Source organism: Hemitrygon akajei, chromosome 20 (assembly GCF_048418815.1).
Source record: "Hemitrygon akajei chromosome 20, sHemAka1.3, whole genome shotgun sequence".
Taxonomy (NCBI): Eukaryota; Metazoa; Chordata; class Chondrichthyes; order Myliobatiformes; family Dasyatidae; genus Hemitrygon; species Hemitrygon akajei.
Genome location: NC_133143.1, coordinates 49692668 through 49764756, shown reverse-complemented (window position 1 = coordinate 49764756; position 72089 = coordinate 49692668).

Genomic DNA, 72089 nt, shown 5'->3' with positions numbered 1-72089 from the left:
AAGCAGCTGAAGACAAATGGGCCCGTAGAAAGGAACGCTACATCTCCTTTCGAACTAAAACTGCCACTCTCGCATTGGTCTCGTACAGATGGCGATGCACCAACAACGTAGATAGCTAGGACAGAACATTCATAGTCCAACCTTGACCAACAGAGGGCCACATTGTGACCATCCGTCATTGATCTTTTGGTGGATGCAAAATGGAGCCTGTAGTCTGTGTGCATCAAGAGAGTAAGAAAATGGTATTTCCTGCACAAAGGCTTTATTTTAAAGCAGCATTATTTATAGCACCTCAATAGTGTTTTAAGTAAATTACCTTTGATTGGAAATAAATGGTGCTTCTGGTTGCTTTCTGATTTCTTTATAAATTAATTAATGGGATGTGGGTGTCAATCACAAAACCAGCTTATCGCATATCCTCAATTGTCCTTGAACTGAATTGTTCAGGGGTACAGATAGGGTAAATACACGGAGACGTTTTCCACTGAGGTTGGGTGAGACTAGAACAAGAGGTCATGGGTTAGGGTTGAAAGGGGAAGTGTTTAAGGTAAACATGAGGGGGAACTTCACTTAGAGGGTGGTGAAAATGTGGAACATGCTGCCAACGGAAGTGGTAGATGCTGGTTCGATTTCAATATTTAAGAGAAATTAGGATAGGTACATGGACCTGAGGGGTAAGAGGGCTATGGTCCAGGTGCAGTTCGATGGAATTATCCATAATAATAGTTTGGCATGGACTAGAAGGGCCGAAAGCCCTGTTTCTCTCTGTGGTATTCTATGACTCTATGGCAACTGCAGAGGGAAGTTAAAAATCAATAGGTGCTGCCTGATCTACTAGGAGGTTCCAGCATTGTATTTTTTGTTTCAGGTTTCCAGCATCTGCAGTTTTGTTTAATTTGCATTATGAGTCAATCATGTAGATGCATCTGGAAACACATACAGCCCTGATTGTCTGAGGAAGCTAGTGAACCAGGTAGATTATTCAATGATAATCAGTAGGTTTCATGGTCACTAAATCCAACACTAGCTTTTAATTCCAGATTTGATTAACTAATTACATTTAAATGACACAGTTGCTGCAGTGGGATTTTAAAACTGTATCTTCAAATCATGAAGTCCAACCTCTGTGTTATTTGTTGAATAACAATCATTGCACCACTCCATGTAGCGTGCATCATTTTAGACATTGATGGTAGTCTGAATAATAATCTATGAATCTATAATGTCTTCTAACAAGGATGCTTAAATGGCAGTATTATTTCCAGAGCAGACAGACCTCTAGCAATTACACAATCTGCTTTAGTAATGTTTTCTGTATTATTTATTCATTCATCAAAAACTCACTTACCTGAGTAAAATACACATCTTCCCTTTGATGATTAATGCGCAACACTGTATTTTCTGTATTTCGATTTGGCACAAAACACTATTATCCCACAGCCCTTGGTGCTACTCCTCGGTCTAAATACACCACTGTGTGTCTTCGTAACGGACAGACGTTTGTTACCTCAAACAAGAGAAAATCTGCAGATGCTGGAAATCTGAGCAACACCCACAAAATGCTGGAGGAACTCAGCAAGCCAGGCAGCATCTATGGAAAAAAAGTGCAGTCGATGTTTCGGGCCGAAACCCTTTGGCAGGACTGGTATCTCACATTACTTCCTATACATACAATCAGTCTATGCATATAAGCTAGTCTTATTTAAGTTTGTTGTGTTATTTTATTGTATACTTCATGCTTATAGTGCTTTTTTGCTGCATCAGATCTAGAATAACAATAATTTTTTTCTTCTTTATACTGGTGTACTGAAGAATGACAATAAACAAACTTGAATCTTAAAATAACATGGATGCGTTATAGGAACCTGTTTATATATTTTGGATCTCCAAATGAGATTAGAACTCCAGAATAAATTTCTAATGTATAACGATATAACATTACTCACATCGGATTAATTTGGCATTAATCTTGCTTTACTGTTCATCATAGTTTTGCCAGCTGCTTATTTTGAAAGAAGTATATCGTGATATAGCGGTATATGAGATATAAAATTTGTCTTCCAGTCAGAGTTCAAACAACCACAGAACTTGTATTTATATAAAAGGATGGTTTGTCCACTATTGTTTATATCTACATGGAGCATAAGTGGAATAAATCCAAGGAAATGTCACTTCAACACCATTTGTATTATAAATCCTGAAAACCAATTGTGCAAAGTGGCATTTAGTTTGAACAGTGGCCCATTGTGTACATCTTGTGCACAACATGATATGCTATACGTCTTCCTTATATCTGAATTGAGAGCATGTCAGATGCAAACTAATCAAACAGCTGCGTGCTTCAGTTATGAAGATTCAATTGGAAATAGTAGGGAGAATCGTTCTCTTAAGTGCAAATGGTGAAGGACAATGGTCTCTGTTTCCTTATGTTATTGGCTATAAAATTAAAAACCTTGAGAAGTACTTGATAGATTTTTCAATATTAATAGAATCCAGAGATCCATAATTAATGGAAGAAAAGTTATCCTGAGGGAAAGCATCTGTCATGATTGTGTTGATTAGTGGACATGTAGAAGCAGCAAAATAGCCTACTCAGGCTTTTATTTCATTTGAAAAATCAACACTCTAGCAGCATCTGAGCAGAGAGAAAATGAGGTAATGTTTCAGGTCAATGTCCTTTCATCGGAACAAGTATTTAGGAATACAGACAAAAGAGCGACTGCAGATGTTGGACATCTTCAACGACACATGCAAAACGATGGAGGACTCAGTTGGTCAGGCAGCATCTATGGAGGGAAATGACCATCAAGATTGCAGGCTGAGACCTTTCATTGCTAAGGAAGAGGACAGAATCCAGAATAAAAGGTGTGGGGAAGAGGAGGAGCATGAACTGGTGGGTGATAGGTGAGTTGATGGGGGACAGTGGGAAAGTGGCAAAGGTGTGAGAAGCTGGGACGAGATCGGCCAAAGAGGTAAAAGACCGAAGAAGGTGGAGTCTGATAAGAGAGTACAGTAGACTATGAAATAAACAGAAGGAGATGGGGAACCAAAAGAGGAAAATATGGAGGGAAAAGGAAAGATGTAAAGAGCCTGAGGGATAAAGGAAAACAGGAAGGAATGGTTACCAGAAGTTAGAGAAGTTGATTTTGAAGGCATTAGATTGGAGTCTACCAATATGGAATTTCAGGTGTTGTTGTTTAACCTGCATTTAGCCTTAACTTGGCAGTATAGGAGGCCATGTACAGATGTCAATATGGGAATGGGAAGTGGAATTAAAATAGCTGGCCATTCGGGAATCCTGGATTGTATGGCAGATGAAGTGAAGGTCTCAACAATGTTGAGGAAGCTGCTCTGGGAGCATCAGATGCTATAGGGAGCACCAATGAATTCACCTGTGAAAGATTGCTTAGGGTCCTCAATAGGAGTGAGAGAGGAGGTACAAGGGTGAGTATGATATTTAGCACAGTTGCAGGGTTGGTTCCTGGAGGGGGATTGGTGAGGAAAGACAAATGGACAAGGGAGTCAGGGAGAGTGTGATCCTTGCAGAAAGCGTAGAGGGGAGGAGAACATGCTCTTGTGATGGAATCCTATTGGAGATGATGGAAGATGCAAAGTGTGATAAGTCAGAGGTGGAGGCTTATTTGCTAGTAGGTGAGAACAAGAGGAACCCTATTACTGTTATGTCAGGGGTGGAATGAGGTGAGGGGCTGGCATTTTGAAAATAGAGATGTTCATGAGGGTTGTATTGATAGCGGTGGAGTGGAAATCATTTTTTTTTTGTAAAAGTAAGACAACTTGAACTTCATGGGATGAAAAATCTCATCCTGGGAACAGATGCAGTAGAGACAGAAGATCTAATAGAAGGGAATAGCATCCTTGCAAGTGACAGGGTGGGAAGAAGTGTTGTCAAGGTAACTATGGGAGTCAGTGGGTGTGTAAAAAAAGACAGCAGATAATCTAAATTGGAAGATGGAAGCAGAGATATCAAGAAAGGGGAGAGAAGTGTTGGAACTTGACCAAGTGAATTTGAGGGCAGGATGGGAGCTGTTTGGCAGGTTAGTGATTGACTACGCTGTTTCTACGTTGTTGCTAAACTCGCTGCAGTGTGTAGGACAGGAGATTGGACTGGATTAAAATGCCACCCTGGTCCCAGATATGTACAGTAATTTGTCTTTCAACAGAAATTCTGTAGATTAAGACATGATTCAGGACATTTACAGAGATAGGTATGTAAAAAGGGCCCAAAAGATTATTGGGTATCCGAGCTACCCTACTCACAATCTATTCCAGCTGCTACCATCCGGGAAATGGTACCGCAGCATAAAAGCCAGGACAAACAGGTTCTGGGACAGGTTCTTCCTCCAGGCCAACAGACTGATTAACTCACACTGATCTGAGTATACTTCTGTGTTACACTGACTGTTCTATTTATTATAAATTACTATGGTTGCGCATTGCACATTTAGACAGAGATGTAAGTAAAGATCTTTACTCCTCATGTACGTGAAGGATATAAGAAAAAAGTCAATTCAATTATAACAGATAGAAGTGGGATTAGGCCACTCGGCCCATTGAGTCTGCTCTGTGATTCCATCATGGCTGATCTATCATTGATCATAACCCCATTCCCCTGCCTTCTCCCCGTAACCTTTGATGCCCTTATTAAGCAAGAATCTATCAAACTCTTCTTTAAATATATTCAATGTCTTGCTCTCCATAGGTGTCCGTGGGAATGAATTCCACAGATTCACCACTGAATCTCGAGCTGAAGAAATATCTTTTCATCTTTGTTCTAACTGGACATCCCTCTCCACATCCACTCTGTTCAGGCCTTTCAATATTCAATAGGTTTCACAGACAACCCCTTTATTCTTCTAAGTTACAGTACAAGCCCAGAACCATCAAACACTTCTCATACATTAACTCCATCATTTCCAGAATCATTCTCGTGAACCTCTTCCGGACCCTCTCCAATGCCAGCACATTATTTCTCAGATAATGGGCCCAAAACTGCTCTGTATACTCCAGGTGTGGTCCGACCAATGCCTTATCAAGCCTCAGCATCACATCCTCATTCTAATATTTTTGTCCTTTTGCATTTTCCTTTCTTACTTTTGACTCAACCTGCAACTTAACCTGTATGGAGTCCTGGTCAATGACTCACAAGTTCCTTTGCACTGCCGATTTTAGAATTTTCTTCCTTTTTAGCAAATAATTTATGCCTTTATTCCTTTTACCAAAGTGCGTGACCATACATTTCCCTACACATATTCCATCTGCTATTTCTTTGCCCATTCTTCCAATCTGTCCAAGTCCTCTGCAGACTCCCTGATTGCTCAGCACTACCTGCCCCTCCAACTATCTTTGTATCATCTGCAAACCTGGCCACAAACCAATAAATGCTGTTTCTTTTTGCCTACTTTATCATGTGCCTCCAAGTACCCCGAAACCTCATCCTTAATGATGGACTCCAACATATTCCCAACCACAGAGGTCAGGCTAACTTTGCTTCTGCCTCCCTCCTTTTGTGAAGAGTGGAGTGACAGTTGCAATTTTCCAGTTCTCCGAGTCATTCCAGAATCATTCCAGAATCAAGTAATTCTTGAAAAATCATTTAATTAATGCCTCCCTAATTTCTTTAGCTACCTCTTTCAGAACCCTGAGGTGTAGTCCATCTGGTCGAAGTGACTTATCAACCTTTAGATTTTACAGCTGCCCGAGCACCTTCTCCACAGTAATAGCAAATACACTCACTTCTACCCCCTGACACATATGAAGTACAGGCATCCTGCTAATGTCTTCCATAGTGAAGACTGATGCAAAATACTTATTAAGTTCATCTCCCATTTCTTTGTTCCTCATTACTGCCTCTCCAGCATCATTTTCCAGTGACTCAATATCCACTTTCACCTCTCTTTTACTCTTTATATGTCTGAAAGTCCTTCTGGAATCCTCTTTAATATTTCTTGCTAGCTTACTTTCATATTTCATCTTCTTGCTCCTTATTTTTTTAGTTGTCTTCTGTTGTTTTTAAAAGCTCTCCAATCCTCTAACTTCCAACACATTACTTTCTATATTACTGTATATGCCCTTTGCTTTGCTTTTTATGTTGTCTTTGACATCGCTTGTCGCCAGTGGTTGCCTTGTCCACCTTTTAGAATACTTCAACTTTATGATGAATCTATCATATGCCTTCTGAACTGCCCCCTGAAACTCCAGCCATTACTGGTCTACTGTCATCCATGTACACGCCCTCTTCCAATCAACTTTGGTCCACTCCTACCTCATCTCTCTGAAATTGTCTTGAATCCATTGTAATACTGATATGTTTGACTTTATCTTCTCCCTCTATCATTCATGATCATATTGTCTATTATATTAAGATCACTGCCTGCAAAGGGTTCCTTTACCTTAAGCTCCCTAATCAAATATGGTTCATTACACAACACCAAATCCAGAATTCCCTTTGCCCTTGTGAGCAAAGCCATCTCGTGGCCATTCTATTAATTCCCTCTCTTGAGATCCAGCACCAACCAGATTTTCCCAATCTACCTGCATATTGAAATCTCCCATGACTATTACAACACTGCCCTTATTACATGCCTTTTCTATCTCCTGATGTAGGGTATACGCACATCCTCACTGCAGTTTGGAAGCCTGTATACACTGTAACCCCATCAGGGTCTTTGCAGTTTAATTCTATCCTCAAAGACTCTACTGTACATCTTCTGATCCTATGTCACTTCTTGATTTGATCTCATTTTTATCAACCGAGCCACCTGCCCCCTCTGCTTACCTGTCTGTCCTTGGGTGTTAAGCTCCCAAATATGATCTTTCATGACATTGTGATGTCATATCTGCTAACTGTGCTACATGATTATCTACTTTATTCTGTATACTGCATGCATACAAATATAACACCTTCAGTCCTGTATTCATCACCATTTTTGATTTTGCCCCCATTTTACCCTTTTCCTCATCACACTGATTGCAATTTTGTTATATCATCTGCCTGACCATCCTCACAGTTTCACTACACGCTGCATCGACTTGTCTAGGAGCTGCCACTTCTTTAGCCCTGTAGCTCAGTTTCCCAACACCCTGCCAACTTAGCTTAAATCCTCCCAACAGCTCTAGCAAACGTGCCCGCAAGGATATTGGCCCCCCACTAGGTTCAGGAGCAACCCGTCCTTTTTGTACAGGTCATTCCTTCCCCAGAGCAGATCTCAATGACGCAGATGTCTGAAACCCTGCACCATTTCCTCAGCCACTCATTCATCTGTACCATCATCGTATTCCTTCCCTGACTAGCACAGAGCTCTGGGAGTAATCCAGAGCTGGAAGTCCTATTTTTCAGTCTTTTCCTTAATTGCCTTTTCTCACTGTGCAGGACCTCTTCCTCCTTTCTAGCTATGCCATTGGTGCCCATGTGCACCATGCCTAGCATTTAGGAGGCAACACATCATTCTGACCTCTTTTGCAGCCACTGAATCTCCTGCCCATCCCCCTAACTATCGAGTCACCTATCATTACAGCTCTGCCTGACTTCACCCTTCCCTGCTGAGCCTCACAAATGGTCATAGTGCCAACGGCCTGGCTGCTGGTTCTGTACCCTAACAGGCAATAACCTCCAGCAGTAACCAAAGCGGAGTACTTGTAGCTGAGTCGAATGGCCACAGGGAAACTCTGCACTGACTTTTTACACACCTTACTTCTCCTGGTGGTCACCCATCTACAATCTGAAGTCTGTACTCTGGGTGTGGCCATCTCAGTAAAATACTCATCTATGAAGTTTTCAACCTCCTGGATGGTCAGGAGTGCATCCAGCTCCAGCTCAAGTTCTTTGACCTTTTCAGTAAGGAGCTGAAAAGCTGGGTGTATTTCCTGCAGATGTAGTCATCAAGGAGAACTTCAGATCCCCTGAAATCCCACATCTTTCAAGGGGAACATTCCACTGCCTGAAATACCATTCTGCCTGCACTTGTTATGCCTCTAACTTCTCAAACTTTAGTATTAGTCCATGCCGGTTCTTGCCTAAGCCTCTTGTGCCAAAGCCTGGTCACTCTACCAGTGGCCACTCCAACAATGGTCACTCTGCTCAAACCCCACCTTGTTTTATTGGTCGTTGCTAATTAACCCTTGTTACTATTAACCCAAGAAACCTCCCACTCCATAGACAAGTCACAACAGGCCCCGGTGGCTTTTTAAAACTGGAGCTTAAAGTCCATAAGGAACTGTCTCCAACTCAGTCCATGATCTGCCGCTTCGCAGACAGGTCCCCAAGTCCCGCCAAATTCTGTTCATTTTTAAAAACTGTCGGGTAAAGCCCACAAGGAATTGTCTCCAACTCACTCTGTGATCTTCCGCTCTGCGGACCAGTTCCGACAGGCTCCACCTGCTTTTTAAAACTGGCACATAAAGTCTGCAAGGAACTGTCTCCAACTCAGTTCAGGTCCTCCTGCTCCATATATGAGTCCTGATGGGCTCGCTCACTTTTTGAAACTAGCGCAAAAAGTCCACAAGGTACTATCTCCAGCTCACATTATAGGTGGAATACTGAATGCAGATCTGTTTTGACTTATATAATGACTAATTGCATGGTCATGGTAAATGTTTAAATGTAATGACAATTGCCTTGTCTATTACAGCACATATGATCAATACCCATATAACGTCCAACGCTTTCTCAATGTAATTGACAAGAGCTTCAGGATTTCTACAGGAATGTGGAGAGCAGAAATTGCTATCATTATTTTTTTCACTATTATGCAAGAACACATAGCGATATTAGACAGGAAATTTGAGCCAATAATTGAATAATTAAACAGGATTTTAAAATTGCGTTTATTTTGGACATTAATTACACTCAACATTTTTCTCTCCCAAAAGCACTCATAATAATTTCATTCTGCACATTTTAGCAAGCCTTTATTTATTCCATAAAACCACATTATCATTTATGTTTAAAACCCAAACAAAATAGGAAACATTGTTGAGACATTTAACACTTACACAAGCACAGCAGTAACTGTAATTACTGTTCATTTAATATTCACTCAAGGGATATTGCTTTAAAACACAAAATATTTTGTGGGACTTGTACTTCTGTAAATGTAACACTTCCAACAGCGGTTTTCTTGCTTCTCAGCTCCTGTAATGCGCCATACACTTGTCAACTGGTTAAAGACCAAGCAATAGTCACAGGATTTGTCTTTGCTCTATTACCTGCAAATTGGATGTGAAAATCCATTCTAGAATCATGGAAATTTACTACCTAAAAAGGAAGTTGTTGCATGCAATAAAAATTGAATTATTGAGAATAGATTTCACTCTCCAGCATTCTTTGTAGTCATGGCATGCCAAATATTCAGGCATTCAGTGTGAGAGTTACTCGCTCCACCAAGAAGCGAGTTTAAAGATTAGCTTTATTTGTCAAAACCCACAGTGAACACACCTGTCCCTGAACATACCTAGAAAACAAAGACACATGTCAGAATGCTGCTTCTGCATTTGAGCTCGGCATTCAACACTTTTGTGCTGCAAACCTTGGTGATCAAACTCCCAACTCCTCAGTCCAAATACATCAGCGTCTGACTTCCGAAAGAACAGACTTCAGATAGTTAAGATGTCCAACCACTCCTCCCTCCTCATCATTCTCAATACAGGGACTGTGTGCTGAGACCACTACTGTACACTGTGCTCACACATGACTATACAATAAACACCTGAGTAATCACATTGTCAAGTTCGCCGATGAGTTGTAGGGTTCATCACCAGCAATGGTGAGATAGCCTACAGAGAGGAGGTCGAAAAGCTCAAGGCCTGGTGGCAGGAAAATAAAATCTTCTGTAATGCCCTGTGCCTAGTGGTGTATCGCAGGGTTCAGTGCTGGGTCCATTGTTATTTGTCATCTATATCAATGATCTGGATGATAATGTGGTAAATTGGATCAGCAAATTTGTTGATGATAGAAAGATTGGAGGTGTAGTGAACAGTGAGGAAGGTTTTCAAAGCTTGCAGAGGGGTTTGGACCAGCTGGAAAAATGGCCTAACAAATGGCAGATGGAGTTTAATACAGACAAGTGTGAGGTATTGCACTTTGGAAGGACAAATCAAGGTAGAACATACAAGGTAAATGGTAGGGCACTGAGGAGTGCAGTAGAACAGAGGGATCTGGGAACACAGATACAAAATTCCCTTAAAGTGGCATCACAGGTAGATAGGGTCATCAAGAGAGCTTTTGGTACATTGGCCTTTATAAATCAAAGTATTGAGTATAAGAGTTGGAATGTTATGGTGAGGTTGTATAAGGCATTAGTGAGGCTGAATTTGGAGTATTGTGTGCAGTTTTGGTCACTGAATTACAGGAAGGATATTAATAAGGTTGAAAGAGTGCAGAGAAGGTTTACAAGGATGTTGCCGTGACTTGAGAAACTGAGTTACAGAGAAAGATTGAATAGGTCAGGACTTTATTCCCTGGAGCGTGGAGATGAGAGGAGATTTGATAGAGGTGTATAAAATTATGATGGGTATAGATAGAATAAATGCAATCAGGCTTTTTCCACTGAGGCTAGGGGAGAAAAACACCAGAGGACATGGGTTAAGGGTGAAGAGGGAAAAGTTTAAAGGGAAGATTGGGGGGGCGCTTCTTCACACAGAGAGTGGTGGGAATGTGGAATAAGCTGCCAGATGAAGTGGTAAATGCGGACTCACTTTTAACATTTAAGAAAAACTTAGACAGGTACCTGGATGAGAGAGGTATGGAGGGATAAGGTCCAGGTACAGGACAGTGGGACTAGGCAGAAAAATGGTTCGGCACAGCCAAGAAGGGCCAAAAGGCCTGTTTCTGTGCTGTAATGTTCTATGGTAACAAGACAAATGGGATGGTTATCGACTTCAGAAGAACTCGTACCAGACACGCCCACCTTTACATCATTGGCACATCAGTGGAAGCTGCAAGCAGTTTCAAATTCCTAGGAGTGCACATCTCACACAATCTCTCATGGTCCCAGAACACATCCTACACAGTCAGGAAAGCTCTGCTTTGTGAGGACGCTGAGAAAAGCTGGACATTGCACATCCATGTACTCATCATTGTACAGATGTGTAGCAGAGAGCATCCTGACGTGCTGCATCACTGCTTGGTATGGAAACTGCCCTTTGGCGGACAGGTGGACACTACAACTGGTAGTCAAAACTGCCCACCCACCACCAATGACATATATATCAGAGACATGTCAGAAAAAGGATATAACATCATGATTGGTCCCATCCACCGTGCTCAGGGACTGTTTGTCCCACTACCATCAGGAAGGTGGCTACATAGCATTCATGCCAGGACCACTGAACTCAAAAACAGTTATTTCCCAAAGCAGTAAAGCTGATCAACACCATCACCCATTACCTACCACTCTACACTCCAAGCACTTCTGCTTTATTATTTACTGTCAGTCACCTTATGCGTCCCTGTGCCTAGTGTCACTTTATGGACATGTAATCAGTCTATATCTATTGGCTAACATATGTATTTACATTTATTTCGATTTTGATTATTATTATTGTATTCTTTATCTTTTTTTATACTGTATTGGATCAGGAGTAACAATTATTTCATTACCACCATGAGTGGTGGAGAATAATATCCTTTTCACCATTGATGTCCAGTCCTCATACACTTTTATCCACTAGTTATGCAGGCCTTTTCATTGGCTATGTGGAACTGTCTATGTTCCAAGCCTTCCTTAGTAACGCTCACTGACTCTTTCTATGTTACATTGATGACCGCTTTATGGTGCTGCTTCATGCACCCACGCTGAGCTCGTCAATGTCATCAACTATGCCTCCAACTTGCACCTTGCCCTTAAGTTCACTTGGTCCATTTCTTACATCTGTCCCAACTTTCCAAATCCCTCTGTCTCTATTTCTGGAGACAAACTGTCTCCCACCATCTTTTATAAATCTACTGATTCCCACAACTATCTTGACAATAACTCTTCCCGCCCTGTCTCCTGTTAAAATGCTATTCGCTTTTTTCAGTTCCTTCGCTTCCGCTGCATCTGTTCCCAGGATGTGGCCTTCCTTTCCAGGACATCAGAGACATCCTCCTTCTTCAAAGGATGGAGTTCCTTTCCTCAAACATTGACGCTGCCCTCACCTATATCTTCTCCTTTCCCTGGACATGGTGCTCACTCCATCTTCTTGCTGTCTTAACAGGGATGGAGTTCATCTTGTCCTCACCTATCACCCCAAGAACCTCCATGCCCTACACATCATGCTCTGCAACTTCTGCCACCAAACGCCAAATACATCTTTAACTCCTTCTCACTCTCCACTTTCCACAGGGATCGCTCTCTCCATGATTCCCTTGTCCATTCAACCCTCTCCACTAAGCTACCTCCTAGCATGTATCCCTGCCAGCAACAGAAATGCTGCACCTGCCCATTCACTTCCTTCCTCACCTGCATTCAGGGAGCCAAACAGTCCTTCCAGGTGAGGCAACATCTCACCTGTGAATCTTTTGGGGTCGTCTTCTCTATCCAGTGCTTCCGATATGGCCTCCTCTGCACTGTAAATTGGGGAGGGGCCGTTCTTCCGCATCTGCAGAATATCATGTGCTCATAATTACTTCATTCTCCATTACACTTGTGTAAAGGAACTGACAATAAACAATCCTGAATCTTGAATCTGTAAATGTGTCACTTATGTCAAATTAGAGGAAGTTGTGCTGGGCAGTCAGCAAGTGTTGCCATGGATCCAGTGTCAACATAGTGTGCCCAGAACTCATTAATCCTAACTCATACGTCTTTGGAATGTGGCATCTGGAGGATTTGGAGGAAACCTACATATAAACTCATTAGAGGAAGATGCAGGAAACAAATCCCTATATTACAGCTGGTCCTGTAAAGAGTTGCACTACCCACTACCCCACTGTGCTATGCTTCAGACTACTCTTCGGCTATTGAGGAAAAGAAACATTCAACTCCTCTTCCAAGCATCATTTTTATCATAAACCCTTGCATGTCAATGCTAGATCTTCCAACTGAGAGAGACAGGCCAGTCCCAACTCATCGATTTTCATTTGGAACTGTCGAAATTGTGGCTAAATTTCAGAGATGGAAAATCCAATGAAATTCCAACCTGGTACTAGGTGTTCAATTTCAAGAAAATATGTAAGAAAGCTCTCTGACAGCTGTCAGTTCAAACGTAGAGCTGATATGCACAAAATTGAACAGAAAACTGCAACAGAGCAAGGGTATATTTTAAATTAGGATAAAGGTAAGAAGGGGCCAACTTTGCTTTGCTTGCCTCACAGTGCACACCCAATTGCTGAGTATAAATTGAGAGAGAAAAGTGGGACGAATATCTTAGATTATCCAGTTTCCTGCTTCTTTCTTCAGAAGCTTTTCAGGAGCGTGGAAGGGAAATATTAGAACGAATGGTAAAAACTGCTGACAGACAGACGGACATGTGCATCTAAACTACCTTTCACGTCTCTTTCAGGATGCCCCCAAGTGTCATTGAGTGTAGTTACTTTTGTAATGTTGGAAATGCCATAATCTGTTTCACATCAAAGCAATCACGTAGCCATGAAATTGTCATGAAATCTCTGCTTCTGCTTGTATAAGTAACAAAATAATAAAGGGGGAAATATTGACTAGGATCCTGGGAATAATCCTTTGTTCTTCTAATAGAGAAATCAAGTCTACCAATGATCAGACAGAACCTTGGTTTAAGATCGCATATGAAAGATGGCACTTCAACAGCAAAGCACTCCCTCAGTTCTCCATTAGAGTCTGCTTACAGTTTTACATGAATGGAGGTTTAGAGGAAAATGGCTGATCGATCAATGAATTCAATGTGTAATTCACTTACTAAACACCACCAATGGTCTTTGAAGCACTTACAACATTTATTTATTACTCAGAGGCTTCACTTCTAGTATTTTGTCAATAAATATATCTTGCATCCAGAGGGATTCAAAATTCTGCTTTTGGGACAGAATACTTTGGCTCATTTGCAATACGTTGCATTATCACTTTAGGACACGTCACCTACCATTCCCCAGGGAGACTGCCCAAGATTTTGCTATAGGCCTCATGGATTTATAAATGGTTGTGTGGAGACAGGGCTGGCCTACTTTGGGGCCTGAATTGAAACAGGAAATGGCGTTTGATCCCAGAAATAATCAATGGCGAGTAGAAAATCCACTTCATAGCAACCTCATAGGCAGGAAATGCCTCATCCTATTTTGTGCTTGGGAAAAAAATACAGAATGATAAAAATAATAATGTAGAAAGTGGCAGAGAAACACTTGCTTTTGGATAACACTTCTCTGCCCACAATCATGAACTGATGCTTTAACCCATTTATATTAAATGTTTTCTGCGTTTCACTGTCAAAAGGGTTTATTTTCTTGCACTGGGAATAAATATCATTACACAGAGTAATCATTTAGGAGCACCCAAACTACACAGCCACGGCAGCTGAATTTTCAGCATTCAGCTTCATCTGAATGACTACATTTAGCCTGGGGTCTGCCATCTATTATATGCTTATTGATTATTAATGTCACTCCTCGTATTTCCCCTGTAGGTGTTGATTGTTCTTCATTCAGACAATGCAGCCTCCCTCTCTACAGTGAATAAGGCGGCTCTGCATTCAAACAGCTTTGCAAGTTACAGAACATAATAGGGGTGCTACATCATTCACAATTAGGTACAACAAAACCCACAACTGACATCATGACAGTTAACCATGGCATCTCCCCAAATTTTCACACTGCAATATTAATCACTTTATTGCTTTTTACGCAAAAGATCCCTGTTCAGTCTTTTCCAAGAGTTATTAATCCAAGACCCCAGTCTTATCCAATGATGACTCCATGATACAATTGTGAAAATAGAGAAGTTAAATCAGAGGTCCCGGCCGATTTAAGTCCCTCAGTCAATATCCCTAACAGAAACTATACAAACTGGTTAATCTGACTGTGCTGTTTATTGTAACTGCTGTGTCAAAATGTTCCACATATTACAGCATAGGCCCACAAATACTATGAAATGTCCTTAGGAAAACGTTATATAAATGCAAGTACTTCAGGTCTTTAAACATTGCAATCTCTGTTCAATTTTATGAACCATTGCAAATGTGTGCGTCAATTTCCAACTCCTGGTGCTTCTCCAAGTGCGATGAGTTACTTTTGCTGGTGCAATTTCGCCCGGGATTCCATATGGTATGCAGTGGGAAGTAGGAGGTTTTGTGAATTTCTGGAAAGAAGCCAATGGAATGAGAATCGAGGTTCAAATGTATTTATCACACGTACATCAAAACATACAGTAAGTGCTTTATTTGCGTTAACAACCAACATATCTGAGGGCGTAGCGGAGGCAGCCTGCAAGTGGTGCCACACAATCTGGCGCCAGCATAGCACGCCCACAATGCTCGGTCAAACAATACAGAACACAACATAACAGAGCACAAGCAACAAAATAACAATGGCAAAACAAGCCCCGTTCCTCCCCATCACCCATCCACTCGTGTGGGGTGTGCACTGTGGCGTAGTGGTTAGCCCAATGCTTTACATTATGAGTGACCCGAGTTTGATCCCCAGCACTGCCTGTAAGGAGATTGTACTTTCTCCCTGTGATCGTGTGGGTTTCCTCCGGGTGCTCTGCTTTCCTCCCACAGTCTTCTCCAAAGACGTACCATTTGGTAGGTTAATTGGTCATTGTAAATTGTCCTGTGATTAGGCTAGGGTGAAATCCTGGGATAGCTGGGTAGCACAGCTCGAAGGGCTGGAATGGCCTATTCCATACTGTATGTCAATAAATAAATAAATAAACAAACAATCAGACTGAACAGTACGTCTTTGACTTTGGATTCTGACATGGACTCACGGATATTGGGCTCTCGACTTTTTTAGCGGACTTGCAGAGATACTCTTATTCTCAACTACAGCAGCCCCGGAAAACAGAGCAAGCACTGTGTTCCATTCCTCTCCAGTTTCCAAAGCTTTTCCACCAAGTTACAGCTGACAGGCTGGGGAACTCTGACAGTAACTGTCCTTTCGGTTCAATAAAGTAGCTCTGTGACTCTCCGTTAAAACAGGCTATTATACAACATAAAGCTGCATGCAAGCTAACCCTTTGCTGGAAAACAGAAGTAAGAAAATCCACATGAGCTATTCAATGAAGACAAAACAATGTAATAGTCTGATTATATAACCTTGGAAACTTTTTTTGGAGCCTGCTTTTCAGTATGGTTCAGATGCTGCTTTGTTTCTGTGGAGCCAATTTAAATAACTTATGTTCTTTACAATGTTTTCACAAAGAAAGAGAGAGAGACACACAATGACATGATCAGAAAAAAAAGATAGCAGCTCTTAAAGGACTCTTTACCCACTTATATATTAGACCATCTAATGCAAGTGCATAAAATATTAATTGTGCTAACTTACAGCATTTGAACATTTGGAAATTAAATGCTGTCTGTTCTATTGGAACAGAGACCGGTATCTTTAATGACTGCAAAGAGATGCCTTTTTATTCAAGAGCTGCATTTTGCAATTTTTATGACAATTTTGATGGGAAGGATGTGGGATAAACATCTTTTAGATAGTGCCTCCCAAAGATTTAAATGCAAAATACTGAAATGAAAGGCAGGTAACGGCTCATTTTTATCCTGCCTTCAATCTTAATGGAATATCCAAGCCATAAGAAAGAGAAATGTCTAAACACATTACTGCATATTCAGAGCATGTCACACCCATTTTGTTGGGAAGACAACCTTGGCGCTGAGAAAGTGGTCTGATAGCTCTTGTACTTGCTGCAAATAGAATCTAGTGCCAATGGAAACAAGGCTGGAACAGTTGGTAAAAACAATAGCTGATACACCAGGGTCTTTTGATGTTTAGTCACAGCAGTGAAATTTGTCTGAATAAATCTTTAACCATGGTACATGGGCCACAGGTGTTACGATTAACCACAGTACAACATCAACAATAGGCAGAAGACACCAAGGTAGCAGTTAGCATGAGGTTATTACAGATCAGGGGTCAGAGTTCTGAGATCCATTCTAGTGCTGTCTGTAAGGAATTTGTATGTTCTCCCCATCACCACATGGGTTTTCTACATGTGCTCTGGTTTCCTCCCATAGTCCAAAGATATGCTGGTTAGAGGTTAATTAACCATTGCAAATCGTCCTATGATTAGGCTCGGGTTAAATAGGTGGATTGCTGGGTGGCACAGCTCCTGGCACTAGGAGGGCTATTCTGTGCTGTATTTCTAAACCAGTGGTTCCCAAACAAGATTCTGGTATGGCTCTGGAGGACTGGAAAATTGCAAATGTCACTCCACCCTTCAAGGAGGGAGGGAGGCTGAAGAAACAAAATTATAGGCCAGTTAGCTTGACCTCAGCAGCTGGGAAGGTCTTGGTATTGATTGGTAAGGTTGAGGCATTGGGGTTCTTGGAGGCACATGATAAAGATGGCCAAAGTCAGCATGGTTTCCTTAAGGGAAAATCTTGCCTGACAAATCTGTTGGAATTCTTCGAGGAAATAACATGCAGGAAAGACAAAGGAGAATCAGTTGTTGTTATGTGCTTGGATTTTTAAAGGGCATTTGCCAAGGTGCCACACATGAAGCAAGATGAGACTCATGGTATGTATACAGGAAAGATAATAGCATGGATAGAGCTTTGGCTGATTGGTGGGAGGCAAGGAGTGGAAATAATGGGGGCCTTTTCTGATTGGCTGCAGGTGACTAGTGGTTGTCTACAGGGGCCAGTGTTGGGACTGCCTCATTTTACTTTTTATATCAATAATTTGGATGATGAAATTGATGGCTTTGTGGCCAAGTTTGTCGATGATACAAAGATAGGTGGAGGGGCAGGTAGTGTTGAGGAAGCATGAAGGCTGCAGAAGAACTTAAACAGGTAAGTCTAAGTTAATGGACAAAGAAGTGGTATGTGGTATGCGATGTACAGAGTCAGGAAGTCCATGGTTATGTACTTCGGTAGAAGGAATAAAAGCATCGGCTTTTTGGTGTACGAAGGCTGTTGTAAAATTAGTTCTGGTGTACAAAGGCTCTTGTAAATCTAGTCAAGAAGAGTTTATGAAAAGTTCAAAAAAACTAGGTAATGATAGAGATCTAGACGATTATAAGGCTAGCAGAAAGGAGCTTAGAAATGAAATTAGGAGAGCCAGAAGGAGCCATGAGAAGGCCTTGGCAGGCAGGATTAAGGAAACCCCAAGGAATTTTACAAGTATGTGAAGAGCAAGAAGATAAACTGTGAGAGAATAGCACCAACCAAGTGTAACAGTGGAAAAGTGTGTATGGAACTGGAGGAGATAGCAGAGGTACTTAATGAATACTTTGCTTCAGTATTCACTACGGAAAAGGGTGTTGGCGATTTCAGGGATGACTTACAGCGGACTGAAAATCTTGAGCATGTAGATATTAAGAAAGAGGATATGCTGGGGCTTTTGGAAAGCATCAAGTTGGATAAGTCACCGGAATCGGACAAGATGTACCCCAGACTACCGCGGAATGCAAGGAGGGAGATTCCTGTGTCTCTGGCGATGATGTTTGCATCATTAATGGAGACGGGAGAGGTTCTGGAGGATTGGAGGGTTGCGGATGTTGTTCCGTTATTCAAGAAAGGGAGTAGAGATAGCCCAGGAAATTATAGACTAGTGAGTCTTACTTCAGTGGTCGGTAAGTTGATGGAGAAGATCCTGAGAGGCAGGATTTATGAATACTTGCAGAGGCGTAATATGATTAGGAATAGTCAGCATGGCTTTGTCAAGGGCAGGTTGTGCCTTATGAGCCTGATTGAGTTTTTTGAGGATGTGACTAAACACATTGATAAAGATAGAGCAGTAGATGTAGTGTATATGGATTTCAGCAAGGCATTTGATAAGGTACCCCATTCAAGGCTTATTGAGAAGGTAAGAAGGCATGGGATCCAAGGGGATATTGCTTTGTGGATCCAGAACTGGCTTGCCCACAGAAGACAAAGAGTGGTTGTAGATGAATCATATTCTGCATGGAGGTCGGTGACCAGTGGTGTGCCTCAGAGATCTGTTCTGGGACCCCTACTCTTCGTGATATTTATAAATGATCTGGATGAGGGAGTGGAGGAATGGGTTAGTAAATTTGCTGATGGCACAAAGGTTGGAGGTGTTGTGGATAGTGTGGAGGGCTGTCAAAGGTTACAGCGGGACACTTATAGGATGCAAGAATGGGCTGAGAAGTAGCAGATGGAGTTAAACACAGATAAGTGTGAGGTGGTACATTTTGGTAGGCCATATAAAATGGCAGAATATAGTATTAATGGTAAGACTCTTGGCAGTGTGGAGGATCAGTGGGATCTTGGGGTTTGAGTCCACAGGACTCTCAAAGCTGCTGCACAGGTCGACTCTGTGGTTAAGAAAGCATATGGTCCATTGGCCTTCATCAATCGTGAGACTGTGTTTAAGAGCTGAGAGGTAATGTTGCGGCTATATAGGACCCTGGTCAGACCCCACTTGGAGTACTGTGCTCAGTTCTGGTCACCTCACTACAGGAAGGATGTGAAAACCATAGAAGGGTGCAGAGGAGATTTACAAGGATGTCGCCTGGATTGGGGAACATGCCCTATGAGAATAGGTTGAGTGAACTCGGCCTCTTTTCCTTGGAGTGACAGAGGATGAGAGGTGTATAAGATGATGAGAGGCATTGATCGTGTAGATTTTTCCCAGGGCTGAAATGGCTAGCATGAGAGGGCACAGTTTTAAGGTGCTTGGAAGTAGGTACAGAGGAGATGTCAGGGGTAAGTTTTTCACACAGAGAGTGGTGAGTGCGTGGAACGGGCTGCTGGCGACAGTGGTGGAGGCGGATATGATAGGTTCTTTTAAGAGACTCCTGGACGGGTACATGGAGCTCAGAAAAATAGAGGGCTATGGATAGCCCTAGGCAATTTCTAAGGTAGGGACATGTTCGGCACAGCTTTGTGGGCCGAAGGACTTGCATTGTGCTGTTGGTTTTCTATATTCTATGTTCTATTTTCTAAATGGAGAGAAAAATAAAAATCCCAGATGCAAAGGGACTTGGGAGTGTTTGTGTAGGATTCTCTAAAGGTTAAGTTGCAGATTGATTTTGTGGTGAGGAAGGTAAATGTAATGTTAGCATACATTTCGAGAGGACTAGAATATACAAACCAGGATGCAATGCTGAGGCTTTATGGGGCACTGGTGAGGCCTCACTTGGAGTATTGTGAACAGACTTGGGCCCCTTTTTTAAAGAAAAGATGTGCTGACATTGGAGGAATGTCAAAGGAGGCAAGAAAAAATGATTCTGTGATTGAAAAGCTTATCTTATGATGAGCGTTTGATGGCTCTGGGCCTGTACTTGCTGGAATTTAGAAGAAGAATGGGGCGAGTTCTCATTGAAACCTATCAAATGTTTAATGGCCTAGATAAACTGGATAATGGTGAGGATGTTTCACTTAGTGGGGAGGGGTTATAATCAGAAGGCTTAACCTTAGAATAGAGGGACATACTGTACATTTAGAACAGAGATAAGGAGAAATTTCTTTAGCCAGAGGGTGATGAATCTGTGGAATTTGCTGCATCAAGCACCTGTGGAGGCCAGGTCTTTGAGTGTATTTAAGGTGGAGGTGGATAGATTCTTGATAAATCATGGTGTGAAACGTTATGGGGATAAGGTAAGAGAATGAAATTGAGAGGGAAATGATCAAATGGTCAAGTAGACTCAACTGGCCAAATGGCCCAATTCTGCTCCAATGTCTTATGGTTTAGATATGCTGTTGGAAAGGTGATAAAGAGCATTTTGACCTTTTTCCACAATGAACAATAACAGTCAGAGTTTTCCTTCTGCAACCAAATGCCTTGATATAATTTATTGAAACCACAGCTTCAGCTCAAGTTCATTTTGTAGCAAGATCAGTTCTTCCTCTATCCTTCTTGTTAATTCCTCATTACAAATTGTTCAGGAATGGATTTATTACCCAATCTGGAATTTAGATCACGAGAAAACCCTGAAATGTCTCTGATATGTCGTTATGCAGCTCACCCAGGTGGGCAACGTATACTTGAAGATCATCATCTGGTATTCTTTTTTTCTCTTCCAACTCGGAGAGATGCAGAAATTGGAAAAGGTTATGACGGAAAAAATTAAATAGAGTTAACTTGGACAGAAATGTGGACACAACTTATCTGACTTTGATACTATTCACATAATTTCCTTGCAATTGGATGATGATTCCATGCAACTTTACAAATAATTCCGACGAATAAGCAGCATCATATCTATTATTCTTGAGTTGATTACTGAATGAAGCATTTGAGTCTTTAAAGAATTTTATCTCAGTTTCTTTTTGAAAGCCATCTGACTTCTATGTGCAACATCAAGCTCTCAAACTGTTCATCACTTTCTATACAAAACTCTCAAAATAGTCGAGCTGAGAGCATAGGACGATTTTATTTATTGCTGTGATAATAGTATTTAATTATTTGTGCAGCCGATAGATAGATAGATACTCTATTCATCCCCATGGGGAAATTCAACTTTTTTTTAAGTTGCTTAGTTTTTAAGCAACAAGATGTGTCTGAATTAGATAGCGAATGGTAAATACCTGGACTATACCTCTTCCCTCTTCCCACCATGTTCCCACACCACCCTATACCTCTTCCCACCCTGTTACTTGTAGAATGCCATCCTCTTCTCTCAATTCCTCCGTTTCTGCTGCATGTGCTCTCTGGATGAGGCCTTTTTATTCCAGGGCAAAGGAGGTGTCCTCCTTCTTCAAAGAAAGAGGTTTCCCTTCCTCCGCCATCAACCTGCCCTCAACCGCATTGCTTCCATGCCATGCACGTCTGCCCTCACTCCGACCTCCTGCCACCCCACCAGGGATAGGGTTCCCCTCGTCCTCACTTACCACCCCACCAACCTGTGCGTCCAGCACATAATTCTCCGAAACTTCTGCAATCTCCAATGGAATCCCACCACCAAGCACATCTTTCCCTCCCCCCACTTTCAGAATTCCACAGGGATTACTCCTTATGTGACTCCCTTGTCTATTCATCCCTCCCCACTGATCTCCCTCCTGGCTCTTATCCTTGCAAGCAGAACGAATGCTACATCTACCCTTGCACCTCCTCTCTCACTACTATTCAAGGCCACAAACAGTCCTTCCAGGTGAGGCAACATTTTACCTGTGAGACTGTTATGGTTATCTATTGTATTTGGTGATCTGGTGATCTGGTGTGGCCTCTTGTATATTGGTGAAACCCGACGTAGATTGGGAGACTGCTTCACTGAGCACCTAAGCTCCATCTGCCAGAAAAAGAGGAATCTCCCAGTAACCACCCATTTTAATTCCGCTTCCCATTCCCATTCTGACATGTCCATCCATGGCCTCCTTTACTGTTGCGATGAGGCCACACTCAGGTTGGAGGAGCAACACCTTATATTCCATCTAGGTAGCCTCCAATCTGATGGCTTGAACATCGGTTTCTCTAACTTCCAGTAATACCCCCCGCTTCTCTATTCCACATTCCCATGTCCCTCTCTCAGCTTATCTCCTTGCCTGCCCATTGCCTCCCTCTGGGGCTTCTCCCCACTTTTCTTTCTTCCATGGCCTTCTGTCCTCTCCTATTAGATACCCCCTTCTCCAGCCCTGTATCTCTTTCACCAACTTCCCAACTCTTTACTTCACCCCTCACCCCCTCCCAGTTTCACCTACCACCTTGTTTTGCTCCCTCCCCTCCCACCACCCTTTTACTCTGGCTCCACGTCTTTTTTTCTCCAGTACTGCTGAAGGGCCTCAGCCCCAAACATCGACTATACACTTTTCTAGAGATTATGTCTGGCCTCCTGAGTTCCTCCAGCATTTTGGTTGTGTTACTTGGATCTCCAGCATCTGCAGATTTTCTCTTGTTTGTGAATGGTAAATAAATTAGCTTCAGCCTTTTGCAAGCAAGTTTTATCCCCACCGAGGCTTCTTGTCATTGATGGTTCCATGAGAATGGTGATGCACAATGTCCTTCTCTTTGAAAAATTGCTCAATAACCTAAAATAACGATTCCCCCTTCATGTTTGTTTCCCGTCCCCTTGTAAATAACAACTCTTGGACCAGGTTTTCATGTTTTATGAAGGAAGCATAACCAAGAAGCAAGATTCATTGCTTTGCCAAGTTGGCTGATCCAACTGCAGAACAAATTCTGTTGTTCTAAGTACGTTGTACAACGTGTCTTCCACATTCTAAGATATTTCATTTTTGAACAGATTTATCACTGAGCAGGATCACTTTAATTATTTGGTCTGGTGACTTATGCAAAACTGTATTCAGAACCTCCTTTACTGCTGGCAGAATCTGTTCTTCTCCAATTGCATGGGGTTTGTGAGATTTAGCAATAAACAATGAAATGTTGTATGAAGCACACAAACCATCACTGTTTTGTTGTGAAGTTCCAGCAAACATATTTTGAAGTGTTTTGCATTTCTGAAAGTTTTCACAAAGTGAATGAAAACAAGTCAAGTTCTTTTTGTTTTATCATTGTGTATTCTCTTCAAACGTTCAAGAAGCCTTGACAGTTCCATTGCCTCACTTGAAAAATCTTTTTTTACAAAACAGACACATTGGCTGCTGTTGGTTGCTTGGTACTGGTATAAATTCATATTTCAGATATTCTACACTATGCTGTCTACACTTCTTTTTCGTTGGGTCTGCTTCTGTTTCTTTCATTATAGATTAATAACCACGGTCAATCCCCTATTGTGTAAGTCCAATTACAAGCACTGTGATCAACAAAGGGGAAAGCCATCATCATAGCTTAGGCAGAACCTGACTCTCTGCGTGAAGGTGCTTGAAGTAGGGCAGCGATATCTCAGTTAGGCCATGGGCTAGAGAAATGAGGTTGAGACCATTCAAACTGAACTTTACCCCAGAAAAATGCCATGCCCTAACTCACGGGAAATGTGTCACTGCGTGATTAGAATATGGGAATCGTACTAGTTAGTGCTGTACTACAGTAATAAGTGGCAATAATGTGTGGGCTGGGCCTAGAAATAACAGATTCCTTCAGTCCAGATTTCATGGTATGCCAAATACAGAAGTGTTGCATTACTTTTCAGTAAATGTAATGTACTTCAAGCAAAGTCGAAGAGAATGGTGGGTTAGCAAGAGATGAGGTGATTATGTGTCTATTGTGATCAATTGTAAGGCACTGGGAATCAAATGCTTATAATAAGTAATTCAGTTCTTTAAAAAAGCCGATAATCCTCCAGCTGCTCACTTTGCTACTGAGCACACACCCCCACCACCCCCTGTATCCTTATCATCCCCTTAAAAACACCCACTGCCCCTAAGATTACAGTATCACCTACTTTGGGAACATCTGCTCTAAATAAATACATTTAAAGAAATAATTAAGAAGAAAGCATTTTCAGTGTCATTTGTGTTGTGATCATATTTTCACAAATAATTTAAAGTCTTGCACTTACTTTAACGTCCTTCTCATTTGTCAAAGGATGTTGCAGCAAGTTAGGTACGTATGCATTGTAGTCACAAATATAAATGCAATACTGTGACAGTGCAATTACTTTGTTCTGCTGTATACATCTCTGACTACAACTCAAAAATTGTAATCACTGTAGTTTATACCCAGCAAACTTTTACAAACAGCTTTGTGAAATGACCAAACTTGTTTTTTTCAGTAATATTAAATGAAAGATAAAAATATTGTACAGGCACAAATTGTCTACCTACCTGTGAATTAACTCCATTGGATCCATCACAACTGCATACAAAGGCAGTCTTGGTCTCTGATTAACCAGAATGGCCTAGAGATAAAGGCCAAATGTACACAATTGTGGGAGCAGGATTCTGGACTGTTTCGCGATGCTCAAATCCCCACCACTGAGTTAAAGGACAACAAATTTCATGGGATGCTGGCAGAAGAGGGGAACCATGATAGCCAGGATTTGAAAACATTCTGATGGGCCGATGGTGGTTGAGGAGATGCCCAGGAGGTGGCATCAGTGGGAACAGAGGCAGAATAACATGGAAAAGGTCAAAAAATTCACTATCAACACAGCCTCAACCCTGATCATGTCTTCCTTTGAAGAAGAGCTCCATCGTATTTGGTTGCGTTCTACAGTGCAAGTCCATTCACCTGGCATAGCAAGTGTTGGCAGAACCTTTTGCCACAGTTCGTTCTACAGGAAGTTCACTCTCCTGCTGTATCAGGAACCCGGCCACAGTGTATCACACATTACATTCTCACCTTGCTGGCTTTAAAACTTCATTGCGAGTGGTGTATGGGGAAAGGTCATTATTTGGAAAATTACTCCTTGCTTAATGTACGTTACATGTCAGGTCAACACGATCCCTTGCGTTGTGGAACACCATCAACAGAGCCACCTGTAGAGTAAGAAACAACATCTAGCAGTCCAAATCAAACCTCATCCATAAATGATCATTTCACTTCTTCTGTTCTTTTTAAATGGTATGCATTCAATATTATTTTGAAAAGATGATCATTGTGAGTTACTACCTCATCCAGAAAGGATCACCTCCAGCAAAGTCACACTCCTTCAGTAGGAGATCAAAGTGTCTATATTTTTGGGCTTCGAGTTCTGGAATTCTCAAGATAGTTGCCAAATGAGCCATGACTGGCACAGTTAATTCTTCTTTCTTATATTACTTCATTATATGTATTTTCCTCACACGCTCTGCCCTTCATGATCTGACTTGCTGGATGGTGAGCAATGCGGGCCAAACTGCAGCAAACACTTCAACTGTGGTTACTGTGGTAACATGGCGGCCACTGTCTCGGCATACCCAGACCTCAGGTATGCTGACCACATGGGTCGACTGTACGTTCCACCATGACTGGAGCTACGGTGGGCCTTTCATCGTATCGGCAATTCTACTGCCCTTCGTTACATCCTGAATAGAGTCATTAGCCAGGGCTCCCTCCATGCTGCAGTTTTAATCCTCTACCAGCAGCTATCCAGACTGCCTGCTCTTTCACACAGTGGTGGCATGTTGAATTGTTATAAAAGGCAGACATTGTGGCTGTTGTCATGGTACTATGCACTAACCTGAATTTTGTGTTTATTTGTCTCTACACCATCTGCATTTTGATTGCTTGTGAGCCTTTGTGTTTGTGTCTCTTTTGGGATTTTACTAAGGAGCCCCGAGGAACAATATGAGTGTGATTTTGAAAAGCCTACTCACTCACTCTCTTCCTTCTTTTCCAGGCTGCTTTTTAAAAGAAGCAATTCAATGCTGCTGGTAACTCTCAAAGGATTCCAATAAGGCCATCATGTGAGATCATGAATGAACTTTCTTCCGATAAATTGGCAAAAGACTCCGCTGAATGGAAGACTTCCTCAGACGTTACTAACCACTTAGAGTTATGTGTAAAGAATGGGGATGTGAATAGAAGGCAAGAGGATACCAAAGTCCTTTGGGCATAATCATCCCAAAGCATCCTCTGTCTAATTCAAATCCATTTCCATCAAAAAGCCTTGTGGAATTCTTCCACTGGATATTGCAGTTCACATCCACAGATCATTAAACCTAACAGGATAGATCAATAAAGGTGGTTAAGTAGACAACTGGATGCTTTCCTTTATTAGCCAAAGCATAGAATACACGTTCAGGGAGGTTATGCTGGAAAGTTACACAAGTTAGACCCCACCTAGTGACTATACACAGTTCTGGTCTCTATTTGACAGGAAAGATGATGAGAGAGATTCAGAAAATGTACAGACATGTTGCTAGGACTGGAAAATTGTAACAATGAGGAAAAACCTATAAGAGAATTATCAAATAATGTGAATAAAATTATAGGATGCCTCTGTGTAAATAATGGGAATCTATTTATCTTTGTGGGTGGGATTAAGGGTTTGGGCAGCAGATCAGTCAAAAAGCATGAGGGAAATTATTTAAAATAAATAAAAAAGGATTAAAAGTGAGATGAGGAATTGTCTTTCCCATCCAGAATATGATAGAGATCTTTAACTTCCTTTCAAGCATTGAGCTCAAGGCAGAAGAACTCAAAGGTACTCAGATAAATACAGGAAGAGCTTGTAGGCCTATGGACTTGGTGTTATAAAGCAAGGTAAGGCTGGATAACATGGATTGGGTGCGCTGAATAGCCTATAAATGTTCCATAATTTAATGGTGCTCCAGCAAAATAAATTTGCTGAAGTAGACTTGCATTTGAAAAATGAAAAGCAGCAAACAGCAGGGGAAAGAAATGCATGAAATGCAATGCAGAAGCAGCTATTTGTCAGGTCAAGCGATTGTAATCTATAATGCTGTAGTGAGAAGCAACTTCAGAACAAATCAAACTTCTTAGCTCTCGAGCAAGAAATCCCATCAGCTGTTAGTTTAGTCGGCTGAATATTACTAAAGAGTGAAACTGATTGCTTTTGGCAAAGAATGATGTTGAATTCTGTGCAATAAAATCAGCTGTTTATCCAAAATGGATTATATTAATGTACAGGCTCTATGCGAGCTGCCACATACTCTATTTACCTTATATTCTTTGGTATCTGACTACTGCCCAAAACAAGGCTAATAACCAACACAGTATGACTGCCTCCTGGATCTTGGAGACCAGGAAACTCTTCACTTCCATGATGCACAAAATTTAGATTTTCCTTCAAAAATTTCTCTATCAATTACACATATTATCTAAAGCTGCCAATGGGAATTCCTACTGTTAGACTACAAGATGTTTAATTCTATTTGTAACATCTCATGATGATACAATTGCCCAAAGAGATATTGAAGCCAAGGTCTTGGAGTTTATTGAGGGGATGATGGTATTCAATGCTGAGCTGTAGATAAAGAGCATGCTTGCTGTCCAGATGTTCCAGCATTGAGTTATCTATGTATCTCATGATATTGTTGTTGTAGTGTGAGTATTATTAAAAGCAAGATAATACTAATTGGGGAGCTGTTGGTAGCAAGAGGCGGGATCTGGGGTTGGCGGAGTCTTTACTTCCGCTCTTTTTACTCCCAGTATGCATTGCATATAGTTCCTCCACCCATGCCGCACGAAGTACCTGGAAGCCTCTGTATTGTAAATATCATTTGCCGTCCCAGATAAAGATGCTCTTTTGGCCATCAAGTTGTGGGGTGGTCTTTTTGTAAAGTAGAAGTTACCACAATTATAAACTTTTGCCAGGCCACTCCTCAGCTTCCAAAGCTTCAGAGAAAACAACGTAACTTTGTTCACCTGTTCATTGGGGCTAATAGTCTACATTTTGGGCAGCATCCTGATAAATATCCTTCTAAAGCTTCTGCATCCTTCCTATACTCTAAGTGCAGTCTAACTAACATATTTGTAAAGCTGTAACAAGACTTCCCGACTCTTACAATCAATGCTCTGACCAATGAAACCAAGTACAGCATACACCTTTAACATTCCACCTACTTCTGTGGCCACCTTCAGGGAGCTGTGAACAGCACGTGCATACTGAAAGATAAATAGATAAAAGAAGCTGAGTCAAGGAAGTGTGTATTGTAGACACTAACTGCAGATATGTTTTGCAGGGGATCTCACTCTAAATAGATCATGAGTGGTACAACTGATTCATTAACTCCAAATGCCTCCATTTTACACTTTGAAACCTTATGAAGATCAAAAGTAATATTCAAGAACCAATGGGGAACAAAATTGTCAGGAATAATAATCCTGTCCAGATACTTGTATATCTGATCTCTCAGAACACCTTCCAATAATTTACCTACTACTGATGTCAGGCTCACCGGCTTGTAATTACCTGGTTTACTTCTGAAGCTTTTTTTAAACAATGGAAAAACTTGAGCTACCCTTCAGTCCTCCGGCACCGCACCCGTGGCTAAGGGCATTTTAAATATTTCTGCCATGGCCCCTGCAATTTCTACACTAGTCGCTCTCAAGTTCCAAGGAAATATCATGTCAGGTCCGGGGGATTTATCTACCTTTATTCACTGTAAGGCATCAAGCACCTCCTCCTCTTTAATCTCTGTATGTTCCATGACACTACAGATTGTTTCCCTTCCTTCCATATATGCTATGCCAGTTTCCTGAGTAAATACTGATGCAAAAAAACTGTTTAATATATCCCCTATCTCCTGAGGCTCCACACATAGGTGACCACTCTGATCTTCTAGGGGTCCAATTTTGACCCTTGCTATCCTTTTACTTTTAATATACTTGTAGAAACACGTTGGGTTTACCATCACATTATCTGCCAAAGCAACCTCATGTCTTCTTTTTGCCTTCCTGATTTCCTTCTTTAGTATTTTCTTACATTTTCTATACTCTTCAAGTACCTCATTTGTTCCCTGTTGCCTCTACCTGCTATGCACCTCTCTCTTTTTCTTAAACAGGTCACCAATATCCCTTGAAAACCAAGGTTCCCTATGCCTGTTAACTTTGTCTCTAATCCTGGCAGGAGCATACAAACTCTGCACTCTTGGAATTTAGCCTTTGAAGGCCTTCCACTCACTGAACACATCCTTGTCAGAAAACAACTTATCCCAATCCACTCTTCCTAGATCCTTTCTTATTTCCACAAAATTGGCCTTTCTCCAATGTAGAACCTCAACCCTATATAGGGTTGTAAGGAAAGCTCTTGGCACACTGACCTTCTTAAATCAAAGTACTGAGTACAGGAGAGAGGATGTTATGTTGAAGTTATAGAAGATGATTGTGTGGGCTAACTTGAAATATAGTGTGTTGTTTTGGTCACCTACCTAAGAAAAAATTGAAAGCGCAGAGAAAACTTACAAGGAATTTGCCAGCACGAGGAAATCTGCAGATGCTGGAAATTCGAGCAACACACACAAAATGCTGGTGGAACGCAGCAGGCCAGGCAGCATCTATAGGAAGATGTACAGTCGATGTTTCGGGCCGAGACCCTTCGTCAGGACTCACAGGTTTCGGGCCAGGACAAAGGGTCTTGACTTGAAACGTCGACTGTACCTCTTCCTATAGATGCTGCCTGGCCTGCTGTGTTCCACCAGTATTTTGTGTGTGTTGAAGGAATTTGCCAAGGCTGGAGAACCTGAGTTGTACAGAAAGGCTGAATATGTTATGACTTTATTCCCTGGAGCACAGGGGATGAAGGGTAATTTGTCAGAGGTATGCAAAATAATGAGGGGTATGCAGTAGATGGGGGTAAACGGAAGCAGCCTTTTTCCACTTATTTAAGAGAAATTTGGATAGGTACATGGATGGAAGGGGTATGGAAGGCAATGTTCTGCATGCAGGTTCATGGGACTAGGCAGATTAAGAGTTCATCATGGACTAGATGGGCCACAGGGCTTGTTTATGTGCTGTGGTGTTCTATGAATCTATGACTCTAAAATTACATTGATTTTTATTCCCATGTTTTGGTTGTGACTGGGCAAACTTGGAATATAGGATTGAATATTCATGCACATTTCTTTGTAATATTATGGGAAAACAATTTTGTTTAGACATTTACACACAAGATTTGACCTGAATTTTCTAACTTATCACTGAAAATGCTCAAGTGGGCATCAACAAACTAAAGTTAAAGTTAATCAGAAAATAGACTTCCTAGACTTCAATCCCAACCTCATGATACTCAATTACAATTTAACATTTTACTGAGCAAGATATTGCTTCTGTTATATGTATCTTATGATGTAAGTAAAAATGACAACGAAAGGACAGAGTGCTTTCACCCTTAATAGAATGCATAGCCTGATAACCAATAGCTACATGCTTAAAATTATCCTTGGCCCTGGAAGGATTTAATTGATAAGGCTACATTTTAGTTCACTGAATAAAAAAATAACCATTGTGAAGGAGAACTGACGTGGAAACAATATGACCAAAACAGCTTTGCATGCCAATGGGGAGCAGAGTTACAACTCTGCTTGACCTCTTACTTACTTTGGCAAGAGAAAAGAAAAGCTCATTGTTAACACTTTTAGTATGACATTCTTTATTTATGGGGATTGAAAATACCTAAAATACCCAACATATTTAGAATAAAATTAATTTTATGTCAGTGGCATAAAATGTGTGCAACAAAAGAGGCTGACTATATTGTTCTCCACCTCTCTGGTTATGATATTCTGCTCTACTGATGATTCAGGGGAAGGAAATGAACAGTCTAAGGATACTAGATCTTCTTTTCACACCAGTAATTAAAAACAAATTAGAGAAAGTTTCAATTTAACTATTCAGCAATGAAATGTAAATTCATAGAACATAAAACAGTGCAGCATAAGAAGAGGGCTTTTGGCCTGCATTGTTGTGTCAAACTAATTAAATTAGTAATCAAATGTCAGCTAAACTAATCCCTTCTTCCCACATAATGCCCATGTCCTTTCATTTGCCAATCTAATAACCTATTGAATGCTTGTATCTTGTTTGTTTCTACTCCCACCCCAGGCAGTGCATTACAGTTGCTTACCATTTTATGTGTAAAACACTTGCTCCGCACATCTCCATCTTGCTTCCCTCTTTCACCTTAATTGCATGCCCACAGGTATTAGACATTTCAGCCCCAGTAAAAAGACACCAGCTGTCTACCTAAGCATCTCATAGTTTTATAGATGTCTATCAGATCTCTCCTCAGCTTCCACTGCTATGAGAAAAGAATCCAAGATTATCCAACCTGCCCTTCTAATCCAGACTGCATCCTGGTAAACCTCTTCAGCATCCTTTCCAAAGCTTTGACGTCTTATAATAGGGTGACCATAACCAAATGCATATCTAGCCAGCTAGAGTTATATAACTAAATTCTCCATTATAAAAGCTCGGCTCAGTTAACAGTGATGTGAAATATTTTGCCTGTTGTAATTACCTATTATTTGTGGAGGAAAATCTAACAGCTATCTTTGTGCCTCCAACTTGAATACAACTTCAGATCCATGAGCACAGTTAATACTTAAACACCTGCTGGTGTGGCTTAACGACCCATTCAATTGAAGGAGCAACTAGGGAAAATAAATGCCATTCTTGTCAGAGAGTAAGGAGTGACCTGAGATTTGGACAATTTAAGTGTCAGGTCAGACTGACATGGTTGGGGCGTTAAGGCTGATTTATACTTGTGCGTATGGGCTACACCGTAACCCTGATTTTCACTACTGCATCGCTCTATGCCGTAGCGAGTATGCGTTGGTGTGCGCCAAAACACTAGTTGGCGGTGGGGTTTCTATGCCACTGTGTTGAGTTTCTTCATGAGAGACATGGATGAGGAAATGCATTTCAAACATTTTCGCATGTCGGCAGGTAGATTTGACGATTTGATTCATCTATTTTGCATCGGTGTACAGACATGGTGTACAAGAAGCAACCGGAAATGTGTAGGAGGAAATGCGATGCTACCAAGCGGAACAATCACAGATGTTGCGGTCTGCATCGCCGCGATGCATGAGTAACTTTTCTGGAGAGGTGCACATCACCCTATGGCGTAGGGTACACATTACCTACGGTGTAGATGTGACGCACAAGTATAAATCAGCCTTTAGGGTCAGCGGCGAGAGAGGGGCCAGTTCAGCTCACTGCTCCACAGGGTTTGCTTGACTCTGTGTTGGACTGTGTTGGACTAAATCAGCTGAGGAGACGCCTGGCATTGTGAACTTCAGTTCTGAATGCTGTATGCTTGCTTTTTTCGCTTTTCCTTCTCACTCCACACTTTGGGTGTTCAATGGGATTCTTTGTTTCATGGCTGCCTATAAGGAGACAAATCTCAAGGATGCATAAACTATACATACTTTGATAATAAATGTACTTTGAACTTTGAAGAAACATCCAATGTGAACGCAGAAGTGGTGATTTCATCCTTAAGTTCCCTAAACCAATCTTGAGATACTTACATACTTACAAATCAAGGAAATAGTTTTCTAACAGTTTCACAGTCTAACAATGCCATTTCTAAATGAATGCTATTTTGACCGAATTATACAGTTTGCCACATTTGACTCTGAAACCCACACTACACATGCTCATCATCATCTGCGAAACACATTGTACAGTTACTGTTTATTCAGCAATCTGTGAAATAACAGCTAAGTTAAAAATAATAGCCAGAATGACTTGCAATTTGGAAAATCTATTATTATTGAATTGATGCAATGGAAAATTCAGTGGGAGTCCTCGATGAGTGCTGCTCTTAAAGGAAGCTTTTGATGCAAAACTGTAACTTAATTATACAACCTTAGAACTTGAAGAAGGATTTCTGCACTTTGACATGCTTGGAATAAATTGTCACCTTGACTTACAAAGTGAAAACAGAAATACTTGCCAAAAAAAAAGCTTTAATTGACATTGATACAAACTTCGGTACTGTTGAAAGTACCCTTACTAGTTGTATTGTGATCTGCCATGGCAATTTGAATGTTAGAAGTTTCAGACAGTAGTGGACCCAGCCCAATATATCATAGATACCCCCTCCCAACCATCGGTAGGATCTACAGAAGCAGTGTAGATGCAGCTGTGAACATAGAGAGCAACATCCATCATCAAAGATCCCCATCATCTGGGTCATACCATCTTTCCATAGCTGCTCCCGGCAGGAGAAACAGAAGCCTGAATTCCCTCAGCACCAGGATCAAGAACAGTTGCTTTCCTTCAATCATTCAACCAACTAACCAACCAGTAAAATCCAAATCACTGCTTACAGTTTAGCAACACGATGACCATATTGATCACCTTGTACTAAAATGGACTTTTGTGTATTTTCTTTTTCGAAATTGTACATAAGTTAAACATAAATTATGAACCTTATATAATACTATTTGCCTGTGATGCTGCTGTCCGTATGCTTTTCATTATACCTGTGATGTCTGGTCAAGATAGTTGCCAGCATACATCGCTCCCTCGGTCTACGTCTTACAGAGAGCTCACAGAAATGTCTTTATTATGTTTTTTTTACTTCTGTTTTTCACCTTTAGTATGTTTCTGGGACCGCTAGAGCTTGTGATTTATAGCTTGGAGATCAACTGGGTGATCCAGTGCTTTGCTGTCTCCAAGAAGATTCCGGGAAACAAGTATGTAATCGGGTAGCCTCAATGTGAAGAAGCTTTGAGACGGGTACAAGCTGCTCTTTGACTTCATTTCACCGATGAAAGCATCCATTAATCGATGATTCAAGCGTTGAGGAAGATGAAGACATCAAGGCGAATGCGGAAGGCGAGCGAGAGTTCAGCGCTGACTGCTTTCCTTTTCATCGCTGCTGGGGATGAGTCCATGAGCAGCCCATCGCTGTGGCAGGTGGGTAGGCCTCTCTGCCTCGTGTGGTGCCCTCTCTTTCGATGAATGTTGGTCATATTGGAGGATGGGATTATGGTTCTGCGGTTAATTGGACAACAGCATTTGTGAACTGTGGACTTTTTCAGACTTACAGTTTTTAGATTCTGTGTTTTTTATCGCCCGTTCCTTTTCTGCGAGGGGAGGGTGTTTGGGGGTTGATGTTCTGTGGGTCTTTTTGTGTGTAGGGGGGTTGTTTTTGGGGGTTGAGGTTACCGCCCCGTTTTTGCGGTGGAGGAGAGTTTTGAGGGTGATGATCGGGATGCCATTCTTTTCTGTGCGGTGGGGAGTGTGTTTCTCTCTGAACGATGTTCATGATTTTTCTTTGTTTCGTGGCTATCTGGATAAGGAAAATTTCAGAGCTGTATATTGATGCATGCTTTGATAATAAATGAACCTTTGACCTCTGAATACATGTACTTGTGTATATGACTATGAAAGCTTGAATTACTGGATGATGGAAGTTACACAACAGCTCATTGATCTGGCATCATTCATCAAAGGTTGTCAGTGGGTAAGAATATGCTTTTACTTTCACCCCCACAACAATGACCACCAAATATTAATGAGCCTCAGAGTAGAAAGGTTTTCTATTCATGACAATTCAGCCTAATATTGCTCAGAGATACTGATCAAAAGATACCTGTTGCTTTCTCAGGTGAATTTGAAAGGTCATAAAATTTTAAAGACAAACACAGGGGTTATCTTATCTCTTGAACTACTTTCCGTTAACTCTAGGCAGCAGCTGAGATCATGATGAGAGAATAAAGATAATGTTTTAGGGTCTTAACCTTCCATCAGATGAAAGCTCATTGACTTTTCTGATGAAAAGACATTTGGTCTATTTTCTCTGCTTGTCCTGCTGTGTATTTCCAACTTCTCCTGTTTTTATTTCATATCTCCAATAATATCTGCACTCCTTTTCATTTAAGATTGTGTTATGACAAACGAGTTAGTCAACACCTCATTACTTTTTGTGGGAGCTTGATGCATATAGGTTCTTTCAACAATTGCCTCACATGAAAAGCACTTCATTGACATGACATGTTTTGATGTGTTATAAGGATGTGAAAGGTGCAACCTAATTGCAAGAACTAATTTTAATGGCACTAGAATTTAAATGTAGATTGGGTTAGTGTGGGATTACATCTGTCTATTCTGATTTATTCATTAAAGAATCTCTATTAAATTGAACAGAAATACCAGCCCAATATATTCCCATAACTCAACACCAAATGTCAAATATTGTCATGGGTAATCACTGCGGATTCTGAAAATAGTTTGGTGTTCAATCATTGGCCAGTAGAGTATGTCACAGCTAATTTTCACCAACTTCTTTGTATGCTCTGGCTGCCATTTATGCTGGACTACTTGATGTATGGACCTATGTTTCAACATAACATTCCAAATATCTTTCTTCACTGGGAGCAGTCGTGGGCTAGGAATTGCTAAGAAGTCAGTGGTGATGTTTCGAGGGGGCTTAGAGCACATACTTGAATCTTTTCACTTTCCACCTGGTATGCTCTTCCCATTACAAAACACAGAAAAGAAGTCTGCTGTTGGGCTCAAAAATCGAGACAATTAAGTGCAATTAGTTCCTCAGTGCCGGAGATACTGGCCTGAGAGAAGATTCTGAGATTGGTTCATCTGTCCTTCTGGTGAACTTGGACACTTTGTAGAGAGCACTGGTTGCACTTTCCTTGTTTCTTGTGTGCCTACTGCAGGTAGTCCAGGAACCTAAAGCATTTCAGAGGCCCAAGATCACCACTGCCTGGTTCACTCTCAGCTCCATGCCAGCTGATTTTTAAACACCCAAAACACATAGACATAGGAACAGAATTAAGCATTCGGCCCATCTGCTCTGCCATTCAATCATAGCCGATTAACCTTCTCTCTTAATCCAATCCCTTGCCTTCTTCCTGTAACCTTTGACACCCTTACTAATCAATAAACTATCAACCTCTGCTTTAAATAAACCCAATGACTTGGCCTCCACAGCCATCTGTGGCAAAGAATTTCACTGATTCACCATACTGTGGTGAAAGAAATTCATCCTCATCTCAGTTCTAAAGGGATATTCTTCTATTCCTCTGTGTTAGACTCTCCCACTAATGGAAACATCCTCCCCATGCCCACTTTATCTAGCCGCTTCATCTTCACCATCTGCCACCCTGAGGAGTACTGCCTTCATTATGAGAATGCTTCTTAGACTTCAGGACTGGTCCACATTTTTCCTGCGAACCTTTCGTGTCAGAAGCAAGGTGGTAGGTGTTTTTGTAGATGTTAAATGCAGTGCCAATTTGCTTTTACCCCTTAGGTAGGCAAATTGAAGTTGACATGGAACTCAACTTCAGAATGTGTGCACACACAAACTCATCTGCATATTACAGTGCAATCATCAAGGCTTAAGTGCAGGGAATAAAGGCTGAACAGTTTACCCTCTGTCTCTGCAGATTAACATGAAGTCAGGACACTACGAGGGGTGATTGATTGTGGCCTAAGGTAGAAGGAGTTAATTTTAGAAAACCTAGCACATTTATTTTTCAACATGGTCCCCTCCTACATTTACACACTTAGCCCAGCGGTCGTGAAGAATATGGATCTTGGATCTCCAGAAAGTGTCCACAGCAGGGGTGATTGATAAGTTTGTGGCCTCAGGTCGAAGGAGATGAGTTATTAACTTCAAACTTTCTGCACAATCACTCAAAGAGTTGACCTGCATGTGCAGGTAACGAGAGCTGTATAACTCATCTCCTTCTACCTTAGGCCACAAACTTATCAATCACTCATCTGTAGACACTTCCTGGAGGTCCAAGATCCGTATGCTCCACGACCGCTGGACTAAGTGTGTAAATGTAGGAGGGGACTATGTTGAAAAATAAATGTGCTTGGTTTTCTAAAATTGACTCCTTCTGCCTTAGGCCATGAACTTATTAATCATCCCTTGTGTGAGAGTAATATTGATTGAAGAAAGTCTTGGGGCCAAACATTAACCTCATTGGAATACAGTCACCATTAAGATTGGCTGCAATTGGTTAGAGTCAGGGAGCAAATGCAAGATGGGGATGAATTCCAGCGGACAGCTGAATTTGACAGTTACACTTGGTTGACAGTGGTATGGCACATGAGGTTGAAAACAGCAGACTGAATGGTCGACTCTGCTTCCTGCATTTTTCTTGGTTCTTCTTGATGTATCTGGATGGATGGAATCTTCATCTCCTATAAGGCAGCTGAAGAAGGCCCTAGCAATGAGACACTTCCAATTTGATTCATTTCTTGAATTTGGCTTTTCTGGGGTGCCAGTTCTATCCTTCTCTTTCCAAATGGGACCACAGGGTTGACTGAGATTCAGCAGTTATCAAGCCTTAGATCTCTAACAAGGATTTCAGTTGCTCCCTTGAGTTAGTATCCTTTTATTTATTTCTCACCTGCCCTTCTTGACTTCTTTTTGGTCAGATGTGGTGACGAGATTGGACATAACAATCTGTTGTGGAATGAATTCAAGGCTATAGATGTTTCAGAAAGGACGGAGAGGGAGGCAAAACAGATGGGAGTGTGGCACTGCTGATCAGAGATAGTGTCATGGCTGCAGAAAAGGTGGAAGTCATGGAGGGATTGTCTACTGAGTCTCTGTGTGTGGAAGTTAGAAACAGGAAGGGGTCAATATCTCTACTGGCTGTTTTTTATAGACCACCCAATAGTAACAGGGATGTAGAGGAGCAGAAAGGGAGACAGATTCTGGAAAGGTGTAATAATAACAGGGTTGTCGTGGTGGGAGATTTTAATTTCCCAAATATTGATTGGTGTTTCCCTGGAGCAAGGGGTTTAGATGGGGTGGAGTTTGTTAGGTGTGTTCAGGAAGGTTTCCTGACACAATATGTAGATAAGCTTACAAGAGGAGAGGTTGTACTTGATCTTGTATTGGGAAATAAAACTGGTCATTTGTCAGGTCTCTCAGTGGGAGAGCATTTTGGAGATACTGATCACAATTCTATTTCCTTTACCACAGCATTGGAAAGTGAGAGCAACAGACGAGTAAGGACAGTGTTTTAATTGGAGTAAGGGGAAACATGAAAAAGCTACAAGGCAGGAACCTAGAAGCATAAATGCAGAAATGTGGCAAATGTTCAGGGGATATTTGTGTGGCGTTCTGCTTAGGTACATTCCAATGAGACAGGGGAAAGGATGGTAGGGTACAGGAACCATGGTGGACAAAGGCTGTTGAAAATCTAGTCAAGAAGAAAAGAGCTTACGAAAGGTTCAAAAAGCTAGGTAAGGATAGAGATCTAGAAGATTATAAGGCTAGCAGAAAGGCACTTAAGAATGAAATTAGGAGAGCTAGAAGGGGCTATGTGAAGGCCTTGGCAGACAGGATTAAGGAAAACCTCAAGGCATTCTACAAGTATGTGAAGAGTAAGAGGATAAGACATGAGAGAGTAGGACTAATCAAGTGTGGCAGTTGAAAAGTGTGTATGGAACCAGAGGAGGTAGCAGAGATACTTAATGAATACTTTTCTTCCTTATTCACTACGGAAAAGGATCTTGTCGATTGTAGAGATGACACAGCGGATTGAAAAGATTGAGCATATTGTTACGTACCCGTGTGTATCTTGTACTTGTCACGTGACAGTGGTATTGACGCTATACTGGACCTAAGGTAATGGTCTTGTGATGGTGGAGTGACATCATTTTCCCACCAGTAGAGGTCATGTAACAGTTTTTTTCAACAGGGTATAAAAGGAGGACCCCTCCCTATGAGGAGGGGCAGTTCGTGGCTGGATTTGCTATTTTGACTCCATGCTACTGCATGGTCGAATATTATGATGCAGTTCCGTTGAAAGGTGGAGTTTTATTTAATGCCTAAGGTTTAAAAGGTCATTGCCGGCAGTTTCGTTATAATACTGCCAGTTAAAAATCAGTGAAGAGTTAAGATCGGAGTTCGGGAGCTAAAAGATCGAGGTAAGTCGATTTCGACAGTGAAACAGGTTCGACCTTGTTTGATCCTCATTCGGAAGGAATTTGTTGGCTGTGCCCGTGCTAGCCCCTGCGATAAGAGCAGAAAGGGTTGGGTGCACAGTTTCGTCAAGGAAAGGTCAGTGAATTTAAGCCGTTTCATTTTCATCTTCGTAAATTCTCCGGGAAAAGTATAGTTTGACTGGGAACGGCAACAACACGACGTGAAAGAGAATTTAAATCGTCTAAAAAAGTCTCTCCTTTAATGGACTGTAAGCGTTTTGAACTTTCGCGGTAGTACTTTGAAGAACTGTTTCTGCAGCATCGCTTTAAGAACTGTTTTTTGTTTTATTCCTTTAAGAACTGTTTAAGCTGCCGCACAGCAGCTGACTTCCGGTTATGTTAGTTGTTTGTTTACTTTTGGGGTTTGTTTTTCAGTGTTTAATAAATGTTTTATTTGTTATAAAAAACCCTACCTCACTTGTATACTTATTGTTGCTGAATCCATAACAAAATAAACATTAAGTAAAAGGATGTGCTGGAGCTTTTTGAAAGCATCAAGTTGGATAAGTCTATGGGACTGGATGAGATGTACCCTAGGCTACTGTGGGAGGTGAGGGAGGAGATTTCTGAGCCTCTGGAAATGATCTTTGCATCATCAATGGGGCCGGGAGAGGTTCCGGAGGATTGGAAGGTTGCAAATGTTGTTCCCTTATTCAAGAAAGGGAGTAGAGATAGCACAGGCAATTATAGACTGGTACGTCAGTCTTATTTCAGTGGTTCATAAGTTGATGGAAATCATCCTGAGAGGCAGGATTTATGAACATTTGGAGAGGCATAATATGATTAGGAATAGTCAGCATGGCTTTGTCAAATGCAAATTGTGTCTTACGAGCCTGATTGAATTCTTTGAGGATGTGACTAAACACATTGATGAAGGTAGAGCAGTAGATGTAGTGTATATGGATTTCAGCAAGGCATTTGATAAGACACCCCAAGCAAGGCTTACTGAGAAAGTAAAAAGGCACGGCATCCAAGGGGACCTTGCTTTGTGCATCCAGCATTGGCTTGCTCACAAGAGGCAAAGTGTGGCTGTAAACGAATCATATTCTGCATGAGGGCGGTTACCAGTGGAGTGCCTCAGGGATCTGTTCTGGGACCTTCGTGACTCTTTGCGATTTTTATAGTGACCTGGATGAGGAAGTGAAGGGATGAGTTAGTAAATTTGCTGATGACACAATGGCTGGGGTGTTGTGGATAGTGTGGAAGGCTGTCAGAAGTTACAGTGGGACAACAATAGGATGCAAAACTGGGCTGAGAAGTGGTAGATGGAGTTCAACCCAGATAAGTTTGAGGTGGTTCATTTTGGAAGGTCAAATATGATGGCAGAATATAGCATTAATGGTAAGATTCTTGGCTGTGTGGAAGATCAGAGGGATCTTGGGGCCTGAGTCCATAGGATACTCAAAGCTGCTGTGCATGTTGACTCTGTGGTTAAGAAGGCATATGGTGCATTGGCCTTCATCAACTATGGGATTGAGTTTAAGAGCCAAGAGGTAATGTTACAGCTATATAGGACACTGGTCAGGCCCCACTTGGAGTACTGTGCTCAGTTCTGGTCGCCTCACTACTGGAAGGATGTGGAAACCATAGAAAGGGTGCAGAGGAGATTTACAAGGATGTTGCCTGGATTGGGGAGTGTGAGAATGGGTTGAGTGGAACTTGGCCTTTTCTCCTTGGAGCGACAGAGGATAAGAGGTGACCTGATAGAGGTGTATAAGGTGATGAGAGGCATTGATCGTGTGGATAGTCAGAGGTTTTTCCCAGGGCTGAAATGGCTAGCACGAGAGGGCATAGTTTTAAGGTGCTTGGAAGAAGGTACAGAGGAGGTCAGGGGTAAGTTTTTTACACTGAGAGAGGTGAGTGCATGGAATGGGCTGCCGGCGACAGTGGTGGAGACGGATACGATAAGGTCTTTTAAGAGACTCCTGGATAAGTACATGGAGTTTAGAAAACTAGAGGAATATGCGTAACCTGAGGTAATTTCTAAAGTACATGTTCGGCACAGCATTGTGGGCTGAAGGGCCTGTATTGTGCTTCTGGCTTTCTATGTTTCTATGAACTCAGGTCAGAGTTGCAGATGAAAAGGTCTTCCAGTTTGCCTTGTTCTAGCCTCTCTGTCATTGAGCTTTGGGTCTTTGGGTTTTAGATGGCATTGTTAATGCGAAAGCTCTCACCAAGACATGGCTGTCAGCAAGTTTCTGGGATCTGCTGTGCTCTCTGTATACACTCCCTGTTCCTTTATCACATTTTTTTGCTAGATCTTGACCTGTTGAGGTTTTTTTAATCCCTTGAGATATGGCGGATCTTTCGATCTAAAAACACCCTCTCTTTTGCAGTTTCCGAATTGAAGATTTCCTAATCAAACTGTTCCTAGTTCTTCTGATACAAAAAAACAATCATTTTGTTTCTGTTGCCAATCACTGTGAGCTTAAGGAAAGTGATACACACTGAGCACCATATGAATCCTATCGGCTAGGTGTCAAACATATCACCTCTGGATGTTTTCCCAAGAGTTAGCTTTTCTGTTTCCTCAAAAGATTCATTACTGATTTTTCTTGTGGCTATGCATCCATTGCTGCTGGTGTCCAGTGATAGAATGGAGTAGATAACAGTTATCGACTATAGCACAAAATTTAATACTATCATTCCCACAATCCTGATTGAGAAGTTGCAGAACCTGGACCTCTATACTTCCCTCTGGAATTGGATCCTCGACTTTCCAACCGAAAGACTACAATCTGTGTGGATTGGTGATAATATATCCTCCTCGCTGATGATCAACACTGTTGCATCTCAGGGATGTGCGCTTAGCCCACGACTCTACTCTCTCTATATCCATAACCGTATGGCTAGGCATAGCTCAAATACCATTTATAAATTCACTGATGATACAGCCATTGTTGGTAGAATCTCAGGTGGTGACGATAGGGTGTACAGGAGTGAAATATGCCAACTAGTGGAGTGGTGTCGCAGTAACAATCTGCCACTCAACGTCAGTAAGACGAAAGAGGTGATTGTGGACTTCAGGAAGGGTAAGATGAAGGAACACATACCAGTCCTCATAGAGGGATCAGAAGTGGAGGGAGCTGCAAGAATTATATTGTAAAACTGGAAAAACCAGATGTATCACTGTGAGGGAATGGACTGAGGAAATGGTTAAGATTTCATCATATGAACACATGTTGGGAAGAATTAACAGTGAGGGAAAAGTGCAAGATGCGTGGGATCAATTTTGGTTGCATGTCAATTTAAACTTAAATTAGAAGTTTTTTTTTCTGTTTCTTAGTTTTATATGTTTTCCTGTCATGGGATGGCTGTATACATATGCTGTACTGTATCTGCTCTATGATATGCTGTGCTGCTTTGTAAAATAAGAATAAATAATAATAACAATTTAAATTTTTAAAAAAGTGGAGAGTGGGAGCAATTTCAAGTTCCTGGGTGTCAAGATCTCTGAGGATCTAACCTGGTCCCAACATACCGATGCAGTTATAAAGAAGGCAAGACAGCGACTATACTTCATTAGGAGTTTGAAGAGATTTGGTTTGTCAACAAATACACTCAAAAACTTCTATAGATGTATCATGGAGAGCATCACTGTCTGGCATGTGGGGGCTACTGCACAGCACAGAAAGCTGCAGAAGGTTAAATTTAGTTGGCTCCATCTTGTGTACAAGCCTACAAAGTACGCAGGACATCTTCAATGAGTGGTATCTCAGAAAGGCAGCATCCATTATTAAGGACCTCCAGCACCCAGGGCATGTCCTTTTCTCACTGTTACCATCAAGTAGGAGGTACAGAAGCCTGAAGGCACACACTTAGAGATTCAGGAACAGCTTCTTCCCCTCAGCCATCCAATTCCTAAATGGCCATGAACCCATGAACCCTTGGACACGACCTCACTTTTTAAATATATATTATTTCTGTATTTTGTATGATTTTTAATCTATTCAATATATGTATACTGTCATTTATTTATTTATTATTATTATTATTGTTTTTCTTCTATATTACATATCGCATTAAACTGCTGCTGCTAAGTTAACAAATTTCATGACACATGCCAGTAATAATAAACCTGATTCTGATTCTAACTTTAAATGTTCATTATATCATTTATTAGTACCTGTACTGAAAGAGTGATGTGGGCATTCTTGTGTTTCCACTATCAAATGATTATAAGACCATAAGACCATATGACATAGGAGCAGAATTAGGCTATTTGGCCCATCAAGTCTGCTCCACCATTTTATTATGGCTGATCCATTTTTCCTCTCAGCCCCAATCTCCTGCCTTCCCTTCATATCCCTTCATGCTGTGACCAATCAAGAATCTATCTACCTCTGCCTTAAATGTACATAAAGATTTGACCTCCACAGCTGCCTGTGGCAACCTGTGGCAAATAGTTCCACAGATTCACCATGAAAAGTGCACCCCTCTACTTTGAGGCTGTATCCTCCAGTTTTAGACACTTCCACCATAGGAAACATCCTCTCTACCAAGGCCTTTCACCATTCAACAGGTTTCAATGAGGTCACCCCTCATACTTCTGAATTCCGGTGAATACTGTCCCAGAGCCATCAAACATTCTTCATATGACAAGCTATATAATTCTGGAATCTTTTTCATGAACCTCCTTTGAATTCTCTCAAGTTTCAGCACTTCCTTTCTAAGATAGGGAGCTCAGAAATGCTCACAATACTCCATGTGAGGCCTCACCAGTGCTTTATAAATTCTCAACATGACATCCTTGCTTTTATAGTCTAGTCCTCTTGAAATGAATGCTAATATCACATTTGCCTTTCTCATATCAGACTCAACCTGCAATTTAACCGTTAGGGAATCCTGCACGAAGGCTCCCAAATCCCTTGGTACCTCAGATTTTTGTATTTTCTCTCCATTTAGAAAATCGTCCACCCTTTCATTTCTTCTACCAAAATGCATGACCATACACTTCCAGAGATTCTAATCCATCTGTTCTTAGCCCATTCTCCGAATCTGTCTAAGTGCTTCTGTAGCCTCCCTATTTCCTCAAAACTTTCTTAAAGAGAACGGGATTGCTAATACATTGAAGCATTCTGTTATATTTGTTATTTCATGCTTGCTATTTGTTGCTATTTATTTATATCTGCATTTGCAGAGTTTGTTTACGGTTTCCTGATATTTACAGTTACTGTTCTATAGATTTACCAAGTATACCTGCAGAAAAAGAATCTCAGTGTTGTATGTGGTAACATGTGTGTATTCTGATGATAAATTTCACTTTGAACTTTGAAAACTATCTGCTCCTCCACCTACCATCATACCACTTGCAAACTTTGCAACAAAGCCATCAATTACATCATGTAAATAATTGACATATGACATAAAAAGAATCGGTCCCAACACAGACCCCTATGGAACAGCGGTAGTCACTGGCAGCCAATCAGAGAAGGATCCCTTTATTCCCACTCTATGCCTCCTGCCAATCAACCACTGCCTTTTCCATGCTAGAATCTTTTCTGTAATACCATGGGCTTGTGGTTTGTTAATTAGTCTCATGTGTGGCACCTTGTCAAAGGCCTTCTGAAAATCCAAGGACACAACATCAACCGATTCTTCTTTGTCTATTCTGCTTGTTATTTCTTCAAAGAAATAACAATGAAGAATTCCAACAGATTTGTCGGGAAAGATTCTCCCTCGAGGAAACCAGGCTGGCTGTGGCCTACACGAGGAAATCTGCAGATGCTGGAAATTCAAACAGCAACACACACAAAATGCTGGTGGAACACAGCAGGCCAGGCAGCTTCTTTAGGGAGAAGCGCTGTCGACGTCTCGGCCCGAGACGTCGACAGCATTTCTCCCTATAGATGCTGCCTGGCCTGCTGTGTTCCACCAGCATTTTGTGTGTGTTGTTGGCTATGGCCTATTTTATCTTGCGTCCATTTACCCTGAAACCTCATCCTTAACAATTGACCCCAACATTTAACTGGTCTATAACTTCCTTTCTTCTGCACCACTCCCTTCTTGAAGAGCGGAGTGACATTTGCAATTTCCCAGTTTTCCAGAACCATTCCAGAATCTAGTGATTCTTGAAAGGTCATTGCTAATGACTCCACAATCTCTTCAGCACCCCCCCCCCCACTTTCAGAACACTGGGGTGTACACCATATGGTCCAGATAACTTATCTATCTTCAGACCTTTCAGTTTCCCAAGAACCTTCTCCCTCATAATGTTAAACTCACACACCTCATGACCATGACACTCTCGAACTTCCGACATACTACTCATGTCTTCAACAGTGAAGACTGATGCAGAATAATTATTCAGTTCATCTGCCATTTCCTTGTTCCCCATTATAACCTCTCCAGCATTGTTTTCCAGTGGTTTGAAATCCATGGTTGCCTCTCTTTTACATTTTACATACGTGAAGAAACTTTTGGTATTTCATTTGATATTGTTGGCTAGCTTACTTTTGTATTCCACCTTTACCTTCTTAATGACATTTTTAGTTGCCTTCTGTTGGTAGTTAAAAGCTTCCCGATCCTTTAATTTCCCACTAATTTTTGCTCTATTATACGCTCTCTCTTTGGCTTGGATGTTGATTTTGAGTTCCTTTGTTGGCCTTGCTTGTGTTATCTTGCACTTAGAATATTTCTTCCTCTTTGGGATGTATATACAGTATGATATGCCTTCTGAATTGCTTCTAGAAATTCCAGCCATTGCTGATATGCTATCATCCCTGCCATTGTTCTTTTCCAATCAGTTCTGGCCAGCTCCTCTCTCATGGCTCTGTAATTTCCTTTCCTCCACTGTAATACTGATATATTTGACTTCAGCTTCTCCTTCTCAAATTTCAGGGTGAATTTGATCATATTATGATCACTTTCCCCTCAGAGTTCTTTTACTTTAAGCTCTCTGATCAATTCCAGTTCATTGCACAAAACGCAATCCAGAATAGCTGATCCCCTAGTGGGCTCATCTATGAGCTGTTCTAAAAAAAATCATCTCTTAAGCATTCTAGAAGTTCCTCTCTTGGAATCCAACAACAAACTGATTTTCCCAATCTTGTCACCTCTCTCTAAAGATTTAATTTCATTTTCATGCCATGACAACCCCTCTATCTTCCTGCCTATCCTTTTGATATAATGTGAATCTTTGGACATTAATTTCCCAGCTATAATCTTCTTTCAGCCATGATTTAGTGATGTCTACAACTTTATACTTGTCCACCTGTAACTGTGCCAGAAGTTCATTCACCTTATTCTGTATACTGTGCACATTCAAATATAGCACCTTTAGTCCTGTATTAACATTTTTCGACTTTAACCACCTTTTACGCTGTACTTCATCCTGTTGACTGCAATTTTGCCCTATCATTGGCTTCTCTTTGCTAGGAACCTCACTACAAATTGCCTCTGTTTGAAAACCAACTACCTCATCTTCCACACTATCACTCTGGTTCCCATGCCCCTGCCAAATTATTTTAAATCCTCCCAAAGAACTCTAGTCAAACTGCCCACAAGGATATTTGACTTCCTCAAGTTCAGGTATAACCCATCCCTTTTTACAGGTCATACTTTCCCCAGAAGAGATCCCAATGATCCATAAATCTAAACCCTTGCCCCCTGCACCAGTTATTAAGCCACGCATTCACTTGCCAAATAATCACATTCTTACCATTCTTGGTACAGATAGCAATCCAGAGATTACTACCCTGGAGGTCCTGTTTCTCAGTTTTCTACCTACCTTCCTAAAATCTCTCTTCGGGACCTCCTTATCTTGTCTACCTATGTCATTTGTACCAATATGTACTAAGACTTCCGGCTGCTCACAAGTTTCAATGCCTAGACTTAGAAAGTCTTTTGCTTGTTCCTCTGAGGAAAGTGGTGCTGGTTATGACAAGACGATGCTTCAATATTTTATCGGGCCAGGCAGACCTCCACTCTTGAGTTAGCGGATTACACTCTGCAATAATCAGGTTGTCTATATGTATCGGTTTAAAAAAAAATAAAGTTAAAATCCTCCTTTATGCTTCTAGAGTTAGGGTGTATGCACAGATAAGCGTTTTGTTGATTCCAAGAAAGAATGAGCCAAAGGCTCGTGAGTATGTATGCACTAATTCCACAGGGGAAGTTATTAGGTTACCAGTGTAGCACAAACAGCATTCCTTGTCCGGTTTACCCCTCCAGAAGATGTATCTACTGTCTTGTTCTTTGAGCTAGCCATCTTGACTTACTTATGTGGGACCTATAGTAAGGTGGAGCATATTAATGGACACTGGATACACCCCTAATTTTCTTACATGATGGTTATATTATTTTTATTGCTTTGGTTTGTTATTTTGTTTATTACAATTTGATTAATGTTCAGTTGCACTAGCAACGGTAATATTTTAGTAGGTTAATTGACGGTCACGAGGAGCAAAGCTTATACAGGCACTTGGGGGCAGCTGAGAGGTCTTGGGGGACGGCAGTGTGCATGTGATAGAGTATTCGAGAACGGCCCCGCAGCATGTTTGGGAAGCCGATGCGCTTGTGTTCCGGTATTTCCAGAAAGGTAAATAAAGACATTATTTTAAACTTCTGCACGCCTGGAAGTCCCTTTTGTGTCCAAGTGTGCAACACTTAGCATGGCAATGGTGATGATCTCATAGCATCCGAATCCATGAACTCTGATAGCAGAGTGATGTTCAAGCCAATGGGATTGATCCTGATATTCCATGTTTTCAATGCAACATTATAGAATGAGGGTTTCCAGTGCATGTTTTTATTTACATGAAGCACATATTGTAAACTCACCACTATGCAGACCTTACATTAAGAGGTCTTCTTAATGAATAATATTCAACAAAGTCAGTCATCCTTTGAAGAACAGCTCTAAACCTGAACTTTCTCCAGCAAATTAAATTTAATATTAAAGTATTTAAACATCACTGTATACTACCTGGACTTGCATTTTTCAAATGGGGATTCACAGTTGAACTAAGAAACACAATAGAATCAATGTAAAGCTACATACAAAGATGTACCAACATCCAATGTGCAAAAGACAACAAATTGTGCAAATACAAAAATAAAAAAATAATAAATAAATAAGTAAAATAATTGTGAGAATAGAAGCTGTTGAGTCTTTGAAAGTGAGTTGATAGGTGGTGGAATCAGTTCGATGCTGAGGTGAGTGAAGCTATTCACTGGTGGACTGCTGCTAGTGGTTACATCAGTCGAAATATGCTTTCTCTACATCGAAACCCATCATCTTTGATAACTTCAAAATCTGATCTCCAGTGCAGACAAAGAGCTCACTCAGAGAAAGAAAAAGATGCACACAATTCTAAAGTGGCAATCTAATACTCAGAGCCATAACATAGCACAAAAAAAGACAATTCTGTTGCAAATATTGGAACAAATAAGAAAAAAGAATGACTTGTCTCTAAAACAGGCATTTTTCATTGAAATTAACGTTGAAAAATAGCTCAGGCAAAAACAAAAAAAATCCCACCAAAGTTCATAAAGCAACACTCAAAGTATCCTTTACCAAAGAAATATATTACGTATTGCATTTATGAACTCATTCATCTTCGCTGCTGTCACAGTAACAAGCTGACAACTGTTTTTGTCTCCTTTCATACTATGAGCCTCATAAGTGCATTAGCATTATATCACTTCTGATGCACACTACCTCACCTATGTTGACTGGGGATTTATGGATGCAATTACCCTTTCTTTATATATCAGTTATCATCGTGTAATTTGAGCACAGACAGCCTAGAATGGAGTCAAGTTGGATCCTGGCAGAGGTTGTTTGTTATGCATGCCCACTTCCCTTTTTTTTCTTGGTAGCAGGTGAACACGTTACAGCAATCATACCAAACTCCAATTTCAGAAAGAAATTTCATCATAAAATATGCATAGGTCATCTTATTGAATTAATGGAGCACATTTAAAATCACTCCATAAAGGAAAACCATTAAGTGAGTATTAAGAAGGTTGGTAATGAGGTTGTCTCTGCCGAGTTTAGTCATGTTTGCTGTTAATCGTACCCCTTGCTGGAGCAACATGAAAAGCTACTGCACTGTTTAATTAACATCTGTATTCGCTGACACAAAGCTGATGATCAAAGAAAAGACAACATGGAGTGAGCGTCCAGGAAGAGACAAGCCGTTACATCTATTATTACTGCAACTCACAGCAGACTTCTCTCCCATCTCATTAACATCACAGTGGGTTATGGCACTAGAAGCCATTAACCGGATGTCTGGTCACAGCTACAACATTGGACTGGGGCTCTTTTCATCCCTATTGTAATGCAGTCTGCCTGCTATGACCTGTAAATCTGTAAATAAACAAGGTCTTTATAGTGTATTAACCCCTTAAAATTGTTAAGTATGTTGGCACTGCAGAGATCTCTTCAGATGCCCTGTCCTCATGTCACCAGCTGTACTCTGAATGGAACTGGGCCATATGGGAGCCCATGCTGTGGCAGGGCCTCACAAGAGTTGGGCAGGAAACATGCCAGATGAATAAGACAATGTGGGGAGCCATCCTCATGTGCCTCCAATTTGCTGTGTGCTTCGAAGCACACAGTCTGGCACATCTTTGGAGACTGTCAGGCAGCACAGAATGAAATTCCAGGAGAGCAGTTCAGAGGTCACTTTCAAGACTGTAACCATAAATATCAATGAAGGCCAAAACATTCATCGTGGAAAATGGGAAGTGACTTCAGAATACTTTTGAGAAAAATAGCAAGAAGACAAATAGCAATCCAATTATCTTCCAGATCAAGGAACAATTTCAGGCTGTCTAACCTCTCAAAATTTCTTCAGGTTGGCTTCAGTTTAAACTCTCTGCCTCGATTGGACCAATCACTGAGCGTTTGACTAAAGGAAAGCAATGGAACTTCTTTTTTCCCCTGTTAAGATGGCAACGTAGTTGGTCGCAGTGGCCTCTCCACATCCAGCGAAAGTTTGCAAAGGTGAAGTGCTTTTCTTGTGATTCCAAGAGTCTGATAGATATTGGTAATATAAAATTCAGCAAATCTGGTTCATTGGCTCATTGTTGAGATCGATGGTGGGGAAGCTGCGTGGCCTTAGTTGTCCTCATGCCATGCTGCCACCTGTTACAGCCACCCATGGGAGGAGGCATCTGAGGCAGTGTGGGAGAAAACAGAGGCGTGGTGAGCACTGTGTAATCTAAGTTGGGTTAGGGGCTGCTCTCTACAGGCTGGCTCTCTCTTCGGGGGTTGCTTTCTAGTGTTCACTCCCTGGTAAACAAGTTGGGGTATCTCCCTCCGCAGCTTCGGGGGATGGAGAAACGCTGCATGCTTGTCCTTGGAGAAGCATGATCCCTGGACAACATCCCATGCACCATCAATCTTCAGGCCATATCACTCAGGGACATGCTAACATTATTGTGTGACTATATGTGCTGTGTGTGACTGTATGTACAGTATTTTTCACCTTAGCACTGAACAAATTCTGTTTTGTTTAGCCATATATGTATGTATAGCTGAATGATAATTAAACTTGAACTTGATAAACACAAACGATACCACAGATGCTGGAAATCCAGGGCAACATACCCAAAATTCTGGAGGAGCTCATCAGTTCAGGCATCATCTATGGAGAGGAATAAACAGTTGATGTTTCTGGCTGACTCCTGATGAAAGGTCTTTAACTGTTTATGTCTCTCTATAAACATAGAGACCTGTTGAATTCCTTCAGCATTTTGCATATATTGCAGTGGGACGTCATGTTGGGTATATTATTGGCAAGGCAAAGATAAAAGGAAGTGGTGATTTCAAGCAGCTGCACACAGAAGAATCTTCCTCTGCCTTACTTCTGGTACCTGTAGCTTAGAAAAATAGAGGGCTATGCAGCAAGGTAACCCTGGACAGATTCTAGAATAGGTTACATGGTCGGCTCAACATGGTGATCTGTAGGGTCAATAATGTGCTGTAGATTTGTATGTTCTACGTTCGATGTTCTTTCTGCAGGCTGTAACATTGCAAAGCAAATTCCTGGAGTTAACAAGTCACAAACAATATCATCTTGGTACAGATCAGGCATTTTCCACTGAGGCTAGGGGAGAAAATAACCAGAGGACATGGGTTAAGGGTGAAGGGGGAAAAGTTTAAAGGGAACATTGGGGGGGGGGGGGGGGGTTTCTTCACACAGAGAGTGGTGGGAGTGTGGAATGAGCTGCCAGATGAAGTGGTAAATGCGGGCTTATTTTTAACATTTAAGAAAAGCTTGGACAGGTACATGGATGAGAGGTGTATGGAGGGATATGGGCCAGGTGCAGCTCAGTGGGACTAGGCAGAAAAATGGTTCGGCACAGCCAAGAAGGGCCAAAAGGCCTGTTTCTGTGCAGTAATGTTCTATGGTTCTATGGTATGGTTCTATCAGCTTGTAGTTCTCTGGCTGGGATATGAGAAGAGTATGGCTTAAGATTGTCTAAATCTTGTGTGTTATGACCAATTTAAAAATAAGAAATAGAAACAGACATGCTGGCAGTTCAATTAAGCTTTCAAAAGATTTAGCATTCCCATTAATTCTAACTTCAATTTTTTTTAAATAGCCTCTACTTTTTTATATAATTCCTAATACATGTAAATTTATATGGCGCATCAAGGTGATTCTTGATAAATGAGACTACCTTGCTATTGGTACAAGGTCTATGAAAACTGGGATCCATGTTGCTATGTTACTGAAGAAAAGCCAGTGAGCCCGGATAAGTCAGGAAACAGTTCCAACATGCATCATTAGAGGAAGGCAGACTAGTAGCCATTCAGGAAGATTATCCTCTCAGGCATCTAACAATTCTCCCAGAACAAGTGCAATAGTGTAACGGTTAAAGTAATGCTATCACAGCACCAGTAACCCAGATTCAATTAAACCGCTGAAAGGAGTTTGTACAGACTCCCTGAGACTGCATGGATTTCCTCCCGGTGTTCCATTTCCACCCACATTCCAAAGACATTTACGTTAATTGGTTAATTAGATGGCACGCGTTCATTGGCCCAGAAGGTCTGTTAATGCACTGTATCTCTAACTAAACTTCAACACTGACTGATTTTACTGCATCACTTTTCATCTGTCATGATGCCAATGATCTCCTACTCTGGGATGTTCTGAGATACAACTAGATTCACTATGTGAAGAGATTGTTCAAGAGGTTCATGTTAACCAAAGAGTTAATGGAGGAGCACTGTTAAGACATTATTGTGAAGGAACCCATATGGAAAGTCATTAGGTCAGCACTTCAGACTGCTCACCTCGAGTATCATTAGTCTAGGGGTGGGAGACAGTATAATGCAAGCTGAAACCTCAACTACTGCAAACAGTGCAATCCTTTCTTCTGGGAAGATGGCACCAGTAACCAATGTGACTAACGGTGAAGCCCTGCATACAATTCACAAAATTACAATTTCTTCCCCTTCTTCTTTTAAATATACTTCTACTACTAATCTGTGTGCAATTGGAGCCTGTAGTTTACATTTTGACAATGTGTTTATGGGTGGACTGAGTGATCTAGCACTTTTGCAGTCTCTGAGGAAATTCAACATGGTTGAGAGTGAGGTTGAGAATGGACTGTGCTGCCTCATGGCAGAGTGCCGACCCATGATCGGCTCCAGTTCTCAGCCAATTCACTGATTAAAGCTTCAAGCAAGATTGAAATTGATGGGGACAGGAGCAGAAGGTGAGCGCCGTCTGCCTGTGTTTGACTGGTCTCCCTCTTCCTCTCACTTGCTGCTGTCAGAGGAAAGGGCAGATGTCTTAAACCTTGAGCAAGGATTAATCAGCGTGATTTGTGGATAGGACTCATATTTAGAGGACTCTGCAGTTCATGTTATAAATGCTTTTGGTCTCTGGTTACTCCTTTGTTTATTGCTGTTTTGTGCAATTTTGATAGGTGTAGACTGGCCCTGTGGTTGACTATCACAAAAGACACAACACAAAATTGAACTGAAATAAACATTCCTACACTGTCTAAAGAACAGTCAAGAAGGGGAAAGAGGTTGTGGAGCACGTTATGTGCTCAGTTAAAGGGCAGGACCTCCAGGGTTGTGATCTCAAGATTGATACCCGTGCCATGCGCTAGTGCGGCTGGAAATAGGAAATTAATACTGGTTAATTGGAGGATTGGGAAGCTTTTAAAAACCAACAGAAAGCAACTAAAAAAGTCATTACAACACACACAAAATGCTGGTGGAACACAGCAGGCCAGGCAGCATCTATAAGAAGAAGCACTGTTGACGTCCTGACGAAGGGTCTCGGCCCAAAACGTCGACAGTGCTTCTCCTTATAGATGCTGCCTGGCCTGCTGTATTCCACCAGCATTTTGTGTGTGTTGTTTGAATTTCCAGCATCTGCAGATTTCCTCGTGTTTGCTCTAAAAAAGTCATTAAGGAGGTAAAGATCAAATATGAAAGTATGATAGTCAATAATAATCAAGAGGAAACCAAAAGTTTCTTCAGATACATGAAATGTAAAAGAGAAGAGAGGGTGGATATTGGACCACTGGAAAATGATGCTGGAGAGGTAGTAATGGGGGACAATGAAATGGCAGATGAACTGAAATAGTATTATGCATCAGTCTTCATAGTGGAAGGTTCTAGCAGTACGATGGAAGTTCCAAGTGTCAGGAGTAATAAAGTGTGTGAAGTTACCATTATTATGGCGAAGATTCTTGGGAAATTGATTTGTCTAAAGGTAGGTAAGTCACCTGGGCCAGATGTTGTACACCCCAGAGTCTGAAAGAGATAGCTGAAGAGATCATGAAGGCATTAGTAATGATCTTTCAAGAATCATAAAGTTCTGGAATGGTTCTAGAAGACTGGAAAATTGCAAATGTCACTCCACTCCTCAAGAAGGGAGAGAGGCAGATGAAAGAAAACTATAGGTCAGTTAGTCTGACCTCAGTAATTGGGACGATGCTGGAGTTGATTATTAAGGAAGAAATCTCGGGGTACTTGGAGGCACATGATAAAATAGACCATAATCAGCATGGTTTTCTCAAAAGAAAATCTTGCCCGACAAATTTGTTTGAATTCTTTGAAGAAAGAAACAAGCAGGATAGACATAGGAGAATTGGTTTAAGTTGTGTATTAGGATTTTCAGAAGGCCTTCGACAAGGTGGCACCCATGAGGCTGCTTAACAAACTATGAGCCCATGGTATTACAGGAAAGATTCTAGCATCGGCAAAGCAGTGGCTAATTGGCAGGAGGCAAAGAGTGGGAATACAGGGAGCCTCTTCTGAATGGCTGCTGGTGATTAGTGTTGTTCCACAGGGGTTTGTTCTTGTTACTTTATGTCAATGATTTCAATGATGGAATTGATGACTTTGTTGCAACGTTTGCTGATGATACAAAGATAGGTGGATGGGAGGGTAGTTTTGAGGAATTAGAGAGGCTGCAGGAGGACTTAGCCAGATTAGGAGAATGGGCAAAGAAATGGCAGATGGAATACAGTTTCAGGAATTGTATGGTCATGCACTTTGGTAGAAGAAATTAAAGGGTGGACTTTTTTCTAAATGGAAAGCAAATATAAAAAAATCAAGGTGCAAAGGGACTTGTGTATGAATCCTCAAATTTGCTGGTTGAGTCTGTGGTGAGGAAGGGAAATGCATTGTTAGTATTCATTTCAAGAGGACTAGAATATAAAAGAAGGATGTAATGTGGCAACTTTATAAAGCACTGGTGAGGCCTCATTTGGAGTATTGTGAGCAGGTTTGGGCCCCTTATTTTAGAAAGGATGTGCTGAAACTGGAGAGGGCTCAAAGGAGGTTCATGAAATGATTCCAGGATTGAATGACATGTCCTGTGAAGAGTGTTTGATGGCTCTGGGCCTGTATTTACCAGAATGAGGGGTGACCTCATGGAAACCGATCAAATGGTGAAGGTCTTGATAGAGTGGATATAAAGAGGATGTTGCCTATGATAGGAGGGTCTAAGACCAGCCTCAGAATAGAGGAGCATCCTCTTAAACAGAGATGAGGAGGAATTTCTTTAGCCAGAGAATGGTGAATCTGTGGAATTTTTTGCCACAGGCAGCTGAGGGCATCAAGTCTGTATGTATATTCAGGTAAATTTAAGGCAGAGGTTGATTCTTGATTGGTCAGAGCATGAAGGGATACGGGAAGAAGGCAGGATATTGGGACTGAGAGGAAAATTGTGAAATGGTGGAGCAGACTCGATGGGCCAAATGGCCTAATTATGCTCCTATATCTTATGGTCTTACGGTCTAACTCTCTGGCTTGATGTTTATTATTCCATGTGTTATTCACTTGCTTTTTGCAGTTTGTGAGGTTTGTCCTTTTTATTTGCAAGTTGGGTGTTTGATGTGTTCTGTGAACGGGTTCCATGGTGATTCTTTGTTTCATGGCCGTCCACGGGAAGACAAATCTCAGGATTGTATACTACATACGCACTTTGATAATAAATGCACTTTGAATCTTTGGTTTCAGGTCATCTCCACAGTACAACTAGCAAATGGGAGTGGTGGGCTCCAGACCAACAGGAAGTCAGTTGCCAATGAAGCTCATTACTTCAGTCCATTCCCAAACAGGAATGTCAAGGCTGCAGTAGTGACTGCAGCCAATGCACTGCCTGCTACTTCCCTCCACTCATCTTGCACAAGTCCTTACTATGGCCAAAGATTAAAGGCTGCAATCCAATTAATTTTGGTCAATCGATGCAACGTGTGCAGATTGATCCAATAAAAGCAATTAGACCAATGTTCTTAATTTATTATGCTAAAGCTTAGTATTAAGAAAATCTTCAATTTAAATAGGATTCTGATATCCCTCTGATACTCATTTTCACATGCAAGCAGGAAAGAATAATCCATATGTAAATAATGATATTACTAACACCTATTAGATGTTACTTTTTTGCATTTAATTTATTGCTTTCTTAATTCAATGCATGAATTTTGAATTACCACATGAACCTTGATTCTGCTGAGATTCCAGGTTGTTTCTCTCTAAAGATGGATGTGAAACTGCTGCTGTCCATTATGTTACATGTCACATAACCAAATGTTGTTATCACAAAGCACAAGACATAGAAGCAGAATAAGGCCATTTTGCCCATCAATTCTGTCCATGGTTGATTTATTATCTCCTCAACCCCATCCTCCTGCTTTTTTCCTGTAACCTTTAATGTCCCAATTAATCAAGAACCTATCAAATTTTAAATCTTGTCAGCTCCATCTTGGGCACTAGCCTACAAAGTACCCAGGACGTCTTTAGGGAGCAGCGTCTCAGAAAGGCAGCGTCCATTATTAAGGTCCTCCAGCATCCAGGGCAGGCACTTTTCTCACTGTTACCATCAGGTAGGAGATACAGAAGTCTGAAGGCACACACTCAGTGATTCAGGAACAGCTTCTTCCCCTCTACCATCCAATTTCTAAATGGACATTGAAGCGTTGGACACTAACTCACTTTTTTTTAATATACAGTATTTCTGTTTTTGCACTTAAAAAAAATCTATTCGATATATGTAATTGATTTACTTGTTTATTATGTTTTATTTAATTTATTATTATTATTTTTCTCTCTGCTAGATTGTGTATTGCATTGAAACTGCTGCTGCTAAGTTAACAAATTTCACATCACATGCTGGTGATAATAAACCTGAGTCTGGTTCTGATTCTGCTTTAAGTATTCCCAAAGACTTGGTCTCCTGTGGCAATAAATTCCATGCATTCATCACCCTCAGGCTAAAGAAATTCTTCCTCAACACTGTTCTGAAAAGACATCCTTGGTCTTGTGAGTCTGGTCCTAGATTCCAATACAGGAACAGAACAAAAAGATTTCAGCCTTTAGCTTGTAGACAGATGACGTCATTGCCATCACCCTCCACCTGGCCCTAACCTACCTGGACAAAAAAGACACGTACGTTCGAATGCTGTTCATAGACTTCAGTTCAGCATTCAACACAATCATCCCTCAGAAACTGATTGGAAAGCTGAGCCTACTGGCCTGAACACCTCCCTTTGCAACTGGATCCTAGACATCCTGACTGGGAGACCTCAGTCAGTCCGGATCGGAAGCAGCATCTCCAACACCATCACACTGAGCACGGGAGCTCCCCAGGGCTGCGTGCTCAGTCCACTGCTGTTCACTCTGCTGACCCACGACTGTGCTGCAACACAGAGCTCGAACCACATCATCAAGTTCACCGATGACCCGACTGTGGTGGGTCTCATCAGCAAGAACGATAAGTCAGCATACAGAGAGGAGGTGCAGTGGCTAACAGACTGGTGCAGAGCCAACAACCTGTCTCTGAATGTTGAACAAAACAAAAGAGACGGTTGTTGACTTCAGGAGGGCCCAGAGCACCTACTCATTGATGAACATCGACGGCTCCTCGCTAGAGATAGTTAAGAGCACCAAATTTCTTGGTGTTCACCTGGCGGAGAATCTCACCTAGTCCCTCAACACCAGCTTCATAGCAAAGAAAGCCCAGCAGCTTCTCTACTTTCTGCAAAGGCTGAGGAAAGTCCATCTTCCACCCCCATCCTCATCACATTCTTCAGGGGTTGTATTGAGAGTATCCTGAGCACCTGCATCACTGCCTGGTTCAGAAATTGCACCATCTCGGATCGCAAGACCCTGCAGCGGATAGTGAGGTCAGCTGAGAAGATCATCGGGGTCTCTCTTCCCACCATTACGGACATTTACACTACACGCTGCATCAGCAAAGCAAACAGCATTATGAAGGACCCCATGCATCCCTCATACAAACTCTTCTCCTTCCTGCCAACTGGGAAAAGGCACCAAAGCATTCGGGCTCCCACGACCAGTCTATGTAACAGCTTGGGGGAAGAAACTATCAGACTCCTCAATACCCAGAGCATGGACTGACACCAACTTACTACCCTCTACTGTGCCTATTGTCTTGTTTATTATTTATTGTAATGCATGCACTGTTTTGTGCACTTTATGCAGTCCAGGGTAGGTCTGTAGTCTAGTGTAGTTTTTTCTGTGTTGTTTTTGTGTAGTTCAGTGTAGTTTTTGTATTGCTTCATGTAGCACCATGGTCCTGAAAAAGTCTCATTTTTACTGTGTACTGTACCAGCACTGTACACAGTACTGGCTGAAATGACAATAAAAAGTGACTTGACTTGACTTGAATACACTTTATACCCAATAATTCTGAAATCACCTCAAACTGGTATAATGATGGGTGTCAACCACTGGCCAAGATGACTTGGTTATGCTGAAGTGAGTTGGCCAGCTCCCCTGCCAGGAGCAAAACAGAAAATGTCATAAGTGGGGAAGTAGTGGGTTTCTCTGTGGTCTCAGAGTGGAGGCAGGAACGTGCAGCCACATTAAAACAAAGCCTTGTCTACACTCTCAGATAATATGTTATCCTGAGGCGTTATTTCCAAACTGACCATGCAGTCCACAACTCTTCAGTCAATATATATAAAAACAAATAAAATCGAATTGCTAGATTGTTACAATGCAGCCATTTATGGGAACACTGTGTATAAATTGATTGCCACCCTTTCTGCAACACAAGAGTGACCACATTACAAAACTACTTTGTTGACTCCCAAACACATGGATAACTTAAAGCTGTGAGGACTTTAAATACTAGGCTTCATTTTCCTTTCTCCCTATTAAAATACTGAATATTTTGTAGACAATCTCCTTCAAGCTGAATGTAGACCATGTGATCAATTTCCTTCATATTAAAAATGCTAACCTGTTCTATCACTCAAGAAACACTTCAACAGCAACCAAACTAGGATAACTTGGGAGAGTTATTGACAGTGCTTGGCTTTGAACTTAACTCCTTCAATTCAACATCTTGACACCAGGATTTGATAAAGTTCAATGCCATTTTTAATGCAAATATAACACTAGTCTATTTTTAAAATTAAAAATGAGTTGTCTTAGTCCAATGATGATTCTATGTCTGGAAGTTGGAGATTAATTTCCTTTTCCCTCATCAAATGATTCACTGTGCAGAATTTCTGGGAACTTCTTCAAACATTTTAACTACTGCAGAGAGTCAGGGCCAGGGAACTTAGACTGTCTAAAAGAAAGTTAAACAGAAAGAAAAGCTGGCATTGGGAGGTTCTTGCATTCTGTGGCTTCAAGAGATATTTTCCTTTAAAATCAAATGCTTGGAACAACCAGAAACCTCTGTAAAGTTTGTATGTCATTTGAAAGGTCATACCTGGTCACTGCAAACAGTTTATTTAATTCTTGCAAGACTGGTGTCAATTAATGTTGCAGTGTTCCTCTCTGCTGATTGTTTATTAAATATATCTAAAGACATCAGTAATAATTCTCAAATAGCTGGACACCGTGGTGCCATGTGGTATTTATTGAGCTTGTAATCCAGAACTTGTAGCAGAGAATACAAAATAATATTTCCTTATATAGCAGTGAAAGAACTTGAATTCAGAGAAATGATATGGAAAGCAAGATGCTTGGTATTGGTTAAGTAACGATTAGACTATGATATTTTAATTAAGCATCCTGGATACACAGGAGTTGAATACAGACAAAGCTTACAATGCACTATCAGGTAAACTCTTAACTCTTCTAAAGCGTCCCGAGAAACTAGTTGTAACAAACTCTTAGCAATGATTAAAAAGATTTAGATTTCTAAAGTACGTTCGAGGTAGATTCTTGGTGAAGTGGAAGCTCATTTGTAAAGTTGGAGTGGACCTATTATGTGACTTAGCATTTCATAAGGAAACACAGATGTATGAAAGTGTTGTTTGACATTGAACTCCAGCAACTCCCTCTTTCGTAGCCCCTCGGAGTCAAGAATGGCTTGTTTTCACTCCTGTTCTAAAGAGGCTGATGAATCCTAAGCAACATTCACAACCCTGATGCATGATTGGACAGATGGGATGATCAACAAGTAGTAAACTCCTTCAGTTGCATGCACTTAGCCTCCATTGGCTCCTATTTCAGGTACAGAAGGTGTTCAGAGCATCACCAACGGATGCAATGTAACTGCCTGCTATTAAAAACAGGAGATGCAAAATTGCTTTAAGTTAAATTGCTGCAACTTCATGTCAAAGTAGATTAAATCTGCTCCAATGTTTTAATATCTGCCTTGAATCAAAGTACGTAGAGTCGTGGCATTTTAGCAACAAATCAAAGAGAAGAGAAGAAAATAAGATTAGCCATGAGCAAATGGAGGGTCCCAACTTTAATTCTGAGATGATAAGACTGAGCCATTTCCATCCCTCCTCTTGCCAAAAGGTATTGGACTGTCGCCTCAAGTCATGGTCTGCCGTGCAAAATACTTCTCAGTTCTCTGCTGAATCTCTTTCAACCACTTTAACGAGGAGAGTGTGTGATGTGAATTGAGATACGGAACGCAACGCCCACCTTTCTCTGAATAACTGCCTGCTGTTAAAAACTGTGTGACAGCAGCTCTTCTGCATTGCAAAGAATTCCTGCAACATTTCAACAAATAAGAGTGTGTTAATCACCAACAGTTGCAGAAGGAAATAAACGGCTGAGAATGATTACCATAATGAAAAAGTATGTTGGTTTTTAGGATCCTCTGTGTAATAAAGAAAATGATGAAACATTTAATGACATTCAGTAAAAATAACAAATAAACCCATAAGAAAAACTCTAGCTGATTAATCTTGCATAGTTTTCATTTTATATTTAGTCACCATCTGGCTAGCAAGTATTAGTTTGAGAAATCAAGGGCATCCTTTTCCCCCTCATGGTGGGTGAGACTAAAACCCTAGGTCATCGGATTAGGGTGAAAGGTGAAATATTTAAAGGGAATGTGAGGTGGAACTACATCACTCAGAGGGTGGTGCGAATGTTGGACGTGCTGCCTACTGAAGTGGTGGAGATAGGTTCAATTGTATTCTTTAGGAGAAGTTTGAGAGGTACATGGATAAACAGGTATGGAGAGCTATGGTCTGAGTGCAAGTAGACAGGACTGAGCAGAACAGGCTGGAACAGACTACGTGGGCTGAAGGGCCTTTGTGCTGCAGTTGTCTATGATTCTATGACATAGATTGTACTTTTGACACTGTCAGTCTAGTCATTTACCATCCATGAAATCCAAGCAACAAATACAGACTGCTGGAGGAACTCAGCAGGCCAAACAGCATCTATTGAAAAGAGTACAGTCGACACAAGTGAAGTGTTGCCTCATCTGAAAGGGAAGTCTGGGGCCCTGAAGGGTAAATGCCAGGAAGGAGATCAGTGGGGAGGGACAAATGGACAAGGTAGTCACTCAGGGAGTGATCCCTGTGGAAAGCAGCAAGTGGGGGCTGGCGGGGTGATTGATGAGGACACGAGGAACTCCGTCCTCCAGACCTGTGAGTTTGTTGGGGTCATCTTCTGTTTCTAGTGCTCCTGGTGTGGCCTCCAGTACATCGGTGAGACCGACGCAGATTGGGAGACCATTTCGCCGAGCACCTACCAAGAGAAAAAGCGGGATCTCCCAGTGGCCACCCATTTTAATTCAACTTCCCACACCTATTCTGACATGTCAGGCCATGGGTTCCTCTACTATCGTGATGAGGCCACACTCAGGTTGGAGGAGCAACACCTCCCTCTGGGTAGCCTTCAACCTGATGGCACGAACATCAATTTCTTGAACTTCTGGTAATTTCCACCCCTCTCCCCTTCACCATTCCTCATTCCCATTTCCCGCTCTCACGTTATCTCGGCCAGAGGCATCGACTGTACTCTTTTCCATAGATGCTGCCCGCCCTGCTGAGTTCCTCCAGCATTTTGTGTGTGTTGACAAAATTGTGCCAATCCTGTCTCGCATCGTAAAGCATGACAATGGATACACAGCTGCTTAGATGCAGGAATACAGGTATACCTAGACAAATTAAGAAAAGGGCAGAAATGTGCACCTGGTGATTAGCATGAAAGTGTGAAAGATATAGCTGGCATAACTGGCTCCCTGCTGTACTCAGCTTTGCAGGGTGTGAATTACAGGAGCCTATTGAAAGGGGAAGCCGTAACCTGCATCAAAGCTGAATCATTCCTGATTTGTACCTAAGGTCACATCATTGTCAGGTTATGGTCCAATGAAATTTACAGGACGATTTTGTTTCCAACTAACTGCCTTGCTCCGATAAGGATGACCTTGAAGGCTGCCTCAAACAGGATGGGAGAAATGAAACACCCCATTAAAATGTCTGCTTCGAGCTGCTGCCACCCCGATGTAAGATCTCAAAAAGGAAAGCCCATCTGGAGGTCACTGAAGTAATTGTCATCCAGGCCTCTAATGCAGTGGGAAATGTAAATGAAACCCATCGTGAAGCTAATAAGCCGGTAAGGCACAGATCCACAGTCATTCTCAAGGTCCAACCACACAACGTGTAGGTCACCTTTCCTACGCTTGGCTCATTCGATCTGGTCCCATATCAACGATGCATGCTTCTCACATCCCGGGAAGCCTGGAATGCCTGCTTTCCATCCATTGCCCATGATGTAGTTGGTGGTCCTTTTAGCCACAACAGAGAGACATTCAGCAGTGCAATGCTCTTGAACTGGTTGAAGGAACTGGAGTTCTGCTCTTTTGGGATGAACACCACCACTCTGATGGGCTGCACTGGTTTTTCTAGGCAGTTCTCATTAGGCTCCACAGGACCTTTAGCACACAAGGGCAGTTTTTGTGGAGCTTGTAAGGAATTCCGTTCAGACCTGGCGCTGATGCTGACCTTGCCTTTTTGATGACTTCTCTGTCTTCACTTAGTTTAGGGGAGGAGGTGTCAAACTGGCTGGTTGGAGGAGCAGGACATGAAACATAACCCTAGAGATCCAAAGGAACTTTTCTTTGCTAGGTCAATGTACTGGCTTCTGGTGTACAGCCCCAGCTCCTTTTTTGGTGCCTTCCAACTTCTTCCTCTTTTTATCCTCCAATAGCTGTATGTGTAGTTGAACGGATTCTTGAAGAACCTGGTGTCTCTCTCTCTCTCTCTCCTCCTCCTCCTCCTCTCTCTCTCTCCCGCCCCCCTCCCCTTCTTTCTCCTGCCCTTACAGATACACGCTTCCCTTTGTAGCCTGGCCAGTTTCTGCTTCACTTTGTTCCACAATATCTTCAAGCCCACCTTCAAATCCTTTGTTGCCTTCTTCCAGTTCTTCTGCAGCAAGCACCACCTTCGTACTAGCTGCTCAATGTCCTTATTTCCTTTTCTCTTGGAGCAGTGACTCACTTGATATCAACACTGACAAATCTATCTCTTCATGCCTGGTGGAGGCAGTCTCCAAATGAGTTAACTTTGTCTTCCACCTGGCCATATAGCGGTGTGTGCTCTAGGATTCCTTCTTCGCCTACCAGCAAATCACCTGCAGCAATGTTGGGTCTTTTAACTCTGTGGTTTTCTATCTGGCTTTGGGTGCCTCTTGTCTGATGGGCTGCAACAGTGTAAGGTTGCTGTTGGCCTTTCTCGCTGCATTTCATTCTCCGCTGATGGCTTTGTAGCCCCCAATGCGTCATCGCGTTCTCTCATCCACCCCACCCCAGATTTTTATCTCATTGTCTATACTCATTCTGCTCATTGCTGGGTAACCCATTTTTCATCCTGCCTCTTGGAGGGCCTTTGGGTTGCCTTCTCTTATTTGTCTTTGTAGTCATTGATGGGTTTCTCCGCGACAAGAGGCTAGTGGGTTGGGTAACTAACTGCTCACTCCTACTGCATCCTTTCCTGTAGGCATCCGGTCTTTCCTGGACATCCTCTAATCTTCCCTGGACTCCAATTGCCCTTTCACAGCAGTCACAGAAGTTTCAATGAAATTTACAGGAAGATGTTGTTTCCTGCTTGGCATTGCTGCCTGCCGCACCTCCAACAGTGCCTTTAGGTCAGCTGCAGAGTCATCAGCCAGGGACCACCGCTCATTGACGTTTTGCTCCCTTAGCCCTGGTACATCTCCTGGTGGTGGAGCAGTGACGGGGATGTCTCCCTTATCACCCCTCGCAGATTCCAGTGGGGTTAGTCAGTCCCCCAATTTCTATCCTTCCTCCTCCGCCACTTCTCCAGTGGCCCTGCTCCAGTCACTGCCATAACATGGAGTCACCTTGTCGTCAATGTACTGACGAAGCCCTGGCATTCTACCTCCACAGGGTAGATGATGGTCCTCCAGCCAGCTTCCTTACACTCAGCTGCACGTCTGGGTACTTCAGCCTTTTCTGCTCATGGGCAACCTTCCTCCCATCACTTCCTTAACTCAATGGCTGTCTTGGCAGCTGTGGAGCACAGTGCTATGTCTGGGAGGAGAGATGTGGATGTGATTTCCATGGGGCACTGTAACTGCCGCCAAGATTTGCCCTCATGTTCCACTGCTTGCCCATGGAGAGGAGTCCTGAAAGAGCTCTCAGCACTCTAACCAGCCTTAACAAGTTGGACGAGTTGTCTGCTTCTTGCATCCTGCCTGCAAGTCTCTCGGATCTCTGCCAGCTTCTTTAGGACCCGGTTGTGTTGCCATCTGTAGTGCCCTTGGGACAGTGCACTCTTACATCCTGCCAGGATGTGTTGGAGGTTGGCACAGGTGGTTTCACATAGGGAGCGGCTAACCTCACTGCTGAACCACTGGTGAAGAGTTCAGAGCAAGGTGCCAAGGTTGCCCTGATGAGGAAGCTGAGTCTGGCTTGTGGGATCTTCCACAGGTCAGACCATCTGAATAACCTATTGAAGCCGCCCTCGCGTGTTAGGGAATTGTTCTTTTTTTTTGTGTGTGTTCATAAGCTGAGAGAGATTTTTGGTACTCATAGGTCCAAAGTCAATTTCTTTCCTTCCAATGATGCTCTGCTGACAGGATCTCAAAAAGGTTCAATAGAAATGTTTGATAATTTCAAGAACATCACCTTGATTTTAATGAGTGCAGAAAGCAAAAAAGCATATGCAACAGAGTATGACTAAACAACATTGTTTGGAGTTGTCAGATTTGTGAAAAGATGCCCTATGATAATCAGAACTCCAGTTTGAAGTGTTGTCTTGTCTGTGTATTAGACATAACTCTCATCTGGAGAGTTTCTTTAATTTCACTTCCCTTTTATAGTAGCTGTTAACGTTGTTTTGCAAGTGAAGGGAAAGTAAAAACCACATGAATTTTTAATCAGAACCTTGAAGACCAATGGCTTAATCTGCTGATTGATATCACTGCATTATATACCAGTTCTGAGTTCTAACTCTGGGAATGAAGGTTGGTATGGGCATTTGTTCACATCTATAGACATTTATGATGATGCTGGTATTATTTATGCACTCATACACGTACTTATTTCAGTCTGCAGATATGTTTGCAAGTCTGTACATAATGTATGCATGGGCACGCATTTTACTTTGAAATCTCATTGTTTGCAAGTGAATCTATATGTATGTACTTGTTGATGTGTTCTTGATTAATAGCAATGCTCTCTCCTTGATTATACAGATGGAATATCATTCCATTGTTTGTTAATCTCAAAATAACATGATTTAATAGTGCAAGTAACTGCTAGGTTTCTCCTGTGTGTACTTCTAACCTACTCCACAAATCTCGCTCCAACCAAAGGCCCAGCCTCCAAATGGTGATACCCCAGCATTCCAAGCTGCAGCACTCCTCAAGTTTCCAGGATAGGGTTATGATCCTGAATCAATTGTCTTTCTACCTCCACTGCCACAGGTCCCAATCTTTCTATGAGGTTCCCCCACCCACTCCCCACTGGGGTTCCTGACTTGAACCTTTTCCCTTTAGCCACTTCAAATGGTTCAAATGATTTATTTAATATCAGCGAACATACACAGTATACAATCTGATGATTGCTCTTCACGCACATCCATGAAACAGAAAAAAAAACCCAAAGAGTGCGAGGCAGAAATGTTAGAACCCCTAAGCCCTTCCCTGCCCCCTCACCATCCAGCATGCAAGCAATAGCAAAGCCCCCAAAGAGCTCGTGGTCTAGAGTCCATCAAAATACTGTCCATCCCAACACTTCGACAGCTCACACTTTCTCCCTCATCTAACAGATCGACCTGACCCTATGGTGTGAACAAGGAGAGAGCGATTCACCCTCCTCACAGTAAAATCTGTATCAGAGGTATCATGGCAGAGGTAGTCAATAATGAGTCACCGCATCACTTACCCTGTGCACCCCTCCGCACACACTAGAATTCCAGGAGCAGTATTCTGCCGTAAGGGGAGTTCCCTTGGCCGCTCCGTGTTAGGTTCATTACAGCTGCATTTATGTATAGGAGCCACTTCTGAAGTGCTGCAGCAGCGAATGAGTTTTGATGATCTGTACCAAGTTGAAAGAATCAGACGGAATCTGTCACCCTGTTAAGGTGTTTTGTTCATTTTTAAATTAATTCTTCAGCTTTCATTAGTGCTCCAGTGCAGAGTACACAAATGCAGGATGCATTTCTGAAGCTGCAAAAGATTGGACACGACTACGAGCAGAGACAAGAGGTATTTTTGATTTTTCTATGGAAGTCTACTTTTCAATGTGATTGAAGGATCGATGTGATTTAAAGCAAGAATCTTAATGAATCACCCGAAAGTTTATTCACTCATCATGTACTGAGGATCTCTTGATAATCAAAAGCAGTCATCAGCAACTGGGCACCCTTAACCCCACATAGGTAATGAATGCAGAAACAACTAGGAGGCAGACAGACGATCAGAAAGTGAGCACCCAGACAACATGGCAGTGTCTCAGACAAACCATGAGGAAATGGAGCTTGGCTAAGAGGCAATACGTATATAACACAAGCATACTCTAATTCCAAACCAACATTTAGCCACCATTACTATGTTAATAAAAGAAGAGGCAGGTTACATCTGGTCACTTTTTACTAGAAAAAAGTAGACAAGGGAAATTTTGACTGAAGGAGAGTTGAATTTCTAAAAGACTTGATTGATTACATCAGAACCAGTGAACAAATCATTCACACCAGTGCACTGGAAACTTGAAGGAACTAGTCAATGCTGAAGAATTCATTTAAATTAAATGAAACACTTAGCAGGGCAACAGATTCCATCTGATCTTTCAACCTGCTATAGATCACCCTAACATACTCACATCTGCAGTACTTGAAATGTGGGTCTTGCACTCATTGTAAGCTGACTATTACAACCAAAGTCACCCTTCATCAAAACACAGTCCTGCGAGGGATTCACTCCATCCGTTTCCACTCCATATCATTTCTCTTTTGACAGGTATAAAGTTATGGGTACAGACAGCAAGTAGCCTCAGCCTGACCTTTGACCAGTGACCTGGTAAAGTTAACTATGGTGTTGTTCCGTCCCTTTGAAGATGCATCAGCCTCTCATTAAAATGAATCTGCACTACATGAGAGCAGAGATTATGCCTGGCAATAAGAAGGGCAGACAACCCAGACTAGAGATTTTCAAGTGGGTGTGCTCACTGGGCTCTTTAACTTCTATTGAAGTCCATCGTGGCGTGGACAGATTCATACTTGAGAGAAAAGTAACTCAAACAAAGTATGTGCAGGTTGTTCAGGCAGACTTCCCAGACTCCCCTCGGTTTATCGTATAAATTTTGTTCTGGCCTGATATGCTGCAGCAATAACCTTTTGACAGTGAACTCATCCATTTTTTTACTGGTAAGGCTAATGTAAGAATAAAAAGTTTATTTTTAAAGGAATAAAATAATATAAGAAATCGCTCCAAATCTTCAGTGCAGACCATTACTCATGGTCAAAATTAGTTGCCCAATCAAATCCCAGACAGAAGAAGAACAGATAACTCCGGGACGCCACCAAGAAGGTGACTCGTGCAAGAAGCTTTGATGGATGCCATCAACTTTCAGTCTGCTACAGCTGGGAACTACAACTACATCAGATCTATGCAGTTATTAACATCATTTTAATGTGACTAAAAAATTTATCACTACTTAAAATCGACCAAACTCAAATGGACTCTGGTCTCCAGAGCTGGCACGCTTCCCCTTTAAGATGGTGGAAGAGGAGGTGCCAAAATGGACTTGTAGTTCATTTAAAGAAGTGTGGCTTTCGACTCCCAGTACTGACTATCTCGCTGGCAAACATACAGACTCTGGTAAATAAAATTGAGGATCCTAGAGCTAGGGTGCTGTACCAGAAGGACTTTACAACCACTCATGTCTTCTGTTTCACAGAATGTTAGTTAACTTCTTTCATTCTGAACTCTGTGATTCAGATTGATGGATTCACAATACACTGCCAAGATAGGACAAGATCACCAGAACTTGCAGAGGGCTATTTCGAGAGGTAAGGAACAATTCTGAGCAAGGTTGGAGGCAACATCAGACACGTCAGCTCTGGCAAGGTTTGCAAACCATTACTTCCCACAAAGCAAAACGCAACATCGTGAATGGCTGAGGTACTCGCTCCCTGATGAGCTCACTGCCTTTTATATTCATTTTGAAAGGCAAAATCAAACTTCAGCTTTGAGGGTCCCTGCAGCATCCAGTGACCGTGTGATCACTATCTCTCGGAGGCTGACGTCAGACTGTCCCTCAAGAGGGTGAATCCTTGCAAGGTGACAGACCCCAGTGGTGTACCTGGTAGGGCTCTGAAAACCTGCAATGACCAACTGGAAAGGGTGTTCAGAGACACTTCAATCTCTCATTGCTACAGTCAGTAGTTCCCACCTATTTCAAAAGGACAACAATTATACCAGTGCCCAAGAAGAGCAGGGTGAACTGCCTTAATGACTATTGTACAGTAGCATTCACAATTTACAGTGATGAAGTGTTTTGAAAGGTCGGTTATGGCTAGAATCAACTCTTGCCTCATCAAGGACCTGGACTAACTGCAATTTGGCTATCACTACAATAGGTCTACAGCAGATGTGAACTTTTTGGCTCTCTACGCAGCCTTAGATCACCTGGACAATACAAATACCCAAGCCAGAATACTGGTTATTGACTACAGCTCAGTGATCAACACCAACATTCTACAGTTCGGATAGAAAAGCTGCAGAACCTGGGCCTCTGTACCTCGCTCTGCAACTGGATATTCGACTTCCTAACTGAAAGTCCACAATCTCTGTGGATTGGAAGTAACATCTCCACGTTACTTACGATCAACACTGGCCCACCTCAGGGATGTGTGTTTAGCCCACTGCTCTTCTCTCTCTAACCCCGTGATTATGCGGCTAGGCACAGTACAAATGCCATCTATAAACTTGCTGATGATACAATCATCACTGGCAGAATCTCAGATGGCGACGGGAGGGCATGCAGAAGCCAGGTACATTAGCTCGTTGAGTGATGTCACAGCAACAACCTTGCATTCAACATCAGTAAGACCAAAGAACTGATAGTGCATTTCAGAACAAGTAATATGAAAGAATACACAACAATCCTCATCGAAGGATCAGAAGTGGAAAGAGTGAGCAATTTCAAATCCCAGTGTGTCAATATCTCTGAGGACTGAACCTGGACCCACCATATCAACGAAGAAGGCAAGACAGCGGCTATATTCCATTAAAAGTTTGAGGAGATTTCGTATGTCATTAAAGACACTTGCAAATTTCTAGAGATGTATCGTGGAGAACATCCTTACTAGCTGCATCACTGTATCACCGTCTGGTATAGGGGTGGAGGGCTACTGCGCAGGATCAAAGTAAAATTTGGAGAGTTGTAAAGTAGTCAGCTCCATCATAAGCACCAGCTCTGTAGTATCCAGGACATCTTTAAGGAGCAGTGCCTCAAAAAGGCGGCGTCAATCGTTAAGGACCCCCATCACCCAGTACATGCCCTCTTCTCATTGGTACCATCAGACAGGAGACACAGAAGCCTGAAGGCATACACTCAGTGATTCTGGAACAGCTGCTTCCCTTCTGCCATCCAATTTCTGAATGGGCATTGAACCCATGATCACAACCTCACTACTTTTTTTATTTTTTGCACTACTTATTTTATTTACCCGTATATATTTACCTATATATATATATATATATATATATATACACACACACTGAATAATAAGAGAAAAAAAAGCTGAATTGCAGTGAGTGTATATGTGCATGCCATAATTCAGCTTTTTTCTCTCTCTTTATGTATTGCATTGTACTGCTGTTTCAAAGTTAACAAATATCACAATTAATGCCAGTGATATTTGACCTGATTCTGATTCATGAACTAAGAAGTGGTATGAATTTCACAAAAAAAAGTGATATATTAGAATAGTCAGCAAATAATAGACATGCTTCTGCATATTACCAGAAAATATCAGTAGGGATCGTATAAAGTGGCCTTAATTAATTAAATAATGTCTTTATTTCGAGATACACCACGGAGTAAACCCTTCCAGTCCTTTGAGGCACGCTGTCCCAGCATCCCCCATGCTAGCCTCATCACAGGACATTTTACAACGACCAGTTAACCTATCAACCAGAGGAAACAGGAGCACCCGGAGGAAACCCACACAGTCACGGGGAGGATGGACAGACTACATAGGATTTGAACTGCGAAATCCGACTCCTCGAGCTGTAATAGTGTCACGCTAACTGCTACGCTACCATGGTGCCGCTAGGCTGTCGTGACAAAATGTATTTACCAGAGTCTAGGTCAACATTGAGTCATGAACTGCACTTTTTAGTAAGTACTGTCAGGGAGTTGATCAAGAAAGTTACGGCATATTTAAGTATTTAGGGAAATAGTAAGTTTACTTCCCAGCAAATGAAGTAATGCTACTTTTCCCCCTCATTGCACAATTGATAATTGATTTTTTCCGCCCCTGCACCACAACCCCTTCCCCCACCACCATGTCCAAGTCGTTTCATGTCATTCTGTAAATTTGACCAAGGGCATCCTTGTGTGAGTGGCCCTCATGTGTTTCATGTGGTCTCCACGTCAGATGGAAACAATGCGATGTAATTCTCCCAGAAGAACAAAGTTTTCACACTGTGGTGATGTATTGGAATATAACTAAGGAAACTTTCCCTTACCTTTTCATCTTCTGTCACTGACCTTAGCCTTTAGAACTCTCTCTGATCTTCCCAACTGCTTGACCCTTCAACTTCCTCCAGATTTACCCCCTCCTGAGCTCTGACTGATCTCAGTACCAAGTGGCATATTTTTTGTACTGAAAATGTTTTGTACTGGTGGGAAATGTACATTTTCAAGAGCACATCCATTGTTACTACATCAGTGCAGCACCAGTTTATTGCTCTCATTTGCCTGAACTAGAATTCATGCCACACAGCTAGCTGTTCACTAAATCACTGGGTCAGTGTATCTTTCAACTATCTGATGCACTAATTAAAGCTGCTACTAAGTGACTCACAAGGTCTTAATCCATTCTCTGTTAATAGTAAAGCAACTCCGTTTGATGCTTTTCACTGCATTTATTGCTTCATGTTTGAAGTACTGATAATACAACTCACACACACACAGAGTTTTGGAGCAAAATATTGTATATAAGTATATAAATATTGTATCTTTAAGAATTGAATGTACGATAGAATATAGAGCACAGGCCATTTGGTCCACAATGTTGTGCTGACCTTTTACCCTACTCAAAGATCAAGCAAACTTTTCCCTTCTACATAGTCCTCTACCTGTTGATCTCTGGTAATCCGGAAGCAGGTTATTCTTTATTACTTTCCATACATGTTGCTTGAAATGCTGTTCCTCCATTATTTTGTGCATGTTACCCTTCAACTTTATCAGGTTCACTGGAAAGTTCTAAACATGAGAAAGTCTGTAGATGCTGGAAATCCAAAGTAACACACATAAAATGCTGGAGAAGCTCAAGTCAGTCAGCATCTATGGAAATGAATAGACCATTGATGTTTTGAGCCGAGACCTTTCTTCAGGACTGAAAAAGAAGGGGGAAGATGCCAGAATAA